The 72,089-nt window shown below is 35.9% G+C and overlaps 3 protein-coding genes across 3 annotated transcripts; 1 reads left to right on the plus strand and 2 right to left on the minus strand.

Moving 5' to 3' along the window:
- The first annotated feature begins 8,905 nt into the window (after nucleotides 1–8,905).
- On the plus strand, nucleotides 8,906–26,656 carry LOC110727102. The gene is made up of 25 exons (XM_021906646.1): nucleotides 8,906–9,203; nucleotides 9,283–9,430; nucleotides 9,573–9,682; nucleotides 12,014–12,179; nucleotides 13,220–13,320; nucleotides 13,415–13,487; nucleotides 13,583–13,718; nucleotides 13,907–14,067; nucleotides 16,343–16,467; nucleotides 16,550–16,646; nucleotides 17,514–17,610; nucleotides 19,574–19,625; nucleotides 20,212–20,313; nucleotides 20,404–20,550; nucleotides 20,665–20,827; nucleotides 20,901–21,149; nucleotides 21,244–21,404; nucleotides 21,525–21,653; nucleotides 21,747–21,864; nucleotides 22,262–22,457; nucleotides 22,611–22,722; nucleotides 22,814–22,968; nucleotides 23,357–24,788; nucleotides 25,178–25,372; nucleotides 25,796–26,656. Exons 2-25 carry the CDS (start codon nucleotides 9,298–9,300, stop codon nucleotides 26,264–26,266), a joined length of 4,881 nt encoding a protein of 1,626 aa, XP_021762338.1. The 5' UTR covers nucleotides 8,906–9,203; nucleotides 9,283–9,297; the 3' UTR covers nucleotides 26,267–26,656.
- Nucleotides 26,657–31,614: 4,958 nt separating this feature from the next.
- LOC110727031 lies at nucleotides 31,615–32,271 on the minus strand. Its single transcript, XM_021906565.1, has one exon. It carries the CDS (start codon nucleotides 32,269–32,271, stop codon nucleotides 31,615–31,617), a length of 657 nt encoding a protein of 218 aa, XP_021762257.1.
- A 31,412-nt stretch (nucleotides 32,272–63,683) lies between these two features.
- On the minus strand, nucleotides 63,684–64,310 carry LOC110727032 (zinc finger protein 1-like). The gene has a single exon (XM_021906566.1). It carries the CDS (start codon nucleotides 64,308–64,310, stop codon nucleotides 63,684–63,686), a length of 627 nt encoding a protein of 208 aa, XP_021762258.1.
- Between the last annotated feature and the right edge of the window lie 7,779 nt (nucleotides 64,311–72,089).

Consider the following 72,089-nt stretch of genomic DNA (forward strand, 5'->3'; position numbering starts at 1 on the left):
TATAAGAACGTCTTCTTGCAAGACTGTAACCTAATTTATCATAAAGTAAAAAAAATAAGAAAATTTGCTATCCATGAAGGGGTCGATATCTTCATGCGTCGGGGTAGAATAGCCTTAAGAGGCAACATAATCTGCTGCTCGATTTCTTTCACGATATATATGATGAGAATCAAAAGCTGAAAAAGACTACAGAAATTTTTTAATGTCATCCATGAGCAGATGCAGCTTCCATGGACAGCTGAATTTTCCCTTAAAATATTAATAACAGTTAGATTATCACCTTCAATGAAAATATGGGAGATGTTATGGTCTCTTGCTAAAATAAGACCATTACGAAGAGCAATAGCTGCAGCCAAAAAGGCTAGGCAAGAGCCCAAATTATAAGTGTGACTAGCTATGTGGTTACCTAGGTGGTCACGAAGGACCACACCAGCCGTTGCCGAGTTATTTAAACCAGGACCATCAAAGTTTAGTTTACAATTAAAACCCAGAGGGGGAGGGGACCAAGAAATAAAAGAAGGCGTAGGAGGGAAAGCAGAGGAGGGAACGGAAGGAGCAGTAGAATGGAGATTATCCAGGAGAGAACGGGCTTGCCATTCTTGAAAAAGGGTAAAAGCATGACAGAAAATGGTATCAACAATAGGGGTAGAATTCTTAAAGAAAAGAGCATTATGACATTTTCAAATGCTCCAAAACATAATGGCTACCTTTGGAATAACCCTGGGAGAAGAAGCTTTAAGAGAGCGAAAAAGGTCATTGACTGACGAAGAAGAGATAAGGGAGCCAACCCAGTTACGCACAACCATAGAAGACCAAACATCCCTAATAAAAGGGCACAAAAGAAAAAGATGGTCTTGAGATTCAAAAAGTGAATTACAAAGGGCACAAACAGGAGAGACATCAGTATTTCGGGAAACCAAAGTTTGTTTAGTAGGAAGACTGTTTAGGAGAATTTACCATAAGAAAATCATAATTTTGGGAGGGATATCTAATTTCCAAATCCATCGAAATTCCCATTTAGGGGTAAGATAGAAGGAGAGTGGGCTAACCAAGTTGCAGAATCGACCATCCTTAGAAATTCCCCAACAAGGTTCATCTGGAACAGGGGAGGAAGGAAGCAGAATACCTCAAATGAGGTGAACAAGATCATGTGGGAGACAAGATTGCAAGAGGGAAACATTCCATGAATTGTCATCAGCTATAAACATATCAACGGTAATATTAATATTGGAAATAGTATCCGGGTCCAAATCCAATAATGTTATGATATAAGTATCAGCACACCAAATGTCTACCCAGAAGAGGACAGAAGAACCATTACCAATCTTCGAACGGAGTCCTCTAATTAAGAGAGGACGTGTTTATAGTAAATTTTTCCAAATCCAACAGTCTTTAGACTGAAAACGGTATGTCAAAAATGTTAGGTTTTACAGTAATCCATATAACAAAGAACTACTTAAAATTGTGGGAACAAAACCTAAACAGTGTATAATTAATATCAAATTATACAATTATCCAAATACTAATCAAAGTATTACAAGCCAAGCACCAAATATACTATGTAATTCAGAAATTACAAAAGAAAACACTAATGTGAAAAATTCTATACTTGCCTCAACTCCAAGCCTTCATCAAGAACATGAACATGAGAATGTTGATGACCACTTAAGCCACAATCCTTGATACACTGTCTTAGGCGTGTAAACACTTTCCTAAAGAGGTTAATTTCCCCCACAACGGTGCTTGGGTTCAATCCGGAAATCCTCTTTGAGATACAAAAGACAGCAATTTCGTTCTTTGCACTAAGAATCGAAATAAAGATGACAAATTCACAAATTTGGCTAAATTATTAGAGTTTTTCTCACAAAAGTTTGCAAGAAATTTGAGAGAAATAAAATGTGGAGAATTATCTTTGGAGAGATCAAGAAATAAACTTCTGTCTCCTTTTCTTCACGAAAAGATGTCTTTTAATAGACTCAACCGTCAGAAAAAACCGCAAAACAGGGAGGCGCGGGCGCTCCTCAAGGTGGAGTGGGCGCTCCTCACAAAATCTGCGAGATTTCACAAAAAAGCAGTGAGGGGCGCGGTTTAGGCGTGACCAGCAGCGCAGGCGCGCCAACCAGGACACGCGGGCGCGCCACCTGCCGCCAGGCGCGCCATCCTCACCCTTCCAATTTGCCAATTTCCAGAGAGGTGCGCGGTTTAGGCGCGCTCTCTGCGCGGCCGCGCCTACCTTGCGCGGGCGCTCTTCATGGTCGCGAGCGCGCAACCATCAACACTCTAAATATCCAACAAAAAAATGGGATTGTTAAGATATTTTGCCGTAACTGATTGAACCCACAAGTTAGTAGGATCAGTAAGAACTTTCCATCCTAATTTAGCCAAGAAAGCAGAATTAACAGCATCATATTTACGCATGCCTAAACCCCCTTGACTTTTAGGTTGACAAATACTTCGTAGTATCCCAAGCAACCATAGCATATTAGTCTTAGACGGAGATTGCTTCCAAATGAAATCACGATTAATTTTGTCTAGAGAAAAAGTAACAGAAGAAGGTAAACGATATCACGATTAATTTTGGGATTTGTTAAATATTGCCTACAAATTACCAACTAAAGCCCACAATTTTGTTTTGGTTTGACACATTTGCCCATGTTTTAAAATTTACCGAAAACGTAATATTCTCGCACCAAAAATGTGGAGCCGGACCGGGTCGCCGGGGGACACCGGAGAGTCGAGGGACACCGGAGAGTCGTCATCGTCGCTGCGATGCGAGGTGAAAAGTCGTTTTAAAATTTACCGGTAGACGGCCGGTGTCTTGGGGGGGCGCCGCCACCGTGGCGGTGGCGTCTAGTCTGGACGCCGGAACCATGGGGGTGGCGTTTTGGCAAGGCGTCACAACCATGGAACTGGCGTCTTGGCCAGGCGCCGCCACCACGGTACTGCCAAGCGCCAGCGCCATGGTGGCGACGTCCCGGCTAGGCGCCATTTCCATGGCTCCGGCGTTCCGGCCAGACGCCGCCAGCAAATCCTGTTTTTATTTTTTTTTTTATTTATTTTTTTTTGTTTATAAATTTGAAAATATGATATTCTTACAAAAAAAATTCTTTTTAATTTGAAATTATGTTTTAAATATGTGTTTATACATTTATATTTTAATTTTGTATGTGTAAATTAGATTTGTGTTAATAGTTTTAAAAAAAATTCATTATGTTTTAATTTTGTATGTGTGTGAATACTTTTATATATAATTACGTTTTAACTTTGTATGTCTATGAATACTTTTATACATGATTATGTTTGAATTTTGTATGTGTATGATTAGTTTTATACATAATTATGTTTTGAATTTTGTGTTAATTATGTGTAAATATAGAAATTAAATGTATTATGCGTTAATATAGAAATGAAATTTACAAATTAAAAATGTAGATATTAATTATGTGTTAATGTTGTGTTAAATGTATTAATTTAATCTTTACATAATTATATGTATTTAAATATAATATCTAATTGTTGCAGGATTATGGTGGAGACGGAAATGATTACAGTGGGATTTTTGTACATGATGGTCCCTTCGAAGATGCTCAACAAGCGATTGATTGGGCTAAACAGGTTGCAATTACATCTGGTTTTTGTTTGGTAGTAGCAAGTCATAAATCTCAACGGGATGGTAGAATGGATCGCATTTTGAGATGCGACCGTTATCGCAAAAAAGAAGAAAAAGATTTTAGTACAGCCACTCGGTTTGATACAAAGCGGAAAGGTTGTGGCTGTGAATACAGAGTAAAGGTTCGGCAACTAGTAAGTCGTGATGGTTGGGAAGTGAAGGGTTACTCTAAATGGGGGTATCACAACCATGAAATGATAGTGTATGAAGTGGGTCATTGACAGCTAAGCGGCTTAAGTCCTACTGCAAAACTGGTTGTCAAAGAAATGAGTGATGCTCAAGTGAAGCCTGCTAAAATATTAGCATCTGTGTTAGAGAAATTCCCTGAAGACCAGCCAAACCGAAGACGCATCTACAATGTCAGACAGAAACTGAGGTTTAGGGAAGGAACCCTATACAACAGCTTCTACACCAGGCACAAGCACGTGGTTACCTGTTCTGGTTAAATTCTGATGAAGATACAACGGAGGTGACTCATCTATTCCTTGTGCATCCTAATTGTGCTGATATGATCAAGTCTTGGCCATCTGTGATTTTGATCGATACAACGTACAAGACAAACAAGTACAGGTTCCCACTGGTTCAGATGATTGGGATGACTCCAACGAACCAGAACTTTTTGGTTATGCAATCATCAAGGATGAGACGGCTGCGAGTTATCATTGGGTCTTGGAGAAGCTGAGAAACTACATCGGCCCAAACGTTCAGCCATCAGCCATCGTTAGTGATTGTGAGGGAGGTCTCTTTGCCCCCATAGTAGAGTTGTTTCCAGAATTGAAGCACTTATTGTGCACATGGCACATCAACAACTATGTGAAAGTGAAAGCCTACAACCTTTTCAACAAGAATTTGGAAAGTGCAGAGAGATTGGTAAATGGTAAGTGGCGAAAGATCCTACAAGCTACCATAGAAGCAGAGTACGATCGAGCCTTGTCTAACTTCAGGGATTCGTACCAATGGTGTCCGGTAATGGTAAACTATGTGATGCAGCAGTGGGTACCTCACAGGGAAAAGTTTGTCAAATATTGGACAAACCAAGTACTTCATGTTGGAAACACTACAACATGTAGAGTTGAGAGCGCTCATAGAGCTACAAAGGACTGGATTGATTCTTCCACCGCTGCTCTGGATACACAGTTCGAGAGAATAAACAAGGCAATTGAAACTCAGAAGAATGGCATCAAGAACTCTCTCAAGGACTCTAGGCGGCGACATGGTATGATGTATGGCCAATTCATATTTAAGATTCTCCATGGTCGTGTGTCACACTACTGCTTGGGGTTGATTCTGACCGAGCACAACAGGATGAGGGAGTTGGTTGATGAAGTGGATGTTCTATGTGGATGTGCTATATCAGTAACTCATGGATTACCTTGCGCATGCACCATTCACTCCGTAATTACCCAAGATAGGACGTCGCTACATGTTAATCAGGTTCATCCATTCTGGCGGACGCTCGTTATTGGTGAGCATGCAGATACACAGACGGTCGACCATGAACAGGAGGAGTTGGAGCAGTTTCGTTCGATGTATGACCGAGTGTCCTCCAGTCATCCTTCGATTATTCGTGATGCTACTCACGTACTTCATGACATGTTCAACACGTCTGGCTTAGATCACGAGGAACCTGAAGGGGTCGAGCGACCTAGAGGTCGCCAACGGCGGAACATGAGTGCGTTTGAGTACATTCGTGGTTGTGGTCATGCATTTCGAGCTGGGATTGCATAGTTGAGCTTATTATCCTTGTACCACGGTTCTCCCTTGGTCTTCGCGTGAGACCGTCACTTCACCGGTAAGAAAGTTAGCTATTACATTTCTTGGGTCGTCATACAGACATTTCATCCGATTGGACCTGTCATCCGATTTTCCGGTGCCACCGATCATACCTCGGTGGTACACTATTCGCACAGCAAGCGTACAGGATTGGGATGCGCTGTATCACGACCGGATCCATCAATGGAACACCCTAGCTGCCTTTTAGTTTTTCATGCGTATACTATTTCTATGTAACCTCATTTTTTTGTTGCTATTTTTATCCAAACATTTATTTTTTGTATTCTACTTTTGACTACATTTATATCTTGCATGCATACTTTACGCATTACAAAGTAAAAAGTTAATGTCAAATTTTAAAAACTTAAGCGATAATGTCAAATGTTACAAACTTAAACAATAATTTCAAATTTTATAAACTGCAAAGATAATGTCCTATTTAACAAACTAATATAATTATGTAAAAAAATGTTCTAATAAACTGCCAAAATGAAATTCAATAACGATATAGAACACTTTAAAAAAACACAACAATAAATGTTTTATGAGACATACCGCATCTACGGCAATTGGCGGTGGCATATCATGATCATCGGCGTCGTCGTCATGGTCGAGGTCTCTAATCAACCTTGGGTGCGAATACCGGTTGTACCATTCCATGTAGTAGTGGTCACACATGGGAGGCACCCCAGTAGGCGGTCTCTATAGCTCCGTAGTCCATAAGCGGGCAACCATCGGAAACTGCTCCCACGTGGCAATCATGCTATCCGGCCATTGGACGACGTACTCCTTCGACGATGCAGATCGGACCGCCTTACTCGGTCATGCCGGTGGAGGAGGGACAACTTGGACGAATCCAAGCTGGCAAAGACAGCGCTGGGGCATGTATGCCTCCACGATCTCACGATACTGTATGAGTCCCGTGTAAAGGGTCCTGGGTACCCTATTACTAGGGTTCTGGCCGAAAGGCATCCAGTTCACCTGCACATAATTTTTCAAATTAGTAAGATTCATATAATAAATGCATTACAGTACAAATTTAGAAATAATTTATACACTTTACCTCTAAGGGGGACATCCTGTTAAGCGATAACCGTATCGGTCAGAGGTGGTCAACGGACTTCTTCTCCAATTGCAGACTCCACACACAGGCACGTGGCGTCCCATCACCAATAGGAACCGGGTCACGGTGCGGTCGAAATGTAGGAAAATACTCGTATATCCAGGTTTGCAATAAAGTCAGACATCCAGTGATACCTGCTGCGTCAGCCCGACTCGAAAATCCTAGTTGGCGATACAAATACACCAACGTAGCCGACCCCTAAGAAAACTGGCCAACTCTGTCGGGCTCACACGCATCAACTATGTCGCGTGGCCTGAGCTTGTTTCCGCTCTTATCCGGAAACAAGGTACACCTGAGGAGAAGAAAAACATAAGCAGCCAGCTATGCGTCGTGCGTCCTACGTGCACCGGGGTGCAAACAACGCTGCAAGACGGATGTGATCTTCACACCGCCGTGATCCCAAACACCAAGCGCCCCGGTGTACAGCGCAACCCTGTCCACCGTCAACAGCTCCGCCAGCAAATCTGCCTGATCCGCATCAGTCACAACAGAAAGGCATTTACCCTCTGCGCGAATCCCAAGAATGGCCTCGACGTCATGCAACATGATCGTCATCTCACCGAATGGAAGGTGGAAAGAGTTCGTATCCGGCTGCCATCGCTCAACGAAAGCCGTGATCAGCGTCCAGTCAATCTTATCGTGCATGGTGGCAGGAAGGTGATTCACCCCAGTGCTCTGCAGTCGCTCGAACATCTCGCTCTCCACCGGCCAAGCCTCAGCCCATCTGCTCAATACGGTACAAGTTTTTTCTCGGGTTTGGCATTTCAAAATGCCCGTCACCAAACCCCTCTCCTGGTCCTCCCAGATACGGTAGCTATGTGTCCTAGAAAGCTAAGAATTACACTCCTGTCTATAGGCCCCCCAGGCACCTCACCCCTAACCACCCAAGAATCATTAACGACCCTCGACCGTTTTCTGCTTACCCCAGACACGGTGGACGCAGATGATGTGCCAGATCTACTAACAAACCTACCATCCCTACCCTTACGCACATCTACCCTATGCGTCTCGTACATGTCATCAAGCCTCTGACTGAATGGACCGTAATCATCATATGGTCCACTCCCATCGTCCACATCCTCATATGCGCCCTCCTCCTCCTCCTCACCATCATCATCTTCATCCTCATCCCGATGGTGAACCCGTTCTCTACGAGCCGAGGCCGAAATACCACGGGATCTAAGATGTCTGGGCCCTGAGATCTCCATCGAGTAGTTTCCACTTTTAATAAGGTCTAGATTCTTCCCCGCACCATGGCGAAAATGCGACACCTTCAAAAAATTAAAAAATATATATAAACATAAAATAAATTATAAGAAAAATAACTACCAAAAACCAAATCAAATAGACTAAAAAAATACTAACAAAGTAACATAAAAAAGAAATTAACAGAACACTTAAAAAAAATTAAAGAATAAAATATAAACAAACAAAGAAAAAAAAACCAACACATACAAAATATATATAAACATAAAAGAAAAATTAAAAAAAATTAACTAAACGAAAACATTATCAAATAAAGAGAAAAATGTACTAACAAATTGCAATAACAAATATAAAAAAAAAATGTACGAAACAAACATACAAACAAATGTAAAGGAAATATAAACGTAAAAAAAATACAACAAAATTGAAAAAAATTATAATAATAAACAACAATATATACAAAAACAAACAAAAAAAAAAAAATCTGATTTAAAAAAAAAAAAAACTTAAAAAACAAAAAACAAAAAAAAATTCTGATTTAAAAAAAAAATAACTTAAAAAAACAAAAAAAAAATTCTAATTTTCAAAAAAAAAAACTTAAAAAAAAAACAAACAAAAATATTCTGATTTTCAAAAAAATAACTTCAAAAAAAAAAAAAACCCGTGAATGGCGGGGCGCCTGGCCAGGACGCCCAGCCACTGGTGGTGGCGCCAGATCTAGACGCCAGAACCACGGCGTTGGCGTATGAGCTGGATGCCCTAGCCACGACAGCGGCGAATTGGAAAAACGCCACAACTGTGGCGGCGACGTCCAACCCAGACGCCAGTGCCGTGGTTCCGGCGTCTGCTTCTGGCGCCACCACCACCGACTGGGCGTCCTGGCCAGGCGCCCCGCCCTTCACGATAGTTTTTTATTTTATTTTTTTTTTGGAAAAAAAGGTACCTTTCCACCGTGAGACCTCCTTCCCTCCGCCGCCGCCGTCGCTAATTCTTGCCTTGCCGCCTCGACATTGCCGTACTTTGAATTTTTTTTTTTTTAAAAAGATGTAGAAAGAAAATGAGTGAGATTTTTTTTTTTGTGATGAGAGTGTGTTTCTTTTTTTTATTTTTTTATTTTTTTTATGTTAAGGGCAATAGTGTTAATTCAATGGAAAATTGTGGGCTTTAATTGGTAATTTGTAGGCGATGTTTAGCGATTCAGTTAATTTTGTCCAAAAAAGAGGTAATAGAAGTTGGTAAACCATAAGACCATACATATTGGTTCTACATGTCCATCTGATTTAATTCAATCACATACAAATGATACAATTAACAATTTCCTTCCTCAAATGACCGGTTAACCATCTTGAAGAACATACCTTAAAATTAAATCCCGACTTTTTCCGACGAGATCAATCGGAATCTCGTCGGATCTCTCGATCCTTCCCTTAGGTATAATTTTCTCTCTCCTCAAATGGCGTCCCAAATTCGATCATCAACTTCGAATTCAAAATTCAGATGTTTTTTGCAGGTAATTTGAGCTACAATGGAGTGGACTACGATACAACATCTAGATCTTCGACATGTCGGTCGAGAAGCGAAGCCATTGCAGCCTCATGCCGCTGCTTTTCATCCCAGTCAAGCCCTAATTGCTACTGCTGTCGGAAAATACATTATTGGTAATATTGCTAATTCTCAATTTCCAATTGTTAAAATTAAGATGATTCTTTTTGTGTGATTTTGATTATACGAAGTATGTGATTGTTATTGTGTGATTGAGTTGGTATGTGATGTTGTTGAATCTTGCTTGGTGTGTTGTAGAATTTGATGCACTTACTGGGAGTAAGATCTCTACCATTGACATTGGTTCGCCTGTCGTTCGGATGTCATATAGTCCTACCAGTGGTCATGTTGTGATTGCTATACTCGAGGTAATTTTACGGAATTATTGAATTATGCTGCCTTGTTGTAAATTGTACTCGGTAATTTGCAATTCGCCCGAAATATGAGAGGTGTTGATTTACTTTTATACGGAGTATGTTTTACTCTTTAGCTTGATATATATATACGTATTAGAATAAAATCCAAATTAGGCCTACAACTCATTCACATGTGCTAGCCATTAATGTGGGTTTCTGTGATTCTTAGAAAAGCAAGGTTTGCCAACTACTTGATACATATATACATATTTCTTGCTTGAACATGTTACCTAGCTTGATTTACGCTTGTTTCAACCAGATCATTCCCTCTGAATTACCCTTTTTGACAAAATGATGTTCCAAAAGTCTCGGTCTACTTCTCAATCATAAGGCAGCCTAAAACCATAATTACCTTAAATTACGAGGGCTTAAATCCATGGATTGAATTGTCATTTTCTCGTAAGACTAGTTGAGGCTTAATATCTGAGCTAAGTCCTCAGAAAAGGCAGCTAAAAGATGAAAATACTTCAAGATTCATGGCGAAAGTTCTTTATAAGACTATAACTTCTATATTTAATATCAGATTTTAAGTCCCATTAACTTTCAATACCAGTTCATTCTTTCGTGTATATACTAGAGATATTGGTTTGGCTTGTTGCTCATTGGATGGACCAAGTTAAACTCCATATTGTTCAGGTTATTAAGACAGTCATCAGGATCCTTAGTAGCAAAATTCAAAATTTACATGACCTGGTGGTTGAGAAGGCTCACTAGTTGTGGGTTGCAAGATCGACATTAGTTAGTAATTCTTTTCAATTTACTTAATTTCCTCAACTCTGGAGTTTGGAGTAATAACCATCTACTTCTAAGGATCTAGCAATATAAGGACATGTTTCCCCTTTTATAAATTACCTAGCCACTCTTTGAGATATATCCTTGTAATCTTTAGCCATTTAGGTTGTAATGTCCCTTGTTCTTGAAATCGCACCAGCCTCAGTTTCCTTTACTACATCCTCTGGCTTATTCCCTTGAACAAAGCTATGGGAAGCTCTATCCGATGTCTCCTTGCTTGTGGATGTTGTCTTTAAATGGCTATGAGTTATCTATAGGAGTATTAGTTATGAAAGGAGGGTTATGTTAAGATATACTTCGTATTATCTAATCACTTCTTCCTTTATGGATCAATTACCTTTAAAGGAAGTTTACAAATATTGAATCATTTTCCTGCACGAAATCCAATATGGTCTTATTGAAATTTCGTAAGTTCCTCATTTACATGATTTTTATGGTCCCTCTCGCCTCTCACCTCTCAACTTTTACCTCTTTCTTACTGTTCCTCCTCCATGTTATGATATACTTCCTCTATTTTTATTACTCGCAACATTTTAATAGTTTACACTATTCACATACTCCACTTCAATTGCATTTCGTGATTTATATGGGATTTTGTTAGATTTGTCTCAATGTCTACTTTATTAAATTCTAATTTTTATAATTGTTACGAATGTATAATTAAAGATAAAAATGATTGAAGTTATACATTGGCAAATATGAAACAAGAATTGTTGCAAGTAAAATAAAAAAGCGGAGGAAGTATATGCTAATGATTGTTCCATTGACGTACTCCTGTCTACACCAGCTTCTTTATATCTTTTCAAGGCTCTGTTGTTGGGGAAGGATGTTGGCATGTATACGTTTTGGTAGCCACAATGTTGTGATGAGTCAAATTTCTAAGCTGTATGAGAATTGTGAGTGATTACCTTTGGGTAGTTTTCCTCCTTTCTTTATGTTGTAAAAATGGTTTCTAAGCACTTTTGAACCGACAATTGCTGATAATTCAGTTTCTTGTGAATGAAATGGTGGAAAGGGTACGATGTCTCTTTAGATTATTTTTCAATTTTTAAGATATCTTATTAACTTAAATGGTGCTTTTGCATCTTAGGGAAAAATAATTAAGGAATATGGGCACCGATGGTCATGTCTTTCTTCTTGAATTCCAGTTAGTATTTTGGTATGCTCTTCACAGAACTTCGCTATGATGTTCTTGCCATAAAAGTTCACTGTGGTGCTCTTGTCTCAAAATTCACTCTGGTGCTATGCTTCTCGCTTAACTTTGATTTAATATGATCTCTCTCTTCATCTCTTGGACTCATGTTGTTGACACTTCAATAGTTAGATCAATTAGTTTTAAGTGGATGCTGCCTTCTGGTACCACTAACCGCCGCGATCAGCCCCGAACTAGCATTTGGGGGAAAGTATAGTAAACCTGAGATCCTTAATTTGTGAACAGCTTAAAATCTTTTAATGACATTTCAAATGTTGATGGAGTGTTTTGCTGTTTAGGACTGTACCATTCGCTCCTGTGATTTTGATGCGGAGCAAACTTGTGTTCTTCACTCACCAGAGAGGAAAATGGAACCAATTTCTTCTGATGCTGAAGTTCATATGGCCTTGACTCCTCTCCAACCTGTTGTTTTTTTTGGTTTTCACAAAAAGATGAGTGTAACAGGTTTGTTTGGCTCTATTATTATGTGGATAATGAATTTCTAAGAGGTGCGGGTGCCTGTAGCTCAACTTGTTTGTCTGTATCAAATATCTTGTTTAGTGTTTGTTAGGAAGACATTGGTCTTATATTGGGCAATGTAACATTTATGAGGATTAAGGCTTTGATTAATTGATTGATTGATTGGGCAATGTAACATTTATGAGGGGAAGTTGGTTGAAGCTCTTATTAAGGGCTTCAATGTAGTTGTTGCTATTCCAGTTGGAAAAACTAAAACTTATCTAGATATAAAACTTACAACATTAATATCAAGTTGATGAAGCATTTCGAAGGTGAGTGATCCCCATATTTCTATGGGCAGGAATAGCAATAGCTTTTACTTAATCTGGAATTTGTCCAAGGGTTTCTTTTTGCTATCATGAAGACATGAACATTACTGCCTTCAATAAAGATTAGAATCATTGTTTATGTCATTATTAAGAATTAAGATCATGAACAATTGTGTATTGTTCCTATATTGTTTTTGCTGCTTGTAGAACAACTATTATTACTACCCTATTGTTTTCACGACTCCCTCCGTCCTAGATTTTTCCTTACACCTTCCTTTTTCACCTGTCCTTGAATACTCGTTACACTTTTATTTTAAGAATGACCCCATCTATGTAACAATACCTCCCTCTTCCTAAGACTAAAAAGTTTGGTCCCCCTCATATGCTTTCTCATTCAATAAAAAAAAAAAAAAAACCTCACTATTTCTTACCACATCTGCTTTTTCAATGATATTACAATGAATGACCCAACCACTTGTTGCCTATAAATTTTAGCAAAAGTGTTGAGGGATTTTTATTATTGTAGTTGTTGTTGTGGTTGTGGCAGTAACTAACTCTGGATAACTGGAGTTTGAGAAAAAAATTGGTATCTATAGCTATGAAGGGAGATGAGGCATCCGTGTTTGATTTAATTATTGTGTTCATGATGTGAACTTTCTGCCTTAATGGCTCAGCTTCTTTTTTTAGCAAGTCCACTTATTTATACTCTTTAAGCAGTTGTCGGAACTGTTGAGGGAGGCAGGTCTCCCACAAAAATAAAGACAGATTTGAAGAAACCTATTGTGAATCTTGCTTGTCATCCCCGACTTCCAGTTTTGGTAATTCCACTGCTTGATGTCTTGCTCACTTTTTCTTTGCTGCTCATAATCTGTTTGACCATCAATTCTGAGCTTTATGAGGCTGTGATTTCAGTATGTAGCTTATGCAGAAGGGTTGATTAGAGCTTACAATATTCATACGTATGCGGTTCTCTACACATTACAACGTAAGACTGGAGTATCATTCTTGCCTTCCTGTTTAGATTGCTTTGCAGCAGCATGGATACATATGTATATGCCTCACTTTAACCTGATGTTGCAGTTGATAATACTATAAAGCTACTTGGTGCTGGTGCCTTTGCTTTTCATCCAACACTAGAGTGGATGTTTGTTGGTGACAGGCGGGGTACACTTTTGGCATGGGATGTGTCTACAGAGAGACCAAGTATGATTGGAATGTAAGATCCTTTTTAATTACCTTTAATAAGTGTCTCACTATGACTTGTTCTTGAGTAAGCTGTTTGTCAATTAATCTGTCCTTTTAACTTGGGTCCTTCCTCCTTACTATTTTGTTATTACAATTATCTGCATATAAAATTGTGACATAAGTCATGCGCAATGTATCACTCTTTAAAATTTATTTCAGAACACAAGTGGGTTCCCAACCTATCACATCAGTTGCTTGGCTGCCAGCATTGCGGTTGATAGCCACTTTGTCAAAAGATGGTTCCCTTCAAGTCTGGAAAACACGGGTGGTACTTAATCCCAATAGAGCGCCTATGCAAGCAAGTTTCTTTGAGCCTGCTGGTTAGAAATTTCTTGAACTCTTTCCATTGCTGACAAATTTGTGTAGTAATCTTATTTTTAGTAAGATTATTAGTTTATCAAGCTGAACTCTAGAGGATTCAGGGTCATGTTCTCTGCTTCTAGATATGTTTTAACTTATTCCTGGGTATGAAACTTGTCTCACATTACCCTGTCATTTCTGTACAAGAAAGAATTAGTTGCTGTAATCTGGTTAATGTTCACCTATTGAAAAAAAATATTAAATAATCATATATCGTTAAATGCTCTGTAAATAATTATTAAGTGTTTTTATGCAGATTAACACAATCCTGTAAAAGACCCCTCTTGGTTTCTTGTTAGAAACAACAGTTATTATTTATAAATTTTAATATAAAGGACTTAATAATTTTGAAAAGCGCGCAAGACACATTCAGGCTCGAGAGCTGGCGCCTTAGCTCTGCTAGGCACAAGGACCTAAAAAAGGCTCATGCCTTTGTGCTTTTTTCTAGGTTGCAGGCGTAGAGCTTTTTGCACTTTATATTGTGGCCTTTGTAGGGCGTCAATAGCTGTTGTGTATTATAAGTTTTTTAAAAACACCACGTGACTTTGCAACAGTCAGTTTTACTTGAATACCAAAGGAGAGAGAAGGTGGCCATATCCACCCATTTAATTCAAGAAACCTAGCTATCATGGGGACTCTTTCTCAAAGTTATTTTATAGACTTATTTGATAGAATATAATTAATTGATATTTATAATTAAAGTACACCTCACCTACAAAAGGTGAGTGCCTTCACCTTGCGCCTATGTTCCAAGGTCTTTTGCGCCTTGCTGCACCTCGCGCCTTTTAAAAGTAAGTAAAGGAATGACAAAGAAGATAGGTAAATTACGAAGCCATTTTTCAAAATAGGAATGTTTGAACCGATTTATTAATTGAGTATGTAATTAATTGAAATGTTTTTTAGTCTTATGGACCTACTGTATTTAAGTTAACTGAAATTTGATATCACTGGGTAATCACATTGAAGTTGGTAGCTTGCTGAAATACTTTTCAGCAGCATGTTTTTCTATTATTTTGACATTATTGAATATTTCAGTATGCACCCTTCAAATTTCTTGGCTTCCAACAGGAAACTGGAAGGTTGGCATGATTACATCTGATAACACAAGTCCTATTTAATCCACGAGCACCCATAATTAAGTTATAATTGCTAATTTTATGTTGAATTTCCTAGAAAAACCCTTTGATGGACCTCTGTGTAAGGAGTCCAATTCTTCCCACATCCTAGATTTTTGAGATTCCCTCCTAAGTAATCTGTGGTTGGAAGAGCAAGGAGTATAACCTGTGTATGAAAGGAGATACAAGACAGACATAAAGTCCAGCTGGCTTTCAGAGAAAAGATTAATTGATAATGGCATTCTGAATTCCTCACCCTAGGATAGATAAGTGCTCATTAGTTTATTACTGATGAATGCTTTTCTCTCATAAGCCCACTGATTATGCTCCTTTGTACTCCAGAAATCTGCAGAACTGGAAACTGCAGTATCTATTCAGTTTTCATATCCAACCATAGAGATATTTTTGGCTGAATTAAGTTGAGCTATTTTAATAGACTAGACAAACTATTAGTAACAGAGTGATAAGCTTGAGGGAAGTGTTATTAGCTTCTTCGCCTATAGGCTGTGGCGGTTGTTGTTGGTCTACTGCCCTTTTTATCAGCATATTCTTTGTAGATATCTTCCTGTAGCTGCTTCTTACACCAATAAAGTAGCCTCAGAAGAAGCGTATCACATCTGAAAAGTCCTCGGTCAAAAATCTTAATCCCTTCATGTGCATTGCAGAGACTGTGTGTAAAGCATTCTTTGGCGAAGTCTAATTTTTTTAGATAATTTTTTTTTAACTATGTAAACAAATCTATTACACTTGTTGAACAATCAATCGTAGAGCTCGGCTCTTATTTTGCAAATACTCTACTGACTACTTCAGGGAGAGTATAAAGACATCATTCATTATACTTTGAATAACTACTATATTATGAATGCTTGGCTTGTGTGGTCTAGCTCCCTCTCTCTATATGTATGTATATGTTTGAGCGTTTGTGTCATCAATGAGACAATTTTTGGAGGTGCATGTACTTTAGTCCACAGAAATCCAGGAGAAGTTATACTTTTTAGCCAAGTATAAACTATTCAGTTTGTAAGAGTTTGCTGTGGTTGCAGCTTGATGTAAGCTGTTATTTGAAGCTGCTATCGTTTTCTTTCCTCTCATGTCTACAAATTGCCTCTCTCTTGTGTAGCAATCGAATCTCTCGACATTCCAAAGATTCTATCTCAGCAGGGCGGAGAAGTTGCTTATCCATTGCCACGTGTCAGAGCTCTGGAAGTTCACACTAAATTGAATATGGCCTCATTACTATTTGCAGTTGAGTATATTCATCTGAATGAATTTTCTTGGCTTATCACTTAATTTTTGAAGGTTTGATATATTTCTTTTTATCTTTTAGAAAATGGCAAATGTAGACAATGTTAAAAACAAGGCATTCACTAGAGAAGGAAGGAAACAACTCTTTGCTGTTCTCCAAAGTGCAAGGGGATCTTCAGGTGATAAGAAATTGTTTTTAGCTTCTTAATGCATTGCCATCATGTTTCTTTGAGATGCTTCAAAGCCTGTTTTCTTTGAAGATGTGTTAGAAGCTGGACATACAAGTGCACTAAGATTCTCTTTTTTTTTTTGGACTTCAAGTCTTTCTGACAATGTGATTCAACTATTGTTTAGTGACAAAGAAATAGCTTTGGCATCTTATACTGCTAGTCAAATATAGTAGATTTGTAGCTTCCATGCTGTTTGTTTATCACCTCACTTGTATTCTTAGAGATTTGGAGTTTGTGATTGAAGTCACTTATTGTTCTCTCCTTGCTAAACTTTGAGTTGCAACGAAATCTTGGACTAGGACTGTATTTGACGTTGTTTCTAAGACTGGAGCAATACCAATTATACACTGTTTTCAAAGGAGACAATTAAGTAGGGATAGAACCTAGCAAACATATGTTTATGCTAGGGTGATAGACTGAGCACAAATTCTAGGAATGTTGGTTTGACTTAACTTATTATTTGCTCTGCCAGCTTATCGTCAATTCTTGTTCTGTGGTAGTACTTTACTAAGTATTTTCTTATGAAGCATATATATATATTTTTTTTTTATTTTTTTTTTATTTTTTTTTTGGTGATAGTACAAGTTATTATCTATCCCATCAATTAGCCCCTTTCTTATTCTAGAAAATATCTTATTTTGTGAATATTGAATGCCGTTCCAAGTTTCTACAATGTTCACCTCCACATACTTTGGTATGTATAAAAGCAATGAAACAATTTCTCATGTTAGATATTGCTTTATTTTGCCGTTCAGTACTGATAACTTTACTTTCTAGGCAATCGTTCATTTTAATTGATGTAATCTTTGATTGCAGCATCTGTTTTGAAGGAAAAACTTGCTGCATTGGGCTCTTCTGGAGTACTGGCTGACCACCAGTTGCAAGCACAATTGCAAGAGCATCATTTGAAAGGGTGGGTTGAGATGCTGTTTTAATTTTAACTTTTATCCCTATTGTTTTCGTATGAAAGGAGAATTTTTTTTAGTGACATTTACAGTTGCTTTTCCTATTTAAGAATCAATGCCAACACAATGAATATTCATTCGGCTACTTGGTTTAGTGTGAGTCTACTAGATGGATTTTGAGCAAAGAGCACCTTTTGATGAGAGACTAGAACAAAAGGCTTCAAAGAAACTAATCTTTATTGATCTGTATGAAGCCAGTAGGTGAACAATGGTAATTGTGGGTATCTGTACCTGAGGTTCTAGGTAAGGGTCAATATATATTGAGCGGAATAGGAGATCCTTCGAACATTGGTATATTAGAAATCCTGGCAAATTTAAAACTTAAAATTAATTAATGTTTTACTGGGCATTCTGCATTTGTTACACAACAAACTATCAAGCCAAGCAAGGATAGTGGGTGGGAATATTATTGGACTATTGGTTTGAGTTCTGAAAGAATTTGATGTTACAAGAAATGCTTATATATGAATTGGATCTCGGTGCTGATTTATTAGTTTTATTTTTCACTAGTCGATTTGTACACCATAGAGGACGAGGGCCATGTTGCTGCATGTTGGATTAGGGTTTAAATACCCGCTATATGTATTTTTATTTCTATAAAAATTTTGTTTTGCTTTTTATTCTATAAAGTAAGAGGATTCCAAAATCTTTCATATTGCTTCCTTCTTAAAAAAATCTTTTTTTTTTTGGGTAGTTTTGCCATGTGTTCACAGCTTCACACTATGTTCTTAACAAGCAAGCCATATGAAAGAGTTTATCCTTAAAAAGGAACAGGGATTGTCTTTTAAGGTCTTATCTGTTTAAACTTTAAAGAACTTCAGATAAACAGAAGGCCTTAAAACTTCTTACCCATGATTGTCCTTCTTTAATCCTTATGTCATTTTGTGTGTTAGACCTTTCTAAATGTTCCACTGCTCACTTGGTTTATAGCACTGGTGGAGACACTAAACATCGGTGTTGGCCCCGCTTGTGTCTGCTATGCGCACACAAGTGCCGCGACTAACCCCTCACTCTTGTAGCCAATTGGCAAAAGTGCTCCTTATGAATCAAACGCTTACTTGTGCTTCAATAAGTATTCATCCCTTTCCGTGCAAGACTTGCACTCTTGCTGGTTGGTAGGCAAGGGCGCGTTGCACGATTCGTCGTCAAAACACTCGAACCTTCTAAAAGGATTGATAAATTGATATGGTGTCAGTTACACCATGATTTGATATGTTATTGTAGAAATCTTTCTCAAGTTCAGGCATCTTACATTTTATTCAAGTACAATATCCTTGCATTGGCATTTTTTCGCTATGCATATCAATACATAATTGACAATATTGTTATTATAGGATCAATCAATTAACAGAAAGCGATAGTCTTTTGTGTGTGTGTGTGTGTCAATATCATGGTATTTAAATGTTGATCGAAGATGATAGCTCTAGTTAAAGCTTTTACTAAGGCTATGTTCAGTTCAACTTATTTTGATCATACCACATCAGATATTATCTTATCTTTTTATTTGCGTTTATTTATCGTTGAATATCTTTATTTTCATAATTTAATTATTTTTTTGAAAATTTCATTTTTGGAAAGCACATATTAATACGATTTTAATGACATCTCATTTGATAATTTTTTATCTTACGAATTAGTGTACAAATTAGGTCAAAGTTTGGTCAAAACTAGAAATCAGATCAAATCAAATCAGAAAAATTCATACTATATTAGATCATGTGAACTGAACATAGCCTGATAAGGAATGTGAAATTAGTCATTGTTCTGGCTAAATGACAATTGTTGGACACTTGCACTTTAAAGTAGGAAAAGCCTGGTGCCTCTGTTGAAAAACAACCTTTTCATTTGTTTTTTCAATATTAATTGATTTAGTTTCTCCATATCTGATTAAAATTTTCTTTATTATGCCAGACAAAATCAGCTTACAATTGCTGACATTGCGCGGAAGGCTTTCCTGTACAGTGTATGTTGCTGCATTTTCTTATACTTGAAAATTCATTGTGGGCCTTTATGCTGTGGGGGAAGTTCCATCTTATGACTATAATGCACAACTGCACATTTGATACTGTTGTAGTGAATGTTGAGGCATTTTTGTATATGACTTTTTTTCTCTTTCCTAATGCATATCTGATTGGTAACTGTGGAACCTTTGTTCTCACTTTGGCCCTGAAAACATGTTTTCTTATCTTTTGTATGGAACTATGGATGTGCCACAGTTAGATGCTATTACAGTATATTTTAAGTTGGTGACATTCTATGATCAGCAACTGCTTGAAATTATGTTTGCTATTGCTGTAGATAAATATAATTCATGGAATTGGTTATGTTTAAGAAATTGCTTACATCAATAGATAATATTTACATCAGTGTTTACATATTTCTATCAATCTGATTAATAACATTGAGTCAAAGGCGTTCCACTTCTTTGTTTAACACACTTGTTTCTGTGATATAAAATTCCAGTTGGGAAACTACTATGCCTTTCGAAGTAATTTGCTCTTGATACTTATTACTTCATGTATTGTTCAATATTCTTATTTGTTTCACAGCATTTCTTGGAGGGGCATGCCAAAAGTGCTCCAGTTGCTCGTTTGCCTCTCATCACCTTACTAGATACTAGTAACCATCTTAGACATCTTCCTGTTTGTCAGGTACATCTTTCACTGGTCCCAGTAAACTGTAATTCGATATCTTTTTGATTTCATTAACTTATCCGCCTTGAAATTTGTATTCCATTTCAGCCATTTCATTTGGAGCTTAATTTTTTCAATAAAGCAAATCGGGTTCTGCATTATCCTGTCAGAGCATTCTACATGGAAGGTGTAAATCTTATGGCCTATAATCTATGTTCTGGAGCAGACAGTATTTACAAAAAGCTTTACAGCTCGGTACTAAGGCTAACTTCTGTATAGTAGTTTTTTTTTACAAGTTTTGTGATGTTTTTGTGTATCTGCTTCCATGATCATGTCTTAAACTCTTCCCTTTTTTGTTGTTGCTTTCAGATTCCTGGAAATGTTGAATATCAACCAAAGAGTGTTGTATATAGTAGGAAGCAGAATTTATTTCTTGTTATTTTTGAGTTAAGTGGTGCAGCAAATGAAGTTGTTCTCTACAAAGAAAATACTGATACCCGACTGGCGAATAGTAAAGACAGTACAGTCAAAGGTTGGTACATATAGAAACCAATTTCAGGTCTTCATGTGGAAAAGTATTCACACTGGATTTTGTATTGATGTAGGTCAAGATGCAGCGTTCATTGGTGTTGATGATAGCCAGTTTGCTATTCTTGACAGTGATAAGATTGGACTTGCTTTGTATATACTTCCTGGAATGTCATCTAAAGAACTTGATGACAAGAACAAAGCAGCACTTGAAGAAAATCCTACAGCAGATCTAGCTGCTGATCCTGCTCCAACAAGTTCTGTCAAGGGTCCAGTGCATTTTATGTTCGAATCTGAAGTTGACCGTATTTTCTCTACTCCATTAGGTAATTACAAAAGAAAATTTATATCTTTGATTTTCAATTTTATTTTTGAATATCTTGCTGATCCATTTTCTTTTTTTTTTTTTTTTAATTGCAGATTCAACCTTGATGTTTGCTTCTCATGGAAATCAGATTGCTTTGGCAAAGATTGTGCAAGGATATCGTCTATCAAGCAGTGATGGCCGTGGCCATTATATACCGACAATGGCTGAAGGGCGGAAGTCAATCAAGCTGAAAGCGAATGAGATAGTACTCCAGGTAATATTTGATACAGTGATAAGAGATATTTTTCGTTGCAATCACATTTATGCACAGATTACTTACCTCTTAAGAGGCATTTGGTTAATGTTGATGTCTTTTGGTTGACTACCTTTGTAGGTTCATTGGCAGGAGACTCTTAGAGGTCAAGTTGCTGGGATAATGACTACTCATAGAGTTATTATTGCTTCAGCAGATTTGGAGATTTTGGCTAGTAGCTTAGCAAAATTTGATAGAGGACTTCCTTCGATATCCTTTGTCAATTGGGCACCATTTTTCAGTTTTTGGATTTCAATAATTAAGAATATTTACAGAACTTGTTGAACTTGACTTTTTTTATACTTTAGATCTCTTCTGTGGATTGGTCCTGCTCTCCTTTTTTCTACTGCTACAGCAATCAGTGTGCTTGGATGGGATGGAAAAGTGAGGACTATCTTGTCAACTAGCTTGCCAAATGCAGGTATAGTGATGCCTTAGCTTTTTATGTATTGTCATATATCACTCTTTTGTCTACAATATGTTATAGTTTATCCATCCCTAAGAGAATGCCTAACAATTCCGTTTTGGCATTTTACTGTTTTGTATAGTATGCATAAACTTGTGCCACCTCCATTGTTGCACTAGCGTCTAGTATATGTATATTATGTGTTTTAAAATAATTTAATGAAAAGTTGAAAACACTTTCCAAAACTTTCTATTATGTCGAAGTGGCCTTTAGGACTGAGGTTATCCGAGCAATAAGCTGTTGCTTAATGACCTTTATTTTATCTGTTGAAATTTCTTACTTTTCAAGTGGCAACTTTTTAGATGTATATGTGAATGGGTGTAATTTTTTTTTTTTTTTTTTTTTACTGCAGTTCTTGTGGGAGCGTTAAATGATCGCTTGTTGCTAGCAAACCCAACAGACATAAGCCCCAGGCAAAAGAAGAAAATTGAGATAAAAAGCTGTCTTGTTGGACTTCTTGAGCCGCTTCTTATCGGATTTGGAACAATGCAGCAATACTTTGAGCAGAAGCTTGACCTTCCTGAAACATTATATCAGATCACATCAAGGTACACTTAGAAGTATTACGACTGGAATGCTTATTTTGGGACTTGTGTCCTTTTGTGATTTGTATAGGGTGCCCTGTGCCCCGGTGCCCCTGTGTCTTATTTCCTTTACATTGTGACCTTCCATCTGACTTGTTTATAATAATCCTGGTGAAGGTTTGACAGCCTTCGCATTACTCCTAGATCACTTGATATATTAGCTAGGGGCTCTCCAGTTTGTGGAGATCTTGCCGTGTCATTATCCCAAGCAGGTCCACAGTTTACTCAGGTGACTATTGAGTTATATTTCAAAGATTATGATACAGTTATATCCTTACAATAATTGTTTTCCTCACTTGCAATTTTGGAAATATACCTAGGTGCTGCGAGGAAGTTATGCCATCAAGGCCCTTCGTTTCTCTACTGCTTTGTCCGTGTTGAAAGATGAATATCTGCGTTCAAGAGATTACCCTCGATGTCCCCCGACATCTCATTTGTTTCATCGGTTCCGGGAGTTGGGATATGCCTGTATCAAGTATGTTGATAGTCCAAATAATTCTGAAGTTTTCTTTCTCATATGACCTTGATGATATTTTTTGGCTTGTTTTTACAGAGGAGAATTATTAGTAATCATCTTCATTTACACACATGCTTCCAAAATATGTGACATTATTCATAGTGCCAAATGCCCCACTCGCTAGTTTGGCTTGTTTGCCAATTCCATTCAGGAAGAATTAATTGAAAAAAAAAAATACAGAGGGAGTTATATATATGGAATGAGAAATCATGCATTTTTTTTTTTTGGTTATAAATTTCATATGTGAAGATGGTTTTGAATAGCAGCAGTCCGTAGCATTTTTTCGTGCAAATGATTTTGCCCTTCTTTTTCCTAGATAACAGATAAGTTGCAAATGAAATTGCAGGTATGGACAGTTTGACAGTGCTAAGGAAACATTTGAAGTTATTTCAGACTATGAAAGCATGCTTGATCTATTTATATGCCACCTCAATCCTAGTGCAATGCGACGTCTTGCACAGAAACTGGAAGAAGATGGTGCTGATCCAGAGTTGAGGAGATGTTGTGAAAGAATTTTACGAATTCGTTCCACTGGGTGGACACAAGGCATTTTTGCTAACTTTGCTGCTGAAAGTGTGGTTCCTAAAGGACCTGAATGGGGAGGTGGAAACTGGGAAATTAAAACACCAACAAATATGAAGGATATACCTCAATGGGAATTAGCTGCTGAGGTAATGCCATACATGAAAACTGATGATGGGCCTATCCCTGCAATTGTGACAGATCATGTTGGTGTTTATCTTGGCTGTATAAAAGGAAGAGGAAATGTTGTTGAAGTGAGAGAAGATAGTTTGGTGAAAGCTATTACATCTGCGGCTTCTGATGGTAAGCCAAACGGGATCTCTACTTTGGCTGATTCGATATCGAGCAAGGGAGCTACTGCAGCTGATTCGAAGGGTGCTTCATTGATGGGTCTAGAAACACTTACCAAACAGTCTTCAGGATCTGCTGCTGCAGATGAACAAGCAAAAGCCGAGGAAGAGTTTAAGAGGTCACTGTATGGTACTTCTGGTGGTGATAGTAGTGATGATGAAGAGGGTGAGTCAAAAACTAAGAAATTTCAAATCAGAATTCGAGATAAACCGCTTTCATCTGCTACTGTTGATGTCAATAAAATCAAAGAAGCCACGAGGCAGTTCAGTTTGGTCCCGCCAATGGGTAGGACCAAGTCATCAGCTGGTGGATCTCAGGACCTTGGCCACACATTCCAACCTGCCGTTACAGCAACCAGCATGGGCTCAGCTCCCCCTATTTATGCTGCTCCTGGGGATCTCTTTGGTTCTGATGCACTAGCTCAACCACCTGCTGGTTCCCAGCCATCACCAGTGGTGAAGGGAGGTGGGGCAGCTGTTGGGCCTATTCCCGAAGACTTTTTCCAAAACACTATCTCTTCTCTTCAAGTTGCAGCTTCGCTCGCTCCTCCAGGGACTGTAATTTCTAAACTGGATCAAAACTTTCAAGGGGTTGGAAGCCATCAGGTTGCAACTAGTCAACCTAGTTCATCTGCAAATAACATTGGTTTTGCAGATGGTGGCGTACCCCCTGAAGTGACTCAACAAACTGCATACTCAACTGAATCAATTGGGCTTCCAGATGGAGGGATTCCACCGCAATTTGTGGGTCAGAATGTTGTCCCGCCACAGCCTCAGATTCAAGCCACTCAGCTGTCTAGTTCCTCTCAACCTCTGGATCTTAGTGTATTAGGAGTGCCTCCTGGTGCGGCAGACTCTGAAAAGCCTCCTGCACAACCCATTCCAACTTCTGTACGTCCTGGACAGGTGAATTTCCCCGTCTTTCCATGTTTGCGTTTTGTATATCTTTGCCAGCTATCTTGAATTTCCTTTTGCTCCAGTGCTTAAGATTTCATTTTGTGCTTTATTATGTTACTCTCTTATGAATCTTCATAGCCCAGGCCTTTTTTTCTTTTTTCTTTTCCTTAATCTATTTTCTACTAGTCACTTTGCTCCATAGTTTTTGTTGTTTTCTGTAGGAAGTCCATATATATTAACTAAAATATTATCGACGGGCAAATTTCTCATCAAGTTAACTTCTTCACATGTTGTTTGTGTAGTTTTCTGTAGGAAGTCCAAATATATAAACAAAAATATTTTCAATGGGCATATTCTTGAGTCTTCTCTAATTGTGTTTACACTTCACTTTGAAGCAGGTTCCTCGCGGGGCAGCTGCTCCAGTATGCTTTAAGACTGGACTGGCACACCTTGAGCAGAATCAGCTACCAGATGCATTATCCTGTTTTGATGAATCTTTCCTTGCTTTAGCCAAAGATCACTCACGCGGCTCTGATATTAAGGCCCAAGCCACTATCTGTGCTCAGTATAAGATTGCAGTTACTCTGCTTCAGGTATAGTTTCTATAAACAACCTTTTTGAAGATGGGGATCTTCCCTTTAGCACCAATATTTCCTTCTGTTGTCTTCTTATTAGAGGTTATTATGACCCAAGTCGTTTTCCTGCATTCTTGGCGTGCTGCTATGGTGGATTGCAGCTACTGGTTTTTTGCTTTGTGGTTAGGGCATTCCTTGACCTTGCAGCTACTAGTATTTTGCTTTGTGGTTAGAGTATATCTGGCTGAAATGCTGAATAGCAGTTGCAGTCTGTGTGAAGAAGACAGGAAAACCTAGTGGCTTTATTAATTTGTATACAGTTTTGCTGTATGATGTGTTTTTTTGCATAAACCTACATGTTTGGTTGTATATCTATCCGTTGTCATAAAAAAATTTCACCTATAGCTATAAACCATTTACCCAACCCACATTAATTTTCAGGAAATTGGACGGCTACAGAGAGTTCAAGGCCCTCGTGCTATTAGTGCAAAAGATGAGATGGCCCGATTGTCCAGGCATCTTGGTTCATTGCCCCTTCTTGCAAAACATCGCATAAGCTGCATAAGAACTGCCATAAAACGGAACATGGAAGTCCAAAACTATGCTTATTCGAAACAGATGCTCGATCTCTTATTCTCTAAAGCACCTCCTGGCAAACAAGAGGAGTTGAGGAGCCTGATTGACTTATGTGTCCAAAGAGGCTTAACCAACAAATCAATCGATCCCATGGAAGACCCATCACAATTCTGTGCTGCCACCCTCAGCCGTTTATCCACAATTGGTTATGATGCTTGTGATCTCTGTGGTGCTAAATTTGCTGCATTATCAGCACCTGGTTGCATTATATGTGGTATGGGAAGCATCAAAAGGTCAGACTCTTTAGCAGGTCCTGTTCCCTCACCATTTGGCTAAGGTTAATGAATTTGATTGGATTTCAAAATGAGATGAAACCATTGTTTCTGTCTCACAATTTTCGGGCAAGTTATGATGTTTTTGACTTGCTGACTGCTGTGCAAGACGTAGTTGATATCTTTTAATTTCTATTACACCACCCCCCCCTCTATCGTTTGTCTTTAGAGGTTGGGAAAAGTGGAAGGGGTGGTTTCACCAGGTTTTGTCCCGAGCATATGTGTGTATTTGTGTATGTATAACGAGATTTTTTTTTCTTGGGAAGGAATATGCATATAGTATGTAGCTGTTATTACCCCTGTAAAATACTGAGTAGTTAAAACTATCCATTAGTTATAACATCTTGGATATTTATGGTTGCTCCTGTAAATGCCATGCCAGTTTTGACATTGAGAATTCACCTTTTCAGTTTGAGGAGAAACAAGTATGGGGAACTTGGGGAGGGTTATGGAAAATTTTCATTTTTGTGCTTGATGTTTAACCTAAATTGGGTAATTGATGTTTACAAACTAATAAAAACATAACAAGCGGAATAAGTTTGTAAATCTCTAGTAATCAAAGCAAAGAAATCTAAACGGGAGATATGTTAAGTGAAATTTTGCCAAAATTCAGGCAACTAAAATGGAGATTTCCTTGAAAAAAAAAGGTTCATTTAATAGAGTTGTGTTTGATATAACAGTAATTTATTGAACTATTACAACTTTGGGTGTTAGAAGATACCAATTTATATATATCAAAACTTTTGGTGTTTGAAAATAAAAATATTATTTTAAAAAAAAAAATATAACAAAGCTCTGATACCAATTTGTCAAGAAATAGACAAGGATCGATCGATTTAGGTAATATTGATATGCACGGAACATAGACAATAATAAGTTAAATTTGAGAAATAATGTAGAAAATAGATGAGATGAACACATGATATACATGGTTCGATTAAAATGACCTACGCCCACAGGATAAGAGATATTATTTTCTTATTAGCTTTCATGAAGGATAAACAAGAGATATAACAAAGAAGATACAATGCTCTCATCCCACAAAATCTCTCAAGTGGAGTTAAATGTTGGCTTGAATTGGCTAGGCTAATCAATGTGAGCACTTAAGCACTTTTAATTGTTCACCCAATGTTTCCTTATACTCCCTCTGTCCCCAAAAGTTTGACCCTTATGGTCAAAATTTAGCCCCAAAATGATCATCCCATTTGCATTAAAATACCCTCCAATTTACAACAATATTTGTGCAAAATTAGATTTCCCATGTATATTTCGCTTTTCCATGTACTTTTATTATTCTCTGTCTCTACTTTTTTGCAAACCCCATGTGAATTACATTTTCCAATGTACTTTTACTACTATCATTTTTATTTCTTAATACCCGCGAAATCAACCCAAAAGGGTCGTTCTTTCGGGGACGGAGGTAGTATAACATAAGGAAACCATAAAGAAACCCTAGATTAATCCCCAAAGAATATCATTAGTAGCCGTCATAAGCGTACCAATAGGAAGCAAAAACGTCTTCACTTGACTAGGCACGGGCGTGTGTAGGTGTCGTTCGAAGTGCGCTTACTTGAACATGTTGTGAATATGCTTGACACTCATAGGAAGTGAGAATTGACATATATGATTAGGAACAAGGAAAGTAGGGAGCCGCCAACAAGTTTTTAAGAAACTTGTAAACCGTTCACGGATCATTTAAGGCAACCACAATAAAAGGGACAACGATAGGCAACAACGATTGACCCGTGAAGGTTACACCCCATTCATAATCCATGAGATTATTAACTCCATATGGTTCGGAACCACGAAAGGAGGATCGGGATGATGGTACGAAGTGAGTCATGGAGTCACATTCGCCCGTATTGGCCTCTACTCGATTCTTATTATGAAAAGTATTCTTGCAATCTCAAAGGCACACAAACAAAGATTCAATTTGCTCCAAACTAATATTAGGCTAAATTGGTTGAATATTAATGCAACACATAATTCTAAAATATTGTGATCACTTGATTAAACAACAAGATTAAAAAGGATCCGAACCGGTTGTCCAAATTATCTTATTAGGCGTTATATTCAATTACATATTTCCTTTATACATGCAATATGGTGATCAATACAATAATAAAATCATCATTAACATTGGAAGCAATTTAGCCATAACATCGTGAGTCAAATCATCAAGAATATAATAATAAACCCTAACATGATACTAGCAATAATAATAAAAAAAAGTAATTAAATTAATTAATTACTCATGTTTAAATTAATTAATTACTCACATCACGTGCGCTCCTTTAAATTGCTATATCATAAATAAATTGTTAGTAACTTCAAGAAATAATAAATCAAATTGAAATTAAATTAAATAAAAGTAGAGTTGATTTGGTCCAAACCCTCAATCGGTTCTACCTTTCACGCCTTGGTTTAAGTATGGAACTTCGGGTGTTGTATGGACTCCTTGGAGTGCTTAAGGAAGGAATGGTGTAATTAGGAGAATAGGTTTAAGGCTTAGAATATGAGAGAGAGAGAGAAATTAGAATGTGTGTTGGTGCCCCGAAACTGAGAAATCAGCCTCGTATTTATAGAGAAAATGTGAGGGGTGAGGTACGGAACCCTGGAAACGAGGCGCCGCGTAGATACAAACCCTAGAAATTGCCATGCCGTGGTGCGGCAAAATTTGCTGTGGCGCGGTAATTTCCAGTTTTTACGCATTTTTAAAACTATGTTAACTTTTGATTCGTAAATTGGAATAAGGCATATAATACATCGTTGGAAAGATCTTCAAGTCTGCTTTCCAACCCAATTAGAATCAGGTTAAAATATTTTTTATATTTTAAGATATGGCCGTTTTAGTGAAAGAGTGTCGATTTTGGGCCGAGTTTTAGTGTTTTGCTCATATCTTCTTCGTTATAAATCGGAATTGGGCTTATGATACACCGTTGGAAAGATTATTTCAAGGCCTATCCAACCAAATAATATTTGGATCAAAATTATAGGGCTAAAAAATCAGTTTAGCTCGATTTTGTGATGTGGACACGAAAAGAGGAAAATAAGTTATGGTTTGAGGAAATGGGCTAAGAATTGGGTTGGTTTATGAAATGTATATCAACTCCTCCATGTCCTCCACACAGTAATGAGTGGCAATGCTCAAGAACTCCTTCGATCTCATGGTCCGGAACACATTTCCGGAAGAGGCCATATCCACACTGCTTAAACAAGTAGGGGTCATTCCAAAAGTACCTCCTCACTTCCTTGAAGAACCTCTTCTTTTGTTGAGAAGAATACTCCGGGGGAATGACCCCGCAAGCAAGATAATTGGCTATATCTGCATACCACGGGCTAGATGTTGAAGCCATAGCCATGAGAGTTTCAAATCCTACTTCTTCATTGATTGGCACATCCTCCTTATTCTCAAAAGGAAGCCTAGAGAAATGATCCGCCACAAAGTTCTCCGCTCCCATTTTATCTCTCATCTCCATGTCAAAGTATTGGAGTGAAAGAACCCAACGGATGAGGCATGGCTTAGCTTCCTTCTTGGTCATAAGATAGCGAACCGCTATATGATCCGTGTACACAATCACTTTGGAGCATATGAGATAGGACCTAAACTTGTCCATGATTGGATTGAATATGGATTTAAGCACTCCAAAGATTAAATACTTAACCCGACAAATGGTGGTGAAAGGTTGTTTATCATCGGGTTTGGCTTTAGGGAGACATTTTTAGGTGTCTATAGAAGCTCCCACTTTAACTGAGTTTGTAGAAACGTAAGTTTCGAAAACGATAGTCAAAGTAGTCGATTGAGACGGAGAATGATTTAAGACGTTTTGCAATCCTAAATCACTCTGTATACGCCGATACCTGTAGAAAAGCATTAGTTCCACATATAAAAGAGTAAAGGATAGAATGCATATCTGACACTAGTGCGTCGACAACAAATATGTTTGGTAGCTTTTTTCGCCTTGAGAAATTAAATCTACCGAATGATAGTTTTCCGCGCCTCGGGAATTCTATCGTGAACCACTGTGCCTTGAGTGATCCAGTGAATCAAAGGTGACGAATTTTCACGCCTCGGGAAACGTGTCGTAGACTCCTGCGCCACGAGTAGTCTATTGAATGATGATCTTTCACGCCTCGGGAAGAATGATGAATGATAGTATCCGCACCTCGGGAATCCTATCATGAATCACTGCGCCTCGAGCAGTCCCCTAGATGAAAGATGACAAGTTTCCATGCCTCGGGAAACATGTTGTAGACTCCTACGCCTGGAGCAGCCTACAGAATGATGATCTTCCGCGCCTTGGGAAGACTAATATGAGATAGTATTCGCGCCTCGGGAATCCTATCGTGAGCTCCTACACCTCGAGTAACTCACAAGTGAAATTCCATACTCCGGGAATAACACTAAGTGTCCGCGCCTCGGGACACAATTGCAAACCTCTACGCCTCGAGAAGTATGCAACGACTGACCATTTTCCGCGCCTCGAGAAAACATGCCTGATGATGAAAGATTACAAGCCTCTACGCCTCAAGAAACTTGCAAGGTGATAGGCCGTCGTCGAGCCTACCAAAGATATAAACCTAACTTGGTCTCTCTAATGGGTAGAAAGGGCAAGTAAGGGTCGATCCTACAAAGATTAAGGGGAGCACTAACAAATTTCTATTTGTGATAAGCTAAGTCAAGTCTTTTTGGGTTATGAGTTATGAAGAAAAACTACAAACAATAATAAAAAGGATCTTGGGAAGGTATCCACAAATTAAGTCTATTCACAAACTATAGTTTAACATACAAGACATAGCAATTTGGGGATAAATTAGGGGAAGTCATCTAAGGCACCCAACTACTCTCTCAAGCTAGAGGGATTACTTGAGTCATGAATACAACCTACTCTCATGGTTACAAAGCATAAAACTTCGTGGAGTTGTTGTTGTTTTTTTTTTTTTATATATAAAAAAAAAGGTTAATCCACTACAAAAATACTCGGGTTGCCTCCCGGAAGCGCTTCTTTAACGTCACTAGCTTGACGACATTGCGCAATCCATAATTAGGGAGGGTCAAGGCACACCTTTTTGACCCATCTCATTGTTCCCACACACTTCCCATTTTCCTTAGGCAAAATAATCACATTGCTATCATCACTAGAAATGCCACCAAACAACTTGTCCATCAAATTGATCTTGTTTCTCTTTTTCTTCTTGGCCCTCTCTTGATTTTTCACCTCCAGAGCATGAGTCAATTCATCTTGTGACTCCTCCATGTCTTCTTTCAAAATATTAACCAAAACATCAATCCGATGAACTTGTTTAACCATAGGGTCATTCAACGTTTCCAAAAACGAGAAAGAGATTATTTCATCCCCAACATGTAAGGTAAGCCGCCCTTGTTTTTATGTCAATATTAACACCCGCGGTTTTCAAAAAGGGCCTACCCAATATGAGAGGAATTTTGAAATCCTCATCCATCTCCATGATTACAAAATCACATGGCACAAGAACTTTCCCCACTTGAATTGGGATGTCCTTTAAGACTCCCAATAGGACTTTAATCGAGCGGTCGGCTAGTTGGATTGACATTTTGGTGGGGCTTATCTCCCCAAGATTCAATATTTTTTCCATAGAGAGAGGCATAAGGCTAATGCTAGCCCCAAGATCACACAAAGCATTTGTTGATTCAAAATGAAGTCCTTTCATTTCATCAAGGAACTTGGAAAGTTTCTCATTTAGCTTTTTCTCTATCATTCTATGAGGGAATGGAATACAAGACTCATATGCTTTCAATGGAGCTTGGCTCTTCACTTCTCCCTCGTCTCTCGTTGAGGCACCCTCATTACTCATTTTTGACCTTCCTCTCGCCTCCTCACTCACTTCATTTTCAAACTCACTTTCATCTACCCAATAATCTCCCTGACCTCCCTTTTTGGCAACCTTTTCTCTCATAATTGGAGCTTCATACCCCCCTTCCAAAATCAAGGTGATTGATTTCGCATGCTCTTTTGGATTCATTACCATTGTGCTTGGAAATTGACCATCGGGGTTAGAGGAGCACCCAACTTGTTGCGCAATTTGAGATAATTGACTTTCAATCATCTTGTTGTGTGCTTAAAGTTGTTGAATTGAATCTTGGTTTGTTGGGTCATGAAGGTTTCCAAAACTGATTCAATGTTGGATTTTTCCCAAACCCTAGAAAATTAGACTACTCACAATCCATTGAAGTTAAAGCAATTAAAGATTTCAAGCAACTCATGAATAGATTCAAACTAAGAATTAAGCTAATTAACAATCTAAGCATACAAGAATTAAGCAAGTAATTAGCAATTAAAGTAGAGAAGATTGAAGAAAAGAGTGAGAAATAGTTACTAGAAGCTTCAAACTTGAATAACAATGGTGGAACTTGTCTTCTACAATGATTGAATTGAAATTTCCAAGATTAAAAACTAAGAACTAAGCAATGATTTGAGAGTTTTTGATGTTCTAAATTACAAACTAAGAGAGAGGACTCTAGGTAATTGAATCCCCCCGTACAAAAGAATCCCCGAAACTATTTATAATACCCTAATTACATAGTAATCTCCGCAAAAGAAAATTCACAGGAGCTATCGGGGTGGCCTCTCCAAGCCTTGGAGAGGCCGCTCCAAGGGACTGGAGAGGCCGCTCCAAACTGGGAGAAAATTGGGGCAAATGTTCAGAGGGCTCTCCAAAAAGGTGGAGAGGTCGCTCCTCAGGTGGAGAGGCTGCGCACCTATGTTAGAGAGGCCTCTCTGCATTTCTTCTTTCAAATCTGCCAAGGAAGGCAGGAAGTTCAGCATTGAGGTGGAGAGGGCTCTCCAAATAGGTGGAGAGGGCGCGCCAGGTGGAGAGGTCGCAGCCTATTTTGGAGAGGCCTATCCCCACAAAATTTCAACAATCTGCCAAGGAAGGCAGTAGCTACAGCAGCGAGGTGGAAAGGCCTCTCCACTAACCTGGAGAGGCCGTGCCTGAGCAGAGGCCTCTGCACTACACATTTCTCTTTCTTCTTGACTTGGCTCCTTTGCCTTGGCTTATTTCCATCATCTTCTTGCTTCCAACCTAGGTTTATCATCCAAGGACTTCAATTGGTCGTCTTTAGACCTAAAAACTCAACAAAAACACTAACAACTCATGAAGTAAAGGATACATAGAAAATGCATTAGAATAGATTAAAAGTGAACCAAAAACACCAATTTATCAAGTAATCAAGGTTCAAAAACACCCTAAAATCATATCAAATAACAAGTTATCACAAGGTGAATCTATCGTCCGTGCCTTGAGATGATCTCTGAGTGTTTGATAAATGTCCGATTGTCCCCGAACATAGGCCGTAAATGATGATTTGTTCTATTGTCCTCGAATATAGGTTGTACCTGAGACTTGCAAATGGAATTTGCCAAGGGACTCGTATAGACTGTGATTGACTTGACCAACTAACTTGACCAAGCTTGACTTGACATGACATGGCATGTGTATGACTTGTGATTGTGTGTGTATATGTATAGTTTGAGTGCGTGTGTGCAGACACAAGCAACTGAAAATGCAAAAAAAATTCTGTCATTTTTTGTCATGAGTGTAGGGTAGCGACTTTCTCCCGAAAAAGAAAGACGTGAAAAATGAAGTAAAAGTTTTCGAACTTCCCTTGATAAAAATTTTGAAAAGGTTTTTGAACTTCCCCAAAAGAAAAAATGATGAAAAATGGAAGAAGTTTTGAACTTCCTCATTGAGCAAGCGAGGTGAATCGCATGGATTTTCTTCTTGTCAAATTGAATCGTTCGTCTGGAAAATAATGTATGCAATGATGAATGTTCTTAGTTCAGGAGGCTAAGGACAATTACATCATGTGACACGATCAATGAATGCACTTAGGTCAGGAAGCTAAGCACAATATAATCATAGTTTATTTTTGATGTATGTTGCTTGGGTCAGAAAGCTAAGCATCATATGTGGTGTACAATCTTGGACGTTGCTTAGGTCTGGAAGCTAAGAACGTTTACAACGGTGATTGCTAAGTATTGCTTAGGTTAGGGAGCTAAGAAAGTGTAATAATGAATCTTGATGAATGTTGCTTAGGTCAGGGAGCTAAGCAAGTGTACAATGATATATAACCATGATGATGTTTAATTTGCTGGATGTTGTTGTGAAGAATGATGAAGCATGCGCGTTGATGAAACAAGATTTCATGATAAAGGGTTCCTAAGGGAAGGATGATGTGGCAATGTATATGAGTGTGAATAATGTGTGTGAAAGTGATACTAAGGTTTGGCTGCAAAGGCTGTGGTGATGGAAATAGATGTGAAAAGAGTTAGGATGGTGACTCTTTAGGCTAGGTAGGCTAAGTGATGTGGATGGGTTCAAGTCCCCAAGTCTAGCTCTAGAGGGATAGGGATGAGCACTGGATATCCTTAAATGCGATCATGTATGGATATAAATATGAATATGGTCGCGCATCGTTGTGAGGTTGCCTACGTATCCGTTAGGAATAAGGCCAAACGTAGCTCTAGCTAAACTTTGCACAAGTGTATGTATTCCTCAAAGAGGTCTTTTGAGGGTTGTAACGTGGTTAAGCTAGCGGTTTGAAGAAGAAAGGATGAAAGACTCATGATCCGAGAGAAGTCCCCTAAGATGTGTAATTGTGTATTTGAAAGAATTTGAATTTTGCAAGTTTTATTTTTCATATATTTTGCTTTATATTTAATCAATGTGAGCAATCTCGGATCATGCGATCCATCACTCACTTAGCATTCATGTTTCTCAAGCACGGTACCAAGCACTCGATGAGAGACGCAATTCGAGACGTGTTCATATCAAAGACATTGGAACACTTGCCCTTAGACATTGCTTTATTTTTACTTTTTGTCTTTTTTTTTTTTTTTTTTTTTTTTTTTTGAATTTGCTTTTGAATATTACACAAATTACACACCTTCCCATCCCAAGGTTAGGTAAATGTGGGTTGAAGAAATGAAGGTCAAACGAAAGGAATATGTGTTTAAATGGTTAAAGGGGAATAATGGGTTACAAAGGCGAATGACATGATCGAATGTAAAGGAAAGAAATGCTCAATGATGGAAAAGGTAAGAAACATGACACATAAAAAAACGGATAAGGAGAATCTATGCTAGACTTAGTGGGGGAAAATATTTGAAATAAAAGAAAAAGTGAGCATGAAATTTTGCATGAGAAGTGTGCATCGTGCTTCATGTTTATGGTTGCTTATGAGAGACCTCTTATCGCCTGGAGGAACAAGAAGTTTGTTGTTGTTGATGCTTTGATTGGAAGGAAAGAAAGGAGTGACGTTCCCCTTATCCTTCCAAGTTCCAACTGTTGCCTAGTGATTTTTCATGAGTTCATCTTCGATCTCAATCCCAATAGTGTTAACTGCTTGGAAGGTGTTTAAACCTGGAAACTACCTGTGTTGCTTCTACTCGGGTTGGAGATTGACGATGAAGAGTTAAATGAATCGGAACTCAAACGATTATGGAATAAAATGAGCTCACTTGATGCCTTGACTCAATACTCAGATTGGAAAGAAAGAGTGTGAGAAAGAATTTTGAAAATAGATGGGAAATACTCCACTTTTTTTTCTATTATGACGGAAAACGATGCATGCATGGTCCTAGTATGCGATCATAAACAATATGGTGCATGACTTGAAAACAAAGTGTGTGCAACGACTCAACAAGTGTGATTAAGTGAGTTTATAAGACTCGTGGTATGATCGTATGGCTAGACAAGATCGAGGACGTTGTGAAAAAACAAAGGACCCAAGGACCAAATAGCACAGAAGACTAAAAGACAAACTAACTTGATTAATTTTGTCCAATTTAATGTTTATGATATTTACTAGGTGAAAATGGTCCATTGACAATCGTTAGTCATAAATAAGATCAACCACAATCAAAGACAAAGAACACATGTTAAGGTTAGCGCAATAATCACAAAAGACTAGGAAGAAGGACTAGCATTCTAGAAGAGTTAGGACTCATAGGAAGAGATTAGAAATAAAATAAAATAAAATAAAATAAAATCTACAATCCTATGTTATACAAGTTGACATGGATTAAAGAACTAAGAGAATTAGAAGATTGGCTAAGACTACCTTGACATAAATAAATAAAAAAAAGGATGATTAATTGGACGCTAAAAAAAACTCCTAAACTGGAAAGGCTGCAATATTTCGGTTGTAACTTTTGATCTGTGACTCACTCTGATTGGGACGAAATCAACGCCAAATGAAGAATAAAACTCAGGGCAACAGATCCATAGGTGGCACGACACGTAACTCTTTCTAGAACTCCGGTTATGACCAAAACAAGTCGATGCTTGTGCAGGATACGAGAATAAACATCCGGGTTGACTAAAAATAAAAAATAAAAGAACTATGACTCGACTCTAATAAAAAAGGAGGGTTAGATGTTAGATAAGAAAAAATATAATAATAAATAAATAAATCAATAAAAATATGCACATATAAGCACATTGTCACACATGATGCAATGAAATTTGCATCCTAAGTCTTGTTCTATGTTTGACTATGGTCAAGCTTATTTGGGTGTCGAAAGAGTACCATGGTTAAGAGTTTGGACGTGTTAGCAAGGCAGCCTTATAATACTCCGTATTTTTATGTATTTTTATAAAGTATTTAAGTATTTATAAGATGTATTTTTAAGGGTTCAAGTATTTTAATTAAATATTTTAAAGGGCTAAAGTATTTTAATTATTGAGTTTTATAAAAGTAAAATATATTTTGGGCTAAATGTTTATTAATTATATGGAATAGTTTAAATAATTGTATGTAAGCAATCCTTATATACTCCTATTGGACCTACCCTATGTTATTCAACTAAGCCCAATTCCTTTATTTGAATCCTTGTGGGTCAAATAATTCATGACTAAAGTCCACTTATTTATTAAGCCAAACCTAATATCTATTCTCTACTCTATAAATATTCCCCAAAACCCCAAAAATTTCCCACACAAAGAGACTCAAAAATCAGATTCTTAGGAGTAAGTATTATTTTCTTTGTTTTTCCTTATTTTTCTTTTCTTTCTCTTTCTTTTTCTTTTCTTTTCTCCTTTTTCTTACTTTTTTCTTTCTTTCTTTGCTGCTTCGTGGTTCATGCGTGAGTTCATGCATGGGACCTTTCCTTTGCCACCTTGCTGCCACGCAGTTGCCACGTCACCGCTGACGGGACCCACCTCCGGCGACCGCCCAGCACGTCGGCCAGCCATCTCGCCACCCGTGGTGGTTGTTCCCTTCTCTCTCCTCTTGTTTTTGATGTATTTTGGGTTTTGATATTAATTATTGAAATATGATTAGTATGTTTTATAATTGAGTTTTAATGATTAAAGAGTATAAATTTCAGATTATAAAGGGTTTTAATTTCAGATTTTATAAAGTACTAAAAGTTAGGGTTTTAGTTATAAAAGAGTTGATTTTTAGGGTTCTAACTTGCAATTGATTTGGGGATTTTATATACGTATTGATTATAAGTAATAATAAAGCTTAAAAACTATATTTTTTAATGGAGTTCTAATGAGTTTTGTTAATATAATATTGCTGGAATTTTATTTTAAGCACTACTTTGTGGTTTTTGTGAAAAGGGTTTAATTACCCATAAGTAGAGAAGGTTTTAATTGGTTTTAATATTTCAGATTTATTTAAGGGGTTGAACCTTTACAAGTATGCTGGAATTTTTATATAAACACCATAATTGAGTTTTTACTTTGTGGTTTTAATTACCCACTTAAAGTAAGAATTTTAAAGGTTTTAAACCAAAATTTCAGCTTATTACGGAGGTTTTAAAGTGTTTAAAAGGTTTGAAAATTTGTGTAATCAAGGGAGTAATTGAGTTTATGTATTTGGTATTGTTAGAGACTTTAAGTTGAGTAATTTCTAGCATTGTGGCTAGTTGAAAAGACGATTTAAGGTACGTATGCGTGTAGGATGTGTTAATTATGCGTAGTACCATGTTAGGAAGTTAAATTGACATCAAGTATGAGATTAGTATCATGCTAAGATGTTGTTGTGATACTTGGAATGATTGATTGCTTATCCATGTCTTATATGTAAGCATGTGAATATGATGGAATAGTTAGTATGAGCTTGTTACAAGTTGAAAGTAAATGAATCATGTATATTATTTATTATTCATTATCAAGAAAGCATGAATTTAATAGGCAAGGTTTATATATGTTTAAAAGAGCTAAAATTATATTTATTGAGCATGATTCATGATTTTATTCTCACCCATTTATCATTGGAGTTGAGTCAAGAAAGTTAGTTTATTTATTTATTCACCCACATAAGTTGAGGTCGAGTCAAGAAGTTAGTTTATTACTCACTCACATAAGTTGAGATTGAGTCAAGGAATTTATTAGTGCATTTTATGCACCAAGGTAGTAATCGTGCAATTTTGTGCACAAAACTAGGCAACGAACGTTAATTAAAATAAATTGTATGTGCTCACTAATTAATTCAAAAATGAATTGAAAGTATGTGTTGAATGTTGTTATGTTTGTTCTTGATTGATTGATTGGAGTCATCACAAGTTAAATTGGTAAATCACGTAAAGTGTAAGAGGATACGCGATACGCACCAAAACTCTTGGAACGTATACACATTGATTATGAACACATGGGGTGAGTTATGTGACTTTATATTTGATCATTAGGACGCTATACTTTCTTTTATTATTAATGCGCTGGAATTCCGTCACAAGGTGACATAGTAGGTGCCAATTGGGGTAACTCTCTAAATGTAAGCTCAATTTTTAAATGGGCTATTTTTTTTTTATTAAGGAAGGAAACTCGTTCGATGCGTTATCCAAAACTATATATTAACAAATTAAAGTAGAGTCATGAGTCAAAGGTAAGTTGACTTGTGTTGTATGGTGAGCATGTTTTATTTATTTATTTATTGCTAGGGTATTCATGTTAGTGTGGTTATTTCTATTGGTGTATATGTACTTAGCTTCTGCTGATTCGTACTTTGTTGTTTGTGTTTGGCTTTTCTTTGTATTGGCCCTACTATAACCCATGTTATATGACGAGTAGTAAGGTTGAAATAAAGAGAAGTACATGTAGAAAGAGCATATCAAGCATGATGGGATTGAGCAAAGAGGGTTATATATTTCTTTGTTTATAATTATTGTATTGAATTATTTATGTAATCGTTGGCACTAACATTAATTATTGTTTTAATATTTTAGTTTGGTTTTTAAGAGGATCTTTAATGCTTCCAAGCTATTTGTTTAATGTAAGTTGGTTTTAAAGTTGAGTTTGCTTTATTAAACTTTATTTTATTTGAGTTTTTGAAAGTTAGTCTTACGTTGTGTGACTTTGAAAATAGCCTTAGCCGTTATCATGGTGGCGGTAATACTTTGGTTATTTCCTAAAATGAGTTTTATTTAAAGTAAAAAGAGTAGTTTAAAAGGAGGAAATTTCCAAGGTATTACAAAGTGGTATTTGGGAGTTTTGAATGGATATTAATTACCACTAAACCAAAAAAGTGTTTCTAAGGTATCTATGTTTTAAAAGCTTAGCCAAGTGCTTATTTAAATGATTTCAAAAATATTTTAAGGGTACTTATTTTATTTCTTTTAAGTTCGTTTATTTTAGTGAACGAATGTTTTTTTAAGGCAGGAGGTCTAAATTTTTTTTTTTTAAATAAGGACTAAATTTTTTTTAAATGGTCCGAATTTTATTTTAGATCAGAGTGCCAATTTTTTTTTTTTTATTTTCGAAGGAGTTCGAATTTTTTTAGTTCGGACTTGTAATTTCGAAAGTTAAAGTTCAATTAAAAAAAAAATAAAATTATGTGTGAAGGTATGCGAAGGAATTAAGGTATGTAATAATGTGTTAATCGCTTTTGAAAGCATGTGGTGAGATTAGGTAGGTGGAGAATGGGCATATAGGCTAGAATTTAATTTCTTTCCTATGTGCATATTATTTTCTTTTAAAGTGATCAAGCATGTTGTATGTGATTTAAATTATGTGAACTATCTAGATTGTATGAGTGAATATCGAACTTAATTTTCTGCAACAACTAAATCATATTGTTTCGGAAGGGTTTTCTATTGGTAGTTAAGCCATTTTCTTGCAGAGTTTACCATACCTTGTGAGTTTATATGATGAGAATTTTGAGAAATGTTAAGGATTATGAGAGTCCGGATGCTTATGTTATGATCGTACGCTTCATTGTTCTTATTTGAGATGTATTTTGGAATAAATAATGGGATGCACATCATCACATAGTTGTGAGTATTGTATTTTGGGATAGTTTGTTGTTGTGACACCTTGCCTAGTTATTAAGAATGAGCACTTGAGTTTTGTTCACTTGTCTATTGAGACGACAAGGTATGTGAGTAAAGAGATTGATGTTAATGGTTAAAGAGCTTGTAAATGGGAGCATTTAGGATTTTTGTATCTATTTTGAGGAATATGATTTGTCTTTGAGTACGAGTTGAATTGGGATCGAGATTAAACAAGAGCCTATGAGAGATGAGCATAAGAATTTTATATAGATTAGTAATGATGAAAGTTATTATATGAGCTAAGGGATACTCGATCAACTCAAATCAATTGGAGTTTGACATTGTAAACTTAGTGACTTATCATTTCTTATGATTAAGGATATTTATTTTGAGATTGAGAATTGAGCATATTATTTTTATGTATTATTTGAGTCTTGAGAATTTATGATTTTGTTGAAATATTGAGGACTCTCGTTTTGTTGAACCTTGAGATTATCGACACATATTATTTTGGAGTATGAGTTTGACTATTTAGCCTTGAGCTATGGGAATGTTTATATTCTACAAAAGGTCATTATATGTATCAATGCTACCATTTTGGAGAACTCTTGAATTTATTCACTTACTCTTTTGGAGTTGTTTAAACAACATTATCTGGGTTTGTTTGGGTTTTTGATTATTTGTTTAATTATATGAACTATGGTTGTTTATCAATCAAGATTTTATGCATTCGAATTATTGAGAATGATCAATTACCTCATAAACGATTTCATATTCAAATTATATCAACATATATCAATCAAATCCATAAATCTTGTCATAAACTCCTCTTCTTTACAATGTTCTCATATCCATAGCTTGATATTACCAATTATATTGTTTCCTTACAGTTCAAAATTCCTTAACTTTTACTCAAACCACCATTATATTTCTCTCATATCCAAAATAACCCTTAAAACTTCTTTAGCCATCTTGTTGGTATTTCACCTACCTTCTTTCTTGTTTTGATTCTTATCTTTAAGTTTAGTCTCTCTTTCCTTTCAACAAATTTATGAATTGATCACCCTTTCGTACAAATCAATCAAAGTCTCAAAGCTTTATGTCCTAACAACTGCCGTTGAAGCTCATAATTCACCATCCTTCAACTTATTTCTTTGGGCTTCTAAGCGATACCGAAAGATTTTAACAACTTGGAGTTCTACTCCAAAACAGGCAATCTTTCCATTTCAACTATAAACTCCACTACCCTTTCCTTCTACCTGCATGAAATAATGATACAACTTATCTGGGTTTGTTACTCCAAACATCTCTTTAATATGATTGGGTGTATTCACAATTTATTCGTTCCCATTAACATGGTAAAATTAACTTCTTCCTTTACTTACATACAAACTTCCTTTCACTCTCAATTCATCAATTTGAGACATCCACTGCCTTTAAACAACTTGCATATCTCTTTAACTCAACCCTCGAAAACTTTGGGAATTTATCTCCCTTTGGTATATAGGTGGTTTTCACTTCTCTACACTATCTTGTTACACTTTTCCCATTGCGGGATTATTGGTGGTTATATCATTCTTGGTAAGCTGTCAAGCCTGTCTTACTACCTTTCTTAAATCATTTCAAATACTGGAATTATTTCTTGTCATCATACTTTCCTTGATGATAGAACTGGTTGCTATATAGGTTGGGTCAAAACACTTAATTTCTCCGGAAGTTGAGATACATTGTGAGTCACAAGAGACTTATTCAAGGAATACTATAGCAAGGGTGATGAATTAATTAGAGGAGAAATGTGAGGAAAGGATATAGAGGTTGAGTGAAGTTTGGAGGTATTATAAGGATATCATTGTGTGTGAAAAAAAAAGAGATTGGTGTAGTATTGCTTAAAGGGGATTGGAAGATACTATTGCAAGTCATTGAAAAAGGTTACGTCACCAAGGGAGCGCATGTATGGTTAAAAGGGAAGGATAAAAGTGTTTGTAATGTGCCTATGGGGAATTGATCAAGGTGACAATGAGGATGGAGTAACTATCTTTTGATTTGGAGCGACGATTTATTTGACCAAATATAGGAAGCAATAATATTTTCGAGGTTAGACTTGAGGATAGGAAATACTAAGTAAGAATATTCGAAAGAGGACATTTCGAAATTAGCATATATGACAAGATTTAGACGGTTTGAGTTTTTATTTTTGCCTTTTGGGTTAATGAAGCACCTATACTTTCTGTGGACTTAAGGAATCAAGTGTTTTCATTGAAGATATTTTTGTAAATTCTAATTATGGAAGGAAGGGACGACATGAACACCTGTGATAAAGTTTGTTGATGTTGAGGAGAAGCGAATGCACGCAAGGTTTTCCTAAGAGTGAGTTGTGGTTGAAGAAAGGACCATTTTGGGAGACTTTGTGAATATATAGAGGTAATTGTTGGTGTAGCAAGGATAAGAATTGTGAACTATGGACTATGTTATAAATTAATTGTCGTTTGAGGTTTTTAAGTTAAACAATGGTGTAGAAGGTTTGTGATGGATTTTCAAGGATTATTACAAGTGAATGTCTTGGCGAAGAATAATTGAAGTTCATGGGGAGTAATAAGTGTGAAATTAATTTCATATGAAAACATGGTTATACTAAGTGAAGTGTAGAGTTTGAAGTATAATCTCGCACATAAGAATTTGAGTATGTAACAAAAGAAATGATTGAAGTTGATAAAGGACCATGGATGAGACATTCAATATCATTGAAAGGAAGGCAATGAAATGGATATGATGGATGCACTGGTCATACTCGACGAAGTGGATGGGAATTAAGGAATTTAACCTCCACGAAATTGTTGGAAAAGGATAAGTAAAGAACATGAGGTGCAACTAGAGTATGTGACCAACAATATTTGAGAAGATGAAGGAAAATCAAGTAAAGAATGGAAAGTTGGATCAAATTCGTGAGAGGATGATAGATTTTAATATTCATGAAGAGTAAAAGGTTGAAAGGAAGACTAATGGAAGAAAGGCGCAATACACCCTACCCAAGAAAGCACATGTTGTATAAGGATTTGGTAAAGGTGTATTAATGGTTTAGAATAAAAGTGATATGATTTGGATTGAGGTGGATAGATTGCCTAAGTCTGCAATGTTTCTAAACCAATGAAGGAGACTTGGAGGATGGAATTACTTGCAAAGGCTTACATCAAATACGTGTGAGACTACATGGAGTTCCTAAGAATATCGTTTTAGATAGAGATTCCAAGTTTCTTCAAGATCCTGGAAGGTATACAGGGGAACTTTGGTAATACATTGAGAATGATCACAACATCCACCAAGTGGTAAATGGACAAATAAAAAGGAATATTTGACATTGGAGGTCATGCAAAGAATATGTGTATTCTATTTTGAAAAGGATGTAAAGATAGCTTGGAGTGAAACAAACAGAAAGTTACCATACAAGCCACCATTAGCATGACAACATTTTGAGGTTTTGTTACAAAGAAGCATAAAGTTCACTATGTTCGAGGAACATAAGTGATATAAAAGTTTTAGGACTTCAAATGAGTAAAGATATAGAGAAGTGATGAAAAGTATCCAAGAATGGATTTGAGTGGTGCAAGTTAAACAAGGGACAAGGAACAAGCGTTAGTGAAAGTGTAACCCATGAAACAAAGGATGAATTTTGAAAGTCAAATGCATTCATTCAGAAAGTGAAAACCCTAGAGAGATAAAGCTTCGATTTGAGTCTATGGTGGCTTGATTTTGTTGGTTTTCTTCCCAATTTCTGGTTCTATGGCTCGAAAGAAGAAGCAAGATACCCCTGCTCCCTCTAAGGTCTCCAAAGAAATTACTGAATCATTATTTGTTCCTGCCCCAGCTGGGTTTCAAGCTGTTCATGAGGTATTTGATGAGGGGGATGAACTTGTGACTCCTGCTCCTGGACTTGTTCACCCCTCTACAGGTTTGTTAACTAGACGAGATGCTGAGATGCTAGCCCTGAGTTTTGGATCGATTGGCCCTAAAACCAATGGAACAGTAACTTCCTCGATTACTGTTCCATTGCCTAGCATTCCGGCTGTAAACCCTGGATTGCAAAGTCATTCAACTGGCCCTTTTGATAATGAGTCTGAGAATATTAGGAAAGGGAGTGCTGGAAATCTAGACTTTACTGGGAAACTAAATGCAAAAGGGATCTCTTTAAATTTCGTTCCCCCCCCCCCCAAATTAAAGATGGTAAGTCTATTGCCATTTTTCCTGTTGATGAAATTAAGGAAGGAACGAAAAAATGGACTAATGCTGTTGTGTTATATGTTGTTGGATTTTACCCTACAATTGTAGCTATTAAAAGATTTATTGTTAATGATTGGATATTGGAGAATAATCCTAATGTGTTCTGGCATGATGAAGGGTATTTTTTAATTAATCTGGGTTCAGCTGATAACCTGAACTCTGTCCTAAGTGGAGGTCCTTATATGCTTTTTGGAAAGCCTATTATTGTTAAACCTTGGTCTGAGAAATTTGATTTCCATGCTAAAATTTTACGCACTGTTCCATTGTGGATTAAGTTACCTAATCTGCCTCTCAATTGTTGGGGCCCTGAAACTTTGAGCAGAATAGGTAGTACTTTGGGGGTGCCAATTTGTGCTGATGAGTGCACATCAAGGCAATTAAGAGTCTCTTTTGCTAGAATGCTTGTTGAAATTGACATTACTAAACCTCTTCCTAAATCTGTATGGGTTGAAAGTCCTAAAGGAGAGGTAATTGAGTTGGATGTTGTGTATGAATGGACCCCCCCGTTCTGTAAAAAATGTAATAAAGCTTGTCACATCTGTGAAGAGCCTAAAGTGACTCAAGACCAGAATGCTCCTAAGGCACAAACTCACAAAAAGACTTGGGTGCAAAAAGGGAGACAAGCCACTAGGATCCATGATAAGCCTCCTGGGAATTGGGAAACAGTTAAGAGAAAAGGGAAGGAGAATGTTGCTACTAATGATAGTGATGTTTTGATCACTAATCAATTTAATGTATTGCCTGTTGATGAAGTTCTTGGACCTAGTTATCAGAACACTGAACCTAGCAGGGGTGGGCCCCCTCCACAGCAATGATTATTACAGCATAGAATGTTAGGGGTCTTAACGACCCTGCCAAGGTGGCTGATGTTAAACAACACCTTGTTAGGTCTAATGCTGATGTTGTCTGTCTGTTTGAAACAAGAGTTAAGATGAAGAACAGTAAAGGGATACAGTACAAGATTTCTCATGGTTATACTTGGATTTGTAATTACACAGCCTCTGGAAAAGGAAGAATTTGGCTGGGTTGGAGGAGTGATAAAATTCATGTTGAGGTGAGTTCTGTCTTATCTCAGTTTATTCATTGCACTGTTAGTACCTATGATTACAGTAGGCAAATTATGGTTACCTTTGTGTATGGTCTGCATACTATTCATGATAGGAAGGACCTTTGGGAGGGTATTAGAAATGTAGTTCCTGTCTTTCTTCCTTGGTTATGCACAGGAGATTTCAATACTGTTTTACTTGATGGTGACAGACTGAATGGGAGTGAGATCACTGATTACGAAACCAAAGATTTTAGAAGGTTTGTTGAGGATCTGAGTTTGGTTGAGATAAAGAGTAAAGGGACTTTTTACTCCTGGTCTAACAAAGCTCACAGTGGCCCTAGGACTCAAACCAGGATTGACAGGGGATTTGTTAATTTTGAATGGCTTCTCCAATTTCCTAATGTTGAAGCTCTCTACCTTCCTCCTTCTCTCTCTGACCATACTCCTTTATTGTATGAGATCTTTCCTCCTCTTCCTGGGAAGGGAAGACCTTTTTGGTTTTTGAACCACCTTATCACTCACCCTGAGTTTCTGAATATAGTTCATAGTGTTTGGAGTGTTGGGGTTCCTGGTAAACCCATGAATAGAATTTGGAGAAAATTGAAAATTTTGAAAGCTCACCTTAAGGAGCTTAATATCAACTCTTATAATAACATTGATGAGAGAGTTGAGCTAGCTCAGAGGGATCTTCTGGATATTCAGGTTAAAATGGCCACTAGTTCTCAACGTTCTGTTTCTGATCTGGAGACTGAGGAAGTTCTTTCTATACAGCAGTTGAGATATTGGAGATCTGTTAAAATCCAGAATTGATTGGGTGCAGCTTGGGGATTCAAATAATAAATATTTCTTCTCCATGATGAAGCAAAGGCAAGCTAGGAACAGAATAGATACTATATTGACTGACCAACAGGTTCTCTTAAAAGTTCCTGAGGATGTGGAAAGGGAAATAGTCAACTTTTACAAGAATCTAATGGGTTCAAACTCTCCTGTTCTTGAAGCTGTTGATCTGTAAGAGCAGAAAGACAACTCTCTGCTAGTTCTCAGGGTCTGCTTATTGCTCCTGTTACTGTCTCTGAAATTGATTGTGCTATTCAGAGCATTGCTGATGAGAAAGCCCCTGGTATTGATGGTTATAACGCGAAATTTTTTAAATCTACTTTGGAGATTGTCAAGCTTGATATCTATGAGGCTGTGAATGATTTTTTTGAGACTGGTATTATGAGCTCTCAGTGGAATTGCACTACTTTGATCCTGGTACCTAAGGTTCAAACTCCTTCATATGTGAGTGATTTCAGGCCTATTGCCTGTTGTACAGTTCTTTACAAGATCATTTTAAAGATCATTACTGCTAGGCTTGCTTTGGTTGTTGGAGAGGTTGTTGATAAGGCTCAAGCTGGGTTTATCCCAGGTAAGCATATTGGGGATAACATTTTATTAGCTACTGAGCTTATAAAGGGGTATAGTCATAAATATATAACCCCTGGATGCATGATCAAGGTTGACTTAAAGAAAGCATATGACTCCATTGAATGGCACTTTCTCAAGGTTGTAATGAATAAGCTTGGCTTTCCTTCTGTATTTATAGGCTGGTTTATGGGGTGTATCACCTCTGTTTCCTTTTCTGTTCTGATTAATGGTATTCCCTGTGCTCCTTTTATTGCAAAGAAAGGGTTAAGGCAAGGAGACCCTATGTCACCTTTTCTCTTTGCTATAGGAATGGAGTATCTCTCTTGGTGTTTGCATGAGCTTGGTAAGAAGCCTGATTTTAACTTTCATCCAAGGTGTGAAAGGTTGTCCATTACTCATCTCATGTTTGCAGATGATCTTCTTATGTTTACAAGAGCTGAAGCTGTTCTGTTCAGCTTCTGTTTGAGGTTTTCCAAAAGTTCTCTAAAGCTTCTGGTTTGGTGGCTAACCTCACTAAAAGTGTGGTTTATTTTGGGGGGATCACTCAAGATGAACAAGATACCCTTCTCAGAGGACTTGGTATGGTTGCTGGCATTATTCCTTTTGAATACCTTAGGGTTCCTCTGTCCTCAAAAAAGCTAACAATTCAGCAATGTAAGCCCCTAGTTAATAAGATCACTAGTAGAATTGAAAGCTGGGCAGTTAGATTTTTATCTTATGCTGGTAGATTGCAATTGATTAAGAGTGTACTTTTTGGAATACAGACCTACTAGGCTCAGATTTTTATCCTGCCTAAAAAGATTATGAAAGAGATTGAAAGTCGGTTTAAAGCTTTACTATGGATAGGGAAGGCAAACCCCACAAAGAAATCTCTTGTTGCTTGGAAGACAATCTGTCTCCCTAAATCATGTGGAGGCTGGAATATTATTGAGCTGTGTGATTGGAATATAGCTGCTATTTGCAAGGTTCTTTGGGATATTACTCATAAAGCTGACTCTTTATGGGTGAAATGGCTGCATGTTTACTATTTTAAGGCTAAGGACTTCTGGACAGCTGCAATACCTCAAAAAGGATCTTGGGTTCTCAGGAAACTCATGAAATATAGAAGTTTGATTGAAGTCTTAGGTGGCTGGAACTTAGTGACTGGTAATAATAAAGTTCAAATCAAGAAAGTTTATGCCAAGCTAAGACAACAAGCTGATAAAGTCCCTTGGAAGAGAATTATTTGTAATAATAGTGCCTCTCCAAGAAGTGTTTTCATGTTGTGGCTAGCAAACTGGAATAGGCTAATGACTAACGATAGAATCCTTACTTGGAATCAGTCCTATGATCCTATCTGTTTTATGTGTTTACAGGAAAATGAAAGTGTTCAACATCTTTTCTTTCTCTGTAATTATTCTAGCAGGGTCTGGGCAAAGGTTCTAAAGATTCTCAACTGTTCAAAACCAGTTCAAAGGTTTAAACAGGAAGTTGATTGGGCTATCAAGAGAAGCAGAAGAACTGATTCTATCAGTAGGCTGCATTTGATGTTTCTAGCTGAAGCAGTTCATAGCATTTGGCTTCAAAGAAATAATGTCTTGTTTAATGGCTATTGTGACCCTGCTGATACTGTATTCAAACAGTTGGTGTATAGAGTTGCTTGCAGGTGTAGTACTGATGACAGAAAGAAGTTGTTCTGGATTACTGATGGTGGAGCTCTGTAGTAGCTGTTGCTGATGCTCATTTCTTTTGAGTTCTTATTTGCTGTTAGTTGTTTCTAGTTTTGGTAATGTGTTGTTGTCCTTTGGGGCTTCTTGTGTGTCTGGCCTCTGTTTCTGATACCCTTCCTAGAAGGTGGTCAGTGGTAGGGGTTCAGATAGTTCTTGGCTCGAGTTAGCACCCTTCCTAGAAGGTGGTTATTCTCAAGCCTTGAACTGTTTTGGGGGTTTGTTTGGCCTTTTGGTTTTTGTAGTCTAGTTGTTTGTTTGTTGCAACTCTGTTCTGTAAGTTGTAACTTTCTTATTTGGTAATAAAATTTCTATTTACCAAAAAAAAAGGATGAATTTTGGTAAGAAAGAAAAGATGAGCCAAAGTATATAGAAATATATGAGTTTGCATAGAATTGGTAAAGTGACGAATAACTTAGCCTCATCATTGGACCTTGGTAAGGTACACGACATTTTTCAATGTGAAAGAACTTATTCCTTACTAAAGGTATGAATTGCAAAGGAAACTATTGAGTTTAACCAAGTTAGTCAACGAGAAAACAAAACAAATCAAGGTTTGGGATACAAAAGTGCTTATTACTTTTACTAAAGGATTGGTAAAAGACTGTTTAAGTGGAAACTAATATATCTTAGTATGATGAGTGATTGATAATATTATTGGTACGCACAACAAGGAATGAATATAAAGAAGTATTATGATTTTACCAATGATGGAATGAGAAATAAACACCCTAATTCTAAAGTTGAGTTAAGTGGAGTTACGGGGGTGTAACTCGTTTTCTTTAAGGGGGTAGAGTGCGGTAGAATTACGCGCTTTTTCCTTAATTTTGGCATTTTAAGTGCTTTTTCGTTATTTTTACACTGATTTTGTTGTTAAGTTTGATTATCACACACTAGGATGTGTAAGCTTATTAGCAAGGATGAATCTTACACTAATAGTTGGTGTAAGTTTGTTAGTTAGTTTAATATTTTACACAATGTTTTGTGTAAGTTTGTTAGTTTAGTTGTTATTTTACACACTGGGTTCTGTAAGTTGTTAGAAAATTCGTTATTCTACACATAAGTTTGTGTAGAAGTGGGTAAAAGAAATAGAAAGTATGAGTCACAAAGAGTACAACAACTAAAAGTATCAAGGAAATTCTTAAGATTTTAAATATTTATTCGTCTTTAAACAAGTTTTTAAAGTTTTTGTACCTAAGTTTCGGGGATGAAACTTCTTTTAAGGGGGGTAGACTGTAATACTCTGTATTTTTATGTATTTTTATAAAGTATGTAAGTATTTATAAGATGTATTTTTAAGGGCTCAAGTATTTTAATTAAATATTTTAAAGGGCTAATGTATTTGATTATTAAGTTTTATAGAAGTAAAGTATATTTTGGGCTAAACGTTTATTAATTATATGGACTTGTTTAAATAATTGTATGTAAACAATCTTACATACTCCTATTGGACCTACCCTATATTATTTAACTAAGTCCAATTCCTTTATTTGAACCCTTGTAGGTAAAATAATTCATGACTAAACTCCACTTATTTATTAAGCCCAAACCTAATGTCTATTCTCTACTCTATAAATATCCCCCAAAACCCCAAAAATTTCCCACACAATGAGACTAAAAAATCAGATTCTTGGGGTAAGTATTATTTTCTTTGTTTTTCCTTATTTTTCTTTTCTTTCTTTTCTTTTTCTTTCTTTTTCTTTTCTTTTCTCCTTTTTCTTATTTTTTTCTTTCTTTCTTTGCTGCTTCGTGGTTCATGCGTGAGTTCATGCATGGGACCTTTCCTTTGCCACCTTGCTGCCACGCAGTTGCCACGTCACCGCTGACGGGACCCACCTCCGGCGACCGCCCAGCACGTCGGCCAGCCATCTCGCCACCCGTGGTGGTTGTTCCCTTCTCTCTCCTCTTGTTTTTAATGTATTTTGGGTTTTGATATTAATTATTGAAATATGATTAGTATGTTTTATAATTGAGTTTTAATGATTAAAGAGTATAAATTTCAGATTATAAAGGGTTTTAGTTTCAGATTTTATAAAGTATTAAAAATTAGGGTTTTAATTTCAGATTTTATAAAGTATTAAAAGTTAGGGTTTTAATTATAAAAGAGTTAGTTTTAGGGTTCTAACTTGCAATTGATTAAGGGGTTTTATATACGCATTAATTGTAAGTGATAATAAAGCTTAAAAACTATATTTTTTATGGAGTTTTAATGAGTTTTGTTAATATAATATTGCTGGAATTTATTTTAAGCACTACTTTGTAGTTTTTGTGAAAAGAGTTTAATTACCCATAAGTAGAGAAGGTTTTAATATAATTAGATTTATTTAAGGGGTCTAAACCTTAAAAAGTATGCTGGAATTTTAATATAAACACCATAATTAAGTTTTTACTTTGTGGTTTTAATTACCCACTTAAAAAGAATTTTAAAGGTTTTAAACCAAAATTTCAGCTTATAAGGGAGGTTTTAAAGTGTTTAAAAGTTGCTCGAAATTTGTGTAATCAAGGGAGTAATCACTACAAGAAAAACCATTTATCACAACAACAAAAGTCGTTGCAATATATCAAAAGTCGTTGCGATAAATATTTTTTGCAACGACTGTTGTCGTTGCAAGGTTGTTGCGGGAATGGGCGTAAACAAAGCTTTGGCGGCAATTTTTATCGTTCAAAAAATATATTTTTCGCGACGACAGCAATAGTTGCTAAATATATGTCGTCACAAAACACACTAAATTCTATAATTTAAATCTCATTTTTGGCGACGGCAAGTTGATGCAATAAATCTTTAATATGTATAGTAAAAACAAAAGTCGTAGAGAACAACCTATGTTTTGCTACGACTATTATTGTTGCTATAAATATTGTAATCCGTAAGAACAATAAAATCTGCTACTAAAACATATCTTTTGCAACGACAACACCGTTGTTGTTGAAACTCTACATCAACAACAGAGTTGTAGCTAAAAAGATGTCTATTACACCAACTAAAAAGTTAGCAGTACAATATACATTTCTTAATAACAAATGTTAGATAAAAATATAATTTTTGCAACAAGTATGTGGTTTTTTAGTATAATTTTTGTAGCAATTACCGAATATGAATAACTACATTAAAATTTAAATTACTCATACCCAAATGGTAATAATAGTAATTAGACCTGTCAAATACATGATATATTTGGGTATTTATCCAAAAACTAAGGATTCTTTAATATCCTTAATATAAAAACGACATTATACTACATATATAATGCCGAATACCTTCTAACATTCTCCTATCTCTGAGTTTCAAAAAATGACATTTGCATGTACTTTATAAACACAAAGATACCTTCAGTCATTGAAAGGAAAACACAATCCTTGGCAAAAAATCCATTCATAAAACCTCCAAAATGACTGACCATGGCGCCTGAAAATAAGTTTATACAAAACACAAAAAGTAAGTACAAAACACAAGCAACCGTGAACAATCACAGTCTTAGCATGCTAAAACATGATAAAGTTCCGAAGCATAACAATCACAATCATCACAAATGGTTATACTTTCAAGCTTAGGTACATAGTTCAATTAGATCATGTTCTGAAACAAGTCCCTTTAAAAAAATGCAGGATTTATGGAATTTGGGGCTATCGAGAAATCTGTTATTTTCAAGGGCTCATAAGGGAGCCCATCTAATATTATCCACCCACCAGGCTAATCATTAGAGAGGAAGATGGGGCCTGGAAAAAATGAAAGACAAAGAATGATTTTGGATACTGTTCTGGGTTGTCAATGAAGATGGAATAAAAATACACTATAATAGCTTCTCGGTGTTTGCTTCAACCCCTGCTCAGCGAAAGCCCTGACAATTTTTCTAGCAATTGATAACACTTATTTCGGCAATAAAAGTGTCAGAGGTATGGACAGAGATATCAAGCACAAATAGCAACACTATCATGTCTTATGATTAGGAAAGTTCCTAGAATTATAGTAACAGAGGCATATAAAGTAGCAATTCATGCTAGGAAAAAGCCCTGACTCCTTGTTTTGGTTTTCTTGATTGTAAAATTATGTATTTGGTATTGTAGGAGACTTTAAGTTGAGTAATTTCTAGCATTATTGTTAGTTGGAAAGACGATTTAAGGTACGTATGCGCGTAAAATGTCTTAACTATGCGTAGTACCATGTTAGAAAGTTAAATTGGCATCAAATATGAGATTAGTATATATCATGTTAAGATGTTGTTGTGATACTTGGAATGATTGATTGCTTATCCATGTCTTATATGTAAGCATGTGAATATGATGGAATAGTTAGTATGAGCTTGATACAAGTTGAAAGTAAGTGAATCATGTATATTATTTATTATTCATTATCAAGAAAGCATGAATTTAATAAGCAAGACTTATATATGTTTAAAAGAGCTAAAGTTATATTTATTAAGCATGATTCATGATTTTATTCTCACCCATTTATCATTAGAGTTAAGTTAAGAAAGTTAGTTTATTTATTTATTCACCCACATAAGTTGAGATCGAGTCAAGAAGTTAGTTTATTACTCACTCACATAAGTTGAGATTGAGTCGAGGAATTTATTAGTGCATTTTATGCACCAAGGTAGTAATCGTGCAATTTTGTGCACAAAACTAGACAAGGAACCTTAATTAAAATAAATTGTATGCGCTCACTAATTAATTCAAGAATGAATTGGAAGTATGTGTTGAATGTTGTTATGTTTGTTCTTGATTAATTGGTTGAAGTCATCACAAGTTAAATTAGTAAATCACGTAAAGTGTAAGAGGATACGCAACAAAATTCTTGGAACGTATACACATTGAGTATGAACACATGGGGGGAGTTATGTGACTTTATATTTGATCATATCTTCTACAGGGGTACACGATATACTTTTGTTTATTATTAATGCGCTCGAATTCCGTCATAAGGTGACATAGTAGGTGTCAATTGGGGTAGCTCCCTAATTGGAAGCTCAATATTTAAATGAGCTATTTTTTTTAAGGAAGGAAACTCATTTGATGAGTTATCCAAAACTATATATTAATAAATTAAAGTAGAGTCATGAGTCAAAGGTAAGTTGACTTGTGTTGTATGGCAACATGTTTTTTTTTTTATTTATTTATTTATTTATTGCTAGGGTATTCATGTTAGTGTGATTATTCCTATTGGTGTATATGTACTGAGCTTTTGCTGATTCGTATTGTGTTTGGCTTTTTTTTGTATTGGCCCTACTCTGACCCATTTTATATGGCGAATATTGAGGTTGAAATAAAGAGAAGTACAAGTAGAAGGAGCATATCAAGCATGATGGGATTGAGCAAAGAGGGTTATATGTTTATTTGTTTATTAATTATTGTATTGAATTATTTATGTAATTGTTGACACTAACATTAATTATTGTTTTAATATTTTAGTTTGGTTTTTAAAAGGGCCTTTAATGGTTCCAAGCTATTTGTTTAATGTAAGTTGGTTTTAAAGTTGAGTTTGCTTTATTAAACTTTATTTTATTTGAATTTTGAAAGTTAGTCTTCCGCTATGTGACTTTGAAAATAGCCTTAGCCGTTATCACGGTGGTGGTAATGCTTTGGTTAATTCCTAAAATGAGATTTATTTAAAGTAAAAAGAGTAGTTTAAAAGGAGGAAATTTCCAGGGTATTACAAGCCTCCCTTGAGGGTGTATGCCAACGGGCGGCTCCGCGAGTTCATGATGAAATCGAACTTGACTCCATGGTTTGGGTAGATTTAAAAATTCGGATGAACCTTTATTGCCGAGAGCGTTTTCGGGTCGATAGAGCTTAAATCCCCCGTGCTAGCCACATACGTAGAAAACGTACTATTGTGGCAAAATAGGTAAGCTAAAATGCATATACATATGTACGTGACAATGCCAATTAAATCACAGGAATACAATTCAAGAATCTTTCAAGTCTCATCCACTCATCTCAATTAAATACCGATCACTCAAATCGATAAATAATCAAGAATCCTCCCCAATAGAGTCGCCAAATTGTAGGCGTCATTCAAAGCGCGCTTACTTAAGCATGTTGTGAATATGCTTGGCACTCATAGGAAGTAGGAATTGACATATACGATTAGAGACAAGGAAAGTAGGGAGCCGCCAACAAGTTTTTAAGGAACTTGTAAACCGTTCACGGATCATTTAAGGCAACCACGATAAAGGGACAACGATTGACCCGTGAAGGTTACACCCCATTCATAATCCATGAGATTATTAACTCCATATGGTTCGGAACCACGAAAGGAAGATCGGGGATGATGGTACGAAGTGAGTTATAGAGTCACATTTGCCCGTATTGGCCTCTACTCAATTCTTATTATGAAAAGTATTCCTGCAATCTCAAAGGCACACAAACAAAAATTCAATTTGCTTCAAACTAATATTAGGCTAATTGGTTGAATATTAATGCAACACATAATTCTAAAATATTGTGATCACTTGATTAAACAACAAGATTAGAAAAGATTATAACCGATTGTCCAAATTATCTTATTAGGCGTTATATTCAATTACATATTTCCTTTACACATGCAATATGGTGATCAATACAATATAAAATCATCATTAACATTGGAACCAATTTAGCCATAACATCGTTAGTCAAATCATCAAGAATATAATAATAAACCCTAACATGATACTAGCAATAATAATAAAAAAAAAAGTAATTAAATTAATTAATTACTCACATCACGAGCGCTCCTTTAAATTGCTACATCATGAATAAATTGTTAGTAACTTCAAGGAATAATAAATCAAATTGAAATTAAATTAAATAAAAGTAGAGTTGATTTGGTCCAAACCCTTAATCGATTCTACATTTCACGCCTTGGTTTAAGTATGGAACTTTGGGTGTTGTATGGCTCCTTGGAGTACTTAGGGAAGGAATGGTGTAATTAGGAGAATAGGTTTAAGGCTTAGAATATGTGAGAGAGAGAGAGAGAGAGAGAGAGAGAGAGAGAAAGAGAAAGAGAGAGAGAGAGAGATTAGAATGTGCGTTGGTGCCCCGAAACTGAGAAATCAGCCTCGTATTTATAAAGAAAATGTGAGGGGTGAGGTAAGGAACCCTAGAAACGAGGCGCCACGAAGATACAAACCCTAGAAATTTCCGTGCCATGGTGCGGCAAAATTTTCCGTGGTGCGGTAATTTTCAGTTTTTATGCATGTTTAAAACTATGATAACTTTTGATCCGTAAATTGGAATAAGGCATATAATATATCGTTGGAAATATCTTCAAGTCTACTTTCCAACCCAATTGAAATTAGGTTAAAATATTTTGTAAATTTTAATATATAAACGTTTTAGTGAAAGGGTGTCGGTTTTGGGCCGAGTTTTAGTGTTTTGCTCAGATCTTCTTCGTTTTAAATCGGAATTAGGATTATGATATACCGTTGGAAAGCTTATTTCAAGGCCTATCTAACCAAATAATATTTGGATGAAAATTATAGGGCCACGAAATCAGTTTTGATGTGGACACGAAAAGAGAAAAATAAGTTATGGTTTGAGGAAATGGGCTAAGAATTGGGTTGGTTTATGAAATGTATTGGATTGAATATGGATTTAAGCACTCCAGAGATTAAATACTCAACCCGACCAGTAATGGCGATGGAAGGTTGTTCATCATCGGGTTTGATTTTGGGGAGACATTTTTAGGTGTCTATAGCATGCTATGTAGGGCACATCTGTGTCCCTTCCTCAGCTTTGACAGTCTTTTGTAAAACGGTCATAATCTCGTTTCTTAGCGGGATTGGACTTATGACCTATCATTGGAAAGCTCTTGAAACAAGCTATCACCTCAAGATCACTTCTTGAGAGATATGTGCGGTTGAAGTCAGCCCGTCGCCATTGCACTTGATTTCAATTCACAATTAACTTATATGGTGAGAAATTAAGGGATTTATGAGCATATAATGCATATCAAGGTCGATTACCATGTCATGCGTTCATTATCCATTTCTATATATTTTCCCCCTTTTATGTAACCGACTAAAACTCAATCGGCTAATATTTTTACCAAACTGGAGTTAAAAAGAGTATGATTATTTCCTCGGTTAGGCAAGTTGCATTCAGAATCTATGATCCTCATGCTCCAATTTAAAGAGAATTATTAGAACGCAACTTATTTTCTTTTCCCAAGGAAAGATAGACAACAATAAAATAAGAAATTTAAATGAATAAAATAAGAAAATTTAAAATTTATGTACGGTAGAGGTTGTACGTGTTAGGAATGTTTTCTTGTTTCCTAATAGTTGGTTTACTCTAGAAGTTTAAGGTCGTGCGATTTCTTGGCATTGCCATGCTCTATATTTCTTCAATGATATAAAGGCAACTAAGAATTTACCCTAAATTTGTCATGGTGTCTTTGAATTTATTTAATGAGTCTAACTAGTCAAAGCACTTCTTTTACTTTCCTACCTATCATGATTTCATTATAATTGTTAAACTTAGATAAAATAAACAAAGCTAGATATGCAATATATATTTTACGTTACTTTACTTCCTTTTCATGATATCAAGAAACAATTAATTATACTCAATAAAAAATATAAGTACAATTCATGTTTGATAGCTAATTGGTCTTGACTATTTCAACATGTACAATAATGTTTCAAAAGAATGAAGAATAAGTACAAAGTGAGTGCAGAAGGACTTGAAAAAGAATTCTAAATCATCGTTGCCTTTTTTACTTCCTCTAAACCTACAAACCGTACGCGTGCCTATTTGGAGCAAGCTTTTCATCACAGTCAAAGTAAAACAATTGTCGATGTTCTTTCTTATTGGAATGAAATTCAATCATGAAAAGGGTGCTAAGATTTACTTGGTTGTAAGAGAAGGGAGAGGATATCCAACCTAACATATGAGTTTCAAAACAACAGAATAGTTTTATCTCCCTCTCAAACTGTTGCTGGAATTGAGATCTCATTGAAAGAGAATTGAAAGATATCTAATATCTAGAGTTTCCCTTTGTATATTACATAAATAATTCAATCCGGCATTTGGTTGATGGTGACAATGGGTGGTGCTCCAAAACTCTCCGGTGCACCTTTTGGCAGACCACTTTTAATTTGTCAATAACGAGTATAAGTATGCATGTTTACCAACACAACAAACACTCAGTAGCTAACCCTGACCCTTTAAAGCAAGGTTTGGGGAAGTTGATGTTCGTACATATCTATCTTGTGTGATTGCTTAAATACATATCACCCTTCACAATCAAAGAAATTATTTAAGAAGTTATTTCATAAAGAACGAACTACTTAATTTTTTAAACTAAAAGAAAAGTGATTTTCACAATGGTGGTGTTACTTGGTAGAATTAATTAGCAAATATTAACTATTGAGAATAACAAAAAATTTATACATTATAAATTAATTATTGAGAATTAATTTCCTTATTTATTACAAATAACTAAATAAATGAGAACTTGTTACATTATGGATTTAAGCATAAAACAACGAGCTCAAATTTCATAATTTTCATCTTAAAGAATTTTCCACTTGTTTTTCACCTTTAAGACTACCTATGATAATTTTAGGCCATTTAAGGAACCCACCTTTAACTCACATGAACACTTTTTAAATGTTAGTTCCTTCACCAACATTATTGATCACAAACACTTGGCCCCTTTTTATGCTTAACTTTACCTTATACGTAGATAATAAATGAATTATAATGGGCGATTATTTTTTTATTTTATTTATTTTTGAATAATTCATTATTTGCAGTATATTAACTTTTAACTTTTTATCACAGGATTCACAGTCATAAAAAATTCCAACCAACTCTATATACCAATTTTTTTATTTAGCTTCTCATATTCTCACCTACTTCAAAATGCTTGTGGCTATTACATACAAATCAAGTGAACTCCCTTATGTTGAGCCCATGAGCAAACCCACATGTGAGTGAAAGTGTTGTCCCACATTGAAAGAGTGTAAAAGTGTTGGTAAGTGTATGTTCCCACATTGAAGAAACAAGAAAGTTGTGTCCACTTTAAAAGGTTAAGGGGCTACTCTCCTCATTGCATTGCCATATGGTTTTGAGGTCCTTGGTCATATAAAGTGGACACTTGTGGCGGATGTGGCCCTTGCCCGTTTATCATGGTATCAGAGCATGCGTCACGGGTTCAAATCTCATACACCCCCCTTTCAAATGGAATATTGAGCGTTGGGTATGAGGATGGTCCATGCAACATCCATACTTCAAGCCCAATGAGCTCTCGTGTGAAGGGGCGTAATAGTGTATAAAACATATTCCTAAGCCTCAACCATCAGGTTGAGTTGGTCCTCAAATATGATATCAGAGCCCAGGTGGGGTTGTGTTGTGAGGTGGGCCAATATTACAGACAACTCACATGTGAGGGAGAGTGTTGAGCCCATGAGAAAACCCACATGTGGTCTATTAATGAAGCAAGTTTGGAGCTGAGGATCACCCACTACCCCTAATTGTTTCTTTCAAAGTTTTGTCATGCAAGGTTTAAATCATCTTTGAAAACAGGGAATCCAATTTCCTTCACGAATAAGAATTTTTCGTAGGGAATGCGAGAATTCACTAATGAATGGAGAAAAACATTATTGTATGTGGCAATGACAGATAGATGAAAGGTAAAGTGCAAGAATTTACATCTCATGTTACTTTGCTCTAGGCTAAACATGGGAAAGCAAGGGAATTTATAATACCCATGGGGAATGCCTAGAATCATGCTCGACCTAGTTCTTGTTTTGGGTTTAAAGATGTGTCATTAATTAATAGTGAATACAGAGTTACATATGGAAGATTCTTAAGATTATATGTATGTATAAACTGGTGGTTTCATTAATTGTGTCGTTTCACAGTCAAAACTTGATACGCTTTCTTAAAACAATCTACAGGGGATTTAGTTTTGACTGAAATGACAATTTTTTTTATAGGAATATGTGGTCTCTAAACATCCTCCCAAAATGGAAGATTTTATGTGGAAATTGTTACGTAAGGGAACTTGGGGAGAAGGGTTTACACATTGATATTAACTGTGATCTTTGTGGGAATTTAAGGAAGATCGACAACATCTTTTCAGATGAGGGTGGGATTCTTAATATTCACTCAGAAGTAAATACAGACCAGTCATTTATTGATTGGATTATGTACTATAACCGGCTGTTTTAAAGCCAGGATGGAAAGAATGATCATATCATCAGGACTACTCGTACTGTTTTTTACACTTATGCTTTGGAGATCGTGGCTTATAAGGTATTTTAGGATGTTTAGGAGTATGTGCACTACATGTGAGCTCTACAGAGCCATTATTTTTGAAGGCTTACAACAACATGGTCTTTTTACAAAAAACTATGATATCCCCAGGTAGGGTTTATGCGGGCCATTTTACAAAATAGAGGGAAAGGAGGCCTACTTGGTTGATGGTTTATGGAATAAGCACACAAATATATCGCAAATGGGTCGGTGCCCGGATAAACGAAAATAGGTATAGCTTGGGAGGGGGTGGGGGTTGCATCAATCCTATGGTTTGACATACTTAATAACGTTGCACGCGGTGATGAATGCCTGTCTTGAAGAACTGCATTGGGGAGTAAACGAAAACTGCATTCCAAAACAATATTTACAAACTTATTGACTATGGTTTAGATGCTCAGAGATGACTGGATTACAAATATCAAACTGAAATGGACGATGGATCATATTCTTCATATATATCAGAGGGTTGACAAGGCGCACATTCCCGCTACTATAACAAATTATAGTTCAACGTCGTGTTTCAATAATATTTTCTAGTTTTGTTTTCCTTAATAACATGTCAAAAAATAAGTAATGTTACATACATAGACATGCAAAAATGCAAACCACGCACCATATTATCTACATATGCAGTTTTTTGCTTATCCCTTTGAGTTATACATCTAATAGTATTTGTACGTGACATAACTTCTGCATATATGATCATCTCTTTGAGAAAAAATGTTGAATTTTGGTTTTTTTTTTTTTTTTTTAAATTTCTTTTGGTGATGGAAATGAAGCCAATTTGCATGCAAACACAATGGCCCTAAAATAATTAGTTCTTAACTAGGTGTATTTGTTGTTGCATATTTATTACTCTACTTGTATTTGCAAGTTTTATTAGTCGTCGTTACATAAGTATATTTTGTTATTGGTTGTATTAGCTAGTTGACTATCTAATAAGTTTAGTTCGTTGTTTGTATAAAAGTGTTTGATATAAATTTGGGAAATTCTACATAGTGGCCTCTAGGTTTCAATTTTTCTACGTGAAAGACAAACTTTTTTCCAACTCTCTGAAGTGGCACTCTGATTTTGCAAAATTAAGTGTAGTGTCCTTTTTTTGGTTGTATGGCTAACTTTTATAATTAAAATGGTTAACCTAAGGTTTTTTAGTTTAAAAATTAATTTAATTATATTTTAAAATAATAATATTAAAAAAATAAATAAATAAAAAATAGTACAAAAAAAAACAAAAAAATTCCCAAAAATTCCCAGCCACCCCGCCAACCTTAACCTTGCCGGAATCCGACTAGCCACCAACTCCCGACCACCGAAACCACCTCCCAGCCAACTACCGACCACTGAAACCACCTCCCAGCCAACTCCCGACCTCCAAAACCACCTCCCAGCCAACTCCCGACCATCGAAACCACCTCCCATCCAACCCCCGACCACCTAAACACCAAAACTGGTCGGCCGACCTTCCACGACCCCACCTGACCTAGCCCCGACCCCTAAAACCGCCACTCCGATCCCCAAAACAACTACGAAGTCCAACAAAACCACCGCCACCCCCACCGCGAAACCCTAAATTCGACGGAAATTGGTCGGCCGCACCCCTTGACCACCTAAACTCGCCGGCCAATTTCCGGCAAGGGTGGGGGCGAGCTGGGCTGTCGAAATGGTGAAGGTTGTCGCCTTCTGGGATGGTGGTGGTGGCCGGTGAAAATTCCTTTTTTTTTTAATTTTATTATTTTAAAATATAATTTAATTATTTTTTAAACTAAAAACCCTTAGGTTAACCATTTTAATAATAAAAGTTAGCCATAAAACAAAAAAAAAGGACACTACACTTAATTTTGCAAAACCAGAGTGCCACTTGAAAGAGTTGGAAAAAAGTTTGTCTTCCACGTAGAAAAATTGAAACCTGGAGGCCACCATGTAAAATTTCCCTAAAAATTTTGGTAGCAGATAGCTAGTTTTATATGTAACTAAATGATCATGTAGAAAATAATAATCATTTATAATTTACAACTACGTATACATTTATGTATCTTTGCTCCAAAAAAATTTCAACTCAACACCTTAGCTTATTGATTACCATGAAATGTAAGAATAGTATTTAAGTGATTTTGATCGAATATTAGTGATGGTGTGGCACAAAGTTGGAATCATATACGAAGTATATCTGTATATATACTACATTGTAATTTTATAAGTCATCTAATCACTTGGCTAAGTACATACTCCGTAACATATTAATTAGTACCTAATTTTGTACTACAAGAAACATATACTTTTATATAGTTTTTATTTACAGTCTTAAACGATTGGAGGATTTGAAAGTTGGACTAGATTAAAATCATCTTATGCATCTCGTTTCAAGATTGTGTCTAATAATCGATAATCGTAACCACAAAATGTTATATTCCTTGGACAATTTGTTTAGGTTTTTTGGATAAGCTTACAAGCTAGTAGCTAGTGATGATATTAATTTTTATTACAAGTATTACATAAACTGATAAACAATAATTAAAGGAAGTTTATCATTGTTTTGTTTGTCACCTAAAATTGTAAGAGCATTACACTTTTATATACTAGTATATTTTACAGATTTTTTTTTTAGGGGTACTGTACGTTTTATTGAAACTTGTTTAAACTAGTGGTTCAATTTTTTTTTTTTTTTTTTTTTTTTTTTTTTGGTGAAATGTTTAAAGTACGTAGATGAGTCCATTGTTATTTTTAAGCCCGTTTAACTTAATAATAAAGTTGTACATCAACATTAATGTTGTTGATTTATTAGTATAATAATGTGATTACATAAGAGAAAGATCAGGATCCCATTTAAAGAAAATCACATAATAAACGATCTTAATCTCCAGTCTAATAATTCATCACCAATTGATGACAAGATTACATAAGAAAGATAATAATGCTATTATAAAGAAAAAAAAAAAAAAAATTCAAATAAATTAATGCTTACATTCTTAATTGTAAAAATTAAACATACTATGACGAAATATTAAAAAGAAATAATAAACTATAAAAGTTGCAATTAAACATTCATACTAATAAATAAAGGATCAAAGCTTAAGGGATAAATCAAGCTTTGAACCCTTAGTCTTGTCATGACAATTTGTACCACCTTCATGAAGAAGCAAACTTTCATTAGCCGGGAGAGCATTGCCATTAGTAACATTATTGTTTGATAATAATGTTGTTTCTCTGCTAACACTCGAAGTAACCGTTGGATTAGACTTGAATGGTCCTAAATTTGGGACTGCATTGTCCTCATTCCGAGCCTTAAACCAGGATATTGGAGTGCGATTAATAGATTCAAAAGGTATTTTAGAATTATTTTCCATCCTTGGTCTATCATATGATGCCATTGGCCTATCATGTGATGCCATTGGCCTATCATATGATGCCATTGGTCGATCATGTGATGCCATTGGAATTGGTCTATCGTATGATGCCATCAATTCCCTTAGAGATGGTTTAGGCCACAAAATGCCCAATTTGAGGACTAGGCATCGACCATGAGGGCTTCTGAGTCATAGACGACCCTGGATTGATCCCTAGAGGTGATCGATTATTGTATGATCCATAATAAGACATGTTTTGCATACCCGGATAAGGATAGTATGGAGGAGGATAATGACTATAATTCGCCCCTTGACTTAAGCCTCCATTTTTTCTCCTTTTCGCGAGTGCCCTCTCTTGCTTATGAGCATTTTGGTGGCCTCCTAAAGCTTGAGAGGTGGGGAACTCCTTTTTGCAATAGTTACAAGTGAAAACCCTAGACCTTGAGGAATTTTCTCTATTCTTGGGTTTACTAGGTGAACTACTCGGCCTTAATCGATTTTGGTTGATATTAGGGCTAAGGTTTGGATCTACCCTAGATCCCATGCTAGAGCCTTCATTTGATAGCCTTAGATCAAGCATGACTGCTTGAGGAGGATTAAAGCTTGAAGGCTTGGGCTCAGATTCATTGGTGATAATACCTTTCATTTTGTCTAAATTTTGATATGAATCTTTTTTGAAATGAGATGTAGTATTTGATGCAACAAAGAAGTTTAAAGCATCTTTAGGAGATGGATTATTGGGTTTTTCACCAAAATTCATGGTTATTTTAAGTTATTTTCTTTGATATGAAACATTCGTAATGATATGATATACAAGGGTATTTATTGAGATGAAATTGAAAAGGATATCTTGCATATATAGAAATGGTGATTCTAGAGTAATAATGATATATGATGCTATCAAAGTGAATCTCTTAAAAAGACTAACAAAAGCTAAGATTAAGTGGTCAACTAGTCATTACTTACTAATGCATAGATGTACAATAATTTATTTCAATAATTATCTTGATTTTGAAATTATTGAGAACAATAATTAAGACAAGTTTATGAACTAGGTGCGAGTTACATATTTAAGTCTTATGTCTTTTTACGTACGAGACGACATTTTTTCCAGTACATTAGAAATATATAAGTATATGAGTTATTAATTAACTTTCTTCAATTATTCTATATAGTATCGGAATGAAGTAATAAATGTCTTACTAGTTACCACTATTACTGATGACTTAATTGAGAACAGAACATATCGTGAACTCGACTATATATAAGATCTAACTTCTACTAGTATAATTGAAGTTTGATTTACAGTCTATTTTAATCAATATTATGTTATTGTTGCTCTCTATATATGATTTTAGTATTTAAATCTCAAAAAATATTTAAAAATGCTGATATGTGGCCAACGAAGCGAGATCATTAATTATTGATGATTAAGAATGTCAAAGATAATAAAAGGACATATTGCTGATTACATACCAAAAATACCCTTATTGCATATTCAATGTGCTTTAGGAAATGTTCATTATTGATGATTTTGAATCCACAATTACCTAATATCCATGATTTATGCTGAAGATTGAGTTCATATTATATCTTCTAATGTCATGATTTACTTGAAGCTAAGAAAGCTCTAATAATTTTGGTTTTTACATTTGGATTGGATAATACACACAACACACTAGCAAACACATTTAATTATGAGCTGTTATTTGAACTGTCCACACTTTTTTTTATGGAAATTAAAATTAATCAATAAATTAATAAAAAGCATACAACATATACAATAATTAGATCAAATACTCATATAACTTACCTATCTTAAGACTAGATCGTTGTATATCAAATTTGACAATTTTTCATACCCGGCGTCCCGGCCTCTTTCCTACATTGTTTCATATATACAAGAGGATCAATTGCTTTGTTGAAATTTTAAAGCCGAAGATTATACATCAATTTTGAAGTTACATCTATATTTATCAAAGAATTAATTTGTACTATAATATTAGAATATGACTAACAACAATTCCACAAGGGATATTAATTAAACAACACAACAGAAACAAATTCACATTACACTTGCAAGTTGCAACATTTACTTTTTACTTAAATTGAAACACACATATAAACATAATTAAACACTAAAAGATCTTGACCACCCTAGTGATTATTAAGATTAAGGGTTTGTGTACGATAGGTTATTACATGTTCAAATTCCCCCGGTCCCATTTGTAATTTGTATTGCCCTTGTGTGACTCATTTGCACCAAAAAAAAAAATTAAACATATTAATCAAACAAAGAAAAGGTGTTGAAGTCAACCAAACCCGCCCAAAGTGTTGAAACAACTACGGTTTAACCAACTATCTTTACTAAGATAAACAATTTTAATTAGTAAAAAATAATTTAAGTTATATAAAAATAATTTATATATGTTTAGCAAAAATAATTTAATTTTACTAATTAATAATACTTTCAGCTCGGCAAAAATAAGATAAAGGAACAAGACCTAAATTATAGAAGAAAAAAAATATTAATTCAATCTTTAAATTAAAGGAGAAAAAAATTTATTTGTCCCTTCTTTTTTTTTTTTTTGAGAAGAATTTATTTGTCCCTTAGTTGCAAAAGCTAACGAGCGCCCTCGGGGCGTTAGATAAGAGAACTAAATGTACATTAATTACACCGATCGACGCATGATTTTGTCATGCATTCCAAACTTAATACTATTTTAAGTGATATATAAATCTCTTATCTAGCGTCCCGGATGCTTGTTAGCAAGATCCAATTATTAATTGCTATAAAAAAAATAAAATTAAAAACCTTGTTGGTAGAAAATTGTAACTAACTAGTCTTTTATGATATAAGAATTAATTTGATTATTGTATATGCGGAGTTTGTGTTTTGGCTAGAAAGTTATAATATTCAGGCACAATTAATTTCACAATGTAATAGTTGGTTTTAATCGATATGATTTAGTTATTAATACTAAAATTAATTAAGTTCAATAAATATAAGTTTTACTACGCAATTTGTAAAAATTAGTATCTCCGCGTAACAAAAATAACAAAATCAGTTCAAATAATAAGTTGAAATTCTTAACAATTGCACTTTAAACTGAAAAGAAGGGAATAAGACATTTACTCTCTTCGTGTATATATATGGATGAAAGTTATGTGGATTGCTAAACATCGCCCGCAAATCTCCACATAAAGCCCACAAAATTAGAGTGAAATGACACTTTTGCCCTCAAAGTAAAAAACACAATTTCTTCTCTCTATTCTCTACTTCCACTTTCTCTCTCTAAAAAACTTTCCGAGCGATGTCGAGGCGGCCCGACAAGGAAGTGGCGGCACCGGCGGCGGGTGGACGGCGGTTTGCCGGCGAGAAGGTATTTTTTATTAATTTTGTTTTTAAAAAATAAAAAAAAAAAGTTCGGAGGCGGTGGCGGCGCCAAGGCCAGACGCCACCACCACGGCGGAGGCGCCTAGGCCAGACGCCGTGACGGTGGTGGCGGCGCCTAGCCCAGACGCCACCACCGTGGCTCCAGCGTCTGGCCAATGCGCCGCCGCCGTGGTAGTGGCGTCTGGGCTAGGCGCCGCCGCCACCGTCACGGCGTCTGGCCTAGGCGCCTCGTTATATATATTTTTTTTTAATTTTTTTTTGTTTTTAAATTTGAAATTTTATTTTCGAAAATAATTTTTTTTTCTTTTTATTTAAATTTGTTTTTCTTTTTTTTAATTTTAAATTTTATGTTTCTGATTTTTTTTTTATTTTGTTTTAAATTTTGTTGTTTTTTTTTTAAAAAATTTTATGTTTCTCTTTTTTTTTTTTTTAATTTTTAATTTTATGTTCCCTTTTTTTTTATAAATTTTTTTTAAAATTTTGATGTTCTTCTTTTTTTAAGTTTTTATAATTTTATATTTTTTAAGTTTTGTGAGTTTTTTGTTTTGGTTTTTTCTTTGCATTTATTTCCGTAACTTGTTTATTTGCTTTCAAACAAACAAACAAAAAAAAATTCAAAACAAAAAAAAAAAAAAAAAAAGAGAAATTAAATTAAAAAAAAAAAAAAAAATTTTAAAGCAGCCCCTAGTGGCGCCTGGCCAGGACGCCGGAGCCACGGTGGGGACGCCTGTCCAGGACGCCGCCGCCATGGTGGCGGCGTCCTGGCCAGGCGCCCCCACCGTGGCTCCGGCGTCCTGGCCAGGCGCCACTCCCATGGGTGAGGCTTCCCCACCAGGCGCCTATGCCACGGTGGCGGCGTCCTGGCTAGGCGCCACAACCACGGCATAGCCTTCTCGGCTAGGCGCCAGCCACCATTTCGTCCTTACGATACGTTACGAACCTCGTTTTCCGGCAACGATGGCGACTCTCCGGTGCATATCGCCGCCGACGACGTCTCTTCGGTGATCCACATTTTTTTAGTGCGAAAAATTTGTTTTCGGTTAAAATTATAAAAAGGGCAAATTTGTCAAAAAATTATAAAATGCGGGCTTTATGTAGTAATTTGTGGGCGATGTTTAACAAATCCCAAAGTTATTCGGATTAACTCCAAATTTTGATCCAATAATCCAACCACATTATTTGTTTGGATTGAAAGTTTTTTAAAATTACTTGTTTGTTTGAAAGAAATAGATTAGTGTTTTATATATAATAGAAATCAATATCCATAAGTATATACGGAAAAATCTCACAAAAAATATGATTTACCCGTTATTGCTCAACACCGATCGAACGGAACTAACCTATCAAGATGCATGATAAGTGACTAAGTTACCCGTCTATTAGCATGAGACCATATAATGAAATCAAACGACGAGCTTAAGAACAAGAGTACAAGACATTATTGAGAATGTTGTCAAGATATGTTTGATAAGTAAGGACTTCTCCAACCATGAGAGACAACATCCTTTTAAAATAATTAGATTGGAATGAAAATTGTTTTGAAATTTGGATTTTCAAATTGGACCAGATTGAGGGTGTATACGAAATTGAACAAACCAAAATTGTATGGATTATTTATCCACTTTAAACTTGTTATAAGTGATGTAATAATTTTTAAGCTATTTTTTGACTCCTAAGATGGTCATTATGATAATTACAATTCATATAAAGCTTGGGTCAATATTTAAGGGATAAAGCCCTCTTTTAATTTAGTTCACCTTATTTAAGATTTTAAAAATTATTTTTAATCTATCAACTATTAACTATTACTAAAATAGAGTATGCTGACATCATCATTATGCACAAGTCACTCTCTTAATATTTTTTTTCCTGTCTAAATGCAATTATGATGTCATCTTTTTGGGGGGTACCATATTTAACATTTTTTAAATTTGAATATTAGAACCTTCTATATTACAGCTAAAACTTATCAATTCATCCTAGAAATTGAAACAATTTTAAATAGAACACTAACAAATGGCCTCCCACATTGAAATATGTATTAAGGGACGTTGAACAGATACTACTATATCATAATTTTGATGAAAATCTAAAATTTTAAAATTACAAATATTTTTGTACAGGTGCATAATTCTTGTTTATATTCATGTATAATAGCCAACTTTTTTTTTTAAATGTACAAATTACAAAAATAGGTTTTATATAAACTATGTATCGTACGGGTCCTATATCCTAATTTGACAATATAAGGAAAAATTCACATTAATAAAAAATAAAAAAAAAAAGTTCATAATAGATCAAATAAACAAAAATCAATTTCAAATCATATTTATATAAAAATAAAAGCAAAACATAAACCTTACAAATTCTTAATACTCAAATTTTTGTCAAAAAAAAAAATCTTAATACTCAAATCTTGTTATTTCTCTTTTCTTTTTGTAAAACCATATCCTTGTCCAGTTGTCCTCGTTACTTTTAGTGTCCGTCTCACTTCAAAATATCCAATAACTTCCTTTACATTTTCAATCAATAACTTCCCTTCATCATATCTGTTAAGATTTTTAAAAAAAAAAATTCAAATAAATAAAATAGAAAACACAATAAATTTAAAAAACTGACGATGTATATGATTAATATAGCTCGTGCATTAGCACGTGGATGGGTATGTTCTAGTATATAATAAAACAAAAGTCTTGTAAAACTCTTTACTCACGCATGTATTATGATAGTACTAAAAGTTTTCAATAGGTTATTTTTTTAATGAGGACTTAATTTATTTGTTATGTTAAATATTTGTAGATGTTCAACAAACAATTTATACTATTTCCAATTTTAGTTTATTGATTTTTTTTACTTTTTGAAATTACTTTTCTACTAGTTCATCTTCACGAGAATTTCAATACGAAATGCAATTACATGAAATAATCCATCAACCACAATAAATTTAGATGTATCATACACCGGACAATCATGGTTTGTTTTGATCATTTGATCTGGAACACTTTCAGTCACTAAGTACACCCAAGTGTGCAAGAACATTGAATAACTACAAAATTTCATAAACAATTTTGAATTAATTTAATCATGCATTGCTCCTACAATTCCACTACTTTCAATTCCTCTATGTACCAAAGAGTCACCCATCCTAAAAGTATTCCTAGCCAAGCAAGTTAAAATGAGGAGCTTCCTAACAAATAAACTCTCTAAAATATTAATGCATCTTGTTGGTATGAATAATATGTCAAATAATTTTGAAGCAAATAGCCCCACAATTCTTAGGGCTTAGGAGGCAAACCATCTTAATATTACTCTTATCCAAGCACACGTAACCAAGAAATATCTTAGCAAATGAGCCTCCTAAAATTAATATGCATTTTATTGGCAAATATGAGTTAAACATCAAATTCTTTTAAGACAATCATGATGAGTATGACAACTAGTACCACTGTACCCCTCCAAATCACCAACCACCACCGAAAGTCCAACTTATCTCCTCGAAACCACCCATCCAACTATATCTGGCAAAAACTAAGCCATAACTGATTACTTGAACTGAAATTTGAACTAAATTTAAAATCATTTGACTCGATTTTGACCCAATAAACAAAACTAACTTGAGTCGACCCTAATTGGCTTGACAATTAATATGTCTAATATTGATTATTTTATCAAAATAAGGATATTAACCATATCAATCAATCGATCAATCAATCAATCAAAGCCTTAATCTCATAAATGGGGTCGGCTACATGAACCAAATTTGATTATTCCGTGTAGTCATCGACAAAAATCTTCTTTCTCCATCCCTTACGATCCAATGCTTCATCCTCATGCAAATCTATATACTTCATATCCTTCCTAATGCCTTCCAACCAAGTCATTTTCGATCTCCCTCTCCCTCATTTAACCCCTCCATGGTCCCACCCTTCCACTCTTCGAACTGGTGCACCCTCGGGTCTCCGTCTTACATTCCCAAACCAATGCAGACGATTTTCCCTTAGTTTGTCTGCAATGTCTGCCACACCAACTTTCTTGCGAATAACATCATTTCTAATTCTATCTCTTATAGTGTTCCCGCACATCCACCTTAACATGCGCATTTCCGTAAACTCCATTTTTTTAATGTGCTCCTTAGAAGCGCAACAGTCTGTACCATAGAGCAACACTGGTCTTATGACAGTCCTGTAGAATTTTCCCTTCAACTGTAAAGGGATGCTTCGGTCACATAACACTCCCGTGGCCACTCTCCATTTAAGCCACCCTGACTTGATCCTGTGGGCCACGTCTTGATCAATGTCACCATTTGTCTGGATGATCGACCCAAGATACTCAAAACTTGAAAAAAAAATCGACCCAAACTTGAAATCAACCTAAATTTTTTAGCTTCAAAATGAACTAATCAACCTATTTGCTACCTCTACACTCATCTCCACCAACGAATCCACCACCAAAAACCCATCTGATTCCCTTCAAACCACCCAACTTCCATTGAAAACCCACTAACCATCACGAAACCACCTCCCCGCCACTTAAAAATATATTATATATATCTATAAAAAAAAAAAAAAAATCATCCACCCCGCTGTAGACAACCAACCAAGAACAAACCCTAATCTCTGTGAAAATTGCTTATCTATTTTGTGAATAAACCTCACCTACTCAAAACACAAATCAGACCACTTGAAAACCACATCACGTACTTGGAAAAGTTATATCTACCACAATCATCAAGAAATTGAACCAAGCGAAACCATTTAAGGAGATGAAGATAAAGAGGAAGGGGAGAGAAAGAGAGCGATAGAGGAGGAGAGGGAGGGGGAGGGGGAGGGGGGCATCAATGGGAAAGAAAGGGGAGGAAGAGTAGCGACAAAGGGACAGTATGTTTCAACCTTAAGGTTGAGAATGGAGGTTCAAACTCCACTATAGACTTTTTTAGGTTGGAATCCCTTACCCTTCTCCCTCACTTTTAAAGTGTTTTTTTTACAGCACTTTTAAAGTTTTTGATCCCGTGTATCTATAGTAATATATAAAAAGAAAGGGCCTTTCCGGTGATAAATTTCACTATCCCCAAATTACCCTTCTCAATTTTTAAAATAACCTCTCCTATTCACAATTTAAAATTTAAAATTAAATATTATTTAA

This window comes from Chenopodium quinoa, unplaced genomic scaffold (genome assembly GCF_001683475.1).
Source record: "Chenopodium quinoa cultivar QQ74 unplaced genomic scaffold, ASM168347v1, whole genome shotgun sequence".
NCBI lineage: Eukaryota > Viridiplantae > Streptophyta > Magnoliopsida > Caryophyllales > Amaranthaceae > Chenopodium > Chenopodium quinoa.

Excerpts from the sequence above, each read along its gene's own strand:
- LOC110727102 (XM_021906646.1), top strand. The coding sequence starts at position 9,298 with ATGGAGTGGACTACGATACAACATCTAGATCTTCGACATGTCGGTCGA. Across the intron at positions 21,654-21,746 it reads TTGATAGAGGACTTCCTTCG|TTTAGATCTCTTCTGTGGAT; the intron begins ATATCCTTTGTC and ends CTTTTTTTATAC. Across the intron at positions 22,969-23,356 it reads TTGGGATATGCCTGTATCAA|GTATGGACAGTTTGACAGTG; the intron begins GTATGTTGATAG and ends ATGAAATTGCAG.
- LOC110727032 (XM_021906566.1), bottom strand. The coding sequence starts at position 64,310 with ATGAATTTTGGTGAAAAACCCAATAATCCATCTCCTAAAGATGCTTTA.
- LOC110727031 (XM_021906565.1), bottom strand. The coding sequence starts at position 32,271 with ATGGTAATGAATCCAAAAGAGCATGCGAAATCAATCACCTTGATTTTG.